Below are 52946 nucleotides of genomic sequence, written 5' to 3'. Positions count from 1 at the left end.
CACATGGGCATAGAGGGAAGTAAATCTCAATGGAAATCAAGCAGGGGGGAGAGGAGAAGAGGGGAGGGCAAAAACCTACCTAACAGGCACAGTGAACACTATCTGGGTGATAGGCCATGTAATCAAAAACATTTGTATCCCTATAATACTTTGAAATAAAAAAAAGTAAATAAGGAAAAATAAAATTAAAAAAAAAAGATTCCTACTTTGTAGTGTTATTTGATCTCTGGATTTGATTTCTTACTACAATTCTTGAATTTTAAGAATTTTCCATTGTCATCTATATGCTAAAAAACAAGGTCAGTTGCCAAGAAAAAATAAATAGGAGTAATATGAAACTTAGAATGACTATGGCAGAAGTTTTGTTTTGCTAAACTTTTTGCAATGCAGGACCCTGCCCTACCATGGATTGTATTTTTTCCTACTCTGGTAGGAACATTGAGTAAAAACTAAGGTTGGAAAGACAGGATGAGCCAGCTCTTTGCAGACTTTGAATATCAGGGAGAACTTGTGTGTAGTTCGTAGGGATTTGGGCAAACATGGGATATGGGTAAGAAAAGAAGTATCATGCAGTCAGAGTGAGGGGTTGAGAAGTCACTTAACAATAAAGTAACCAAGTAAATTGTTAGAAAAGTAACTGATACAAACCAACGGCTTTTATATACATAAATAGTGACCATACAGAAGGGATAAATGAAAGAGAAAACTCCATCTTCACTGTGAATATCAACAATAAAGAAAAACTCTAAAGTATAAATGCAATAAGAAATGTGCAAAATTTATACATACACAAGTGCATATCTTTCAAATACTTCTGAATAGCACAAAAATTAGACTTGAACAAATGGCAAGACACAACTTATCTCTGGGGCATCCTAAAGATGTCTGTTCTCTCTACATTAATTTGTAAATGTACTGCAGTTCCCCAAAAAATGTGCCAACAGGCTTAAACAAAGGAATCTGAAAATTCTTATGCAAAAATTAAAATGTAAGAATAGCCAGGAAGACAACAAATAATTAGATCTTTGGGAGGTGGGGGACTAGCTCAACTAGAAATTAAAATGTGCTACAAAACTCCTGTAATTAAGCAACTGGATACCAACACAAGATTAGATGTAGAACAGAAATGTAACACAAGGTTCAGACATGGATTCAGTACATGTAGAAGTTTAGTATGTGATAAAGATGATATTCTCTTACAATGGTGGTAGAAATCCAAAACGGAATAACCCATCTTAAGGGGAAATGGTTAATAACTACCACAAACCACATGCCCATTTACTTTTGCCCCAGGAAATGCCTTCAAGAAATTTTCCTTGAAGGCACATCTCTAACAAAATGAATATATATATTCAAAGGTTATTAACTGAAACATTATTAGCACTTGTGACATATTGAGAAAGAATCCCAAATGCCCAAACATATAGAGGGGCTAAACTTAGGTTTATACTCAAAAAAGAACTGTAAAAAACAATAAAGAAGTTATTTTTACAGGAGGTGAATTTCAGGATATACTTTTAAGTGAAACCAACCAACTAAAAATAGAAAAAAATGATGCTAGAGAGAACTGGATATTGATTTGAGAATCACGAGGAAATAAGAAATCCCAGAGGCATCTGATTATTATAGCAGAAAGAAACACAAGGGATAGATTATATTCCACAGGCATTTAAAAGCAATGAGACCTTGTGAAAGATCAGTTGGTTATAGATGTGGGGCTTCTTATATCCAGATGTCTAATTCTTTAGCAAGGCCAAGGATGTGTTCCAGAATTATTCCCTCAAATAGGTTTTCCAGACTTTTTGCTTGTCCTTCTCCTCCATCAGGAATGCCTATAACTCACAGGTTTGGTTTTTTTTACATAATCCTATATTTCTCAAAGGCTTCATTCATTTTATTTTACTCTTTTTTCTTTATTTTTGTATGACTGAGTTATTTGAAAGACCTGTATTCAAGCTCTGATATTCTTCTTCTATTTCATTCATTTTATTTTTTGAGCTTTCAACTGTATTTTGTAATGTCTTCAATGTGTCCTTTATTTCCAGAAATTCTTGTTTCTTTTAAACATCTGTCTGTTTAGTGAATTTTTCATTTATATATTGAATTGTTTTCTGATTTCCTTGCACTGATTTTCAGCTTTCTCTCAGATCTCATTGAGCTTCTTTATAATCCATATTTTGAATTCTTCATCTGTCATTCCAGAATTTTCATTTTGGTTAGGATCCGTTGCTGGACAGCTAGTGAGACCCTTTGCAGGTGTTGAAACACTCTGTTTTTCAAACTGCTGGAGTTCTTACTCTGGTTTCTTCTCATCTGGAGAAGCTGTCACTTCTTATTCTTGAATTTACTTTCATTTGGGTAGAGCTTTTTTTCCTCCTTGAAGGTGCAACCGTGGTCAAAAAAAAAAAAAAAAAAACATACACTGGAGAAAGGACTCTCTATTTAATGAATGGTGCTGGGAATATTTGATAAGCATATGCAGAAGAATGAAACTGGACCAATATCTCTCATCATATACAAAAATTAAAAATTGTGGGTTAAAGACTTAAATATGAGGCCTGAACCTATAAAAACCCTAGAAGAAAATCTAGGAAAAACTCTCTTGCACATTGGCATAGTAAAAGAATTTATCACTAAGTTCTCAAAAGTAAATGCAACAAAACCAAAAATGGACAAAAGGGACTTAATTAAACTAAAAAGCTTCTGCACAGCAAAAGGAATCATCAACATAGTGAACAGAAAACCTACAGAATGGGATGAAATATTTGCAAACAATGCATCTGACAAAGAATTAATATCCAGAATCTACCCGGAACTGAACTCAACAAGTATAAAACCTAACCCCATTAAAAAGTAGGCAAAGGGCATGAACAGATGGTTTTTAAAAGAAGACATACCAGTGGCCAAGAAACATATGAAAAAATGCTCAACATCACTAATCCTCAGAGAAATGCAAACTAAAACCACAAGGAATTACCATCTTACACTAGTCAGAATGAGTTGTATTAAAAAGTCAAAAAACAACAGACGTTGGTAAGGATGCAGAGAAAACAGAACACTTAGACACTGTTGGTGGGAACGTAAATTAGCACAATCTCTGTGGAAAACACTGTGGAGATTTCTCAAACCACTGAAAGTAGAACTACCATTAGATCCAGCAAGTCCACTACTGGATATCTACCCAAAAGAAAAGAAAGCATTATGTAAAAGAGATGTCTGTGCTCATGTTCACCACAGAATTATTCATAATAGCAAAGATATGGAATCAACCTAAGTATCCATCAAGGGATGTTTAGACAAAGAAAGTGTTGTATGTATATACCATGAAATACTACTCAGCCATGAAAAGAATGAAATCATCTTTTTCAGCAACATGGGTGGAACTTGGGGCCATTATCCTAAGTGAAATAATTCAGAAACAGAAAGTCAAATATCACAAATTGTCATTTATACGTGGGACCTAAACAATAGATGCACATGGACATACAGAGTAGAAAAACAGACACTGGAGACTCCAGAAGGTGGGAGGGACGGGTCTGCATGAGGAAGGAAAAATGACCTATTGGCTACAATGTACACTCTTCAGTTGATGGGTACGCTAAAAGCCCAGACTTCACTACTACATCCATGTAATAAAACTACACTCGTACCCCCTAATTCTATAACAGTAAAAAAAAAAGTGAAAGCAGTGGGATATTATAAACAATATTATTTTTACATAGGTGAATATATTTGCGAGAAGAGAAAGCTTTTGCTGCAGCATAACAGTCAGTATCTGCTGAAATTAGTAAGTGAAAATTGAATGAGGAACATGATATTTACATTGTCTCAAAGTATCTCCCTAGAAAACAATTATTAATAACAAAGGACAAATAATATCTTTACTGTGGAGAAACCTGGCGGATGCCAAATTAATGAAGCTATCAAAGCAAAAATTACCAATAAGGAACAGATGAGGACAATGTCACCTGAGTGGTATTCCACCCACGAATGCATAACCAGCACCTAATCACGAGGTGTCACTGGACAAACCTCTTCCCCTGGATTCTCTCACAGTTTCTTCCTCTGCAGAGTCCCTTCTCCTCCATCTGCCCTAAGGCATCGCCACACATCAGCTCCTGCTGTGACCAATAGCTTGTAAGAAAAGTCACCCTGAAGATCCCCATTCAGAGTCCAGCTTTAAACGGGGTTGATACAAACAGGATTCTATGAGCTTGGAAGATACGGAGATGAACGCAGACCACTGAAGTGCGGGGAGAGGCAGCATCTGAGGCAGAGACAATTACTCTTTGACCTTCAGCCTTGTCTTTCTTCAATGGCACATCTGAGAAACCTCTGAAACACCAAACTAGGGCTTATCACAGGCAGAAATTGTTTTCTGAAAAGGAGAAGTCAGGAACCTAATTTGGGACCACTGCAGAGGCTGAGATGTTGGGAAATAGCTGTTTTGCTTCCTGTGAAAGTTTCAATGTGGAAAAACGGACCAAGGGTGGTGGGTGCACACCCACCAGACTTGCAACTGGCCAGGCCCAGCTGCTCTCCGTCATCAAACAGAAGTGCTTTATACAAGATTTGGCCGAAGGAGTTTGTGAAGGCTTGTGGTAGGCAGAGTAATGACCTCCCAAAGGTGTCCACGTCCTCATCTTCAGAACCTGTGAATACGGTACCTTACGTGGCAAGAGGGACTTTGCGGATGTGATTAAGTTAAGGATCTTGGGGCAGGGAGATTATCTTGGATTATCTGGGTGGGCCCAATGTGATCCCAAGGGGCCTCACACATGAAAGAGGGAGGCAGGAGGGTGACATCAGAGAAGAGAAGATGGAAGCAGAGGCTGGAATAACATCACTGCTGGCTTTGAGGATGGAACGGGATGAGAGTGAGGGAGTGCAGGCAGCCTGCAGACGCTGGAGGAGGTAAGAGAACAGACTCTCCCTGGAGCCTCCAGAAGGAACACAGCCCTGATGACAAGTGACGACAGCCCAGGGAGACGCCCTGTGGACCTCTGACAGCCAGAACTGTAAGATAACAAATCGGTGTTGTCTTAAGAATCTAAGCTTGTAGAAATTTCTTAGAGCAGCAATATGGAGCTACCACACTGGGTAACTCCTTTATGATAATCTGAGTTCTGTAAACTCAGGGTTTCAACAAATTTGGTGACTGATGCATTTCCATGGTCAGGCACATTGCAAAACTCAATAAATATGTGTTGATACTTTGTCAGGAAGGAGTTAAGACCAGGAAGACAGTGGCCAATGATCAGGGGAGGCCCCATTTCTGTCTGAAATGTCTTTAGGGAGTCGAGTGCACACCCCAGCCCTCGGGAAAACAGAGCTAGGCTCTGAGGAACTTCCCCTTCCTGTGGGGGCTGCTGATGTAACAACCCGTGACAGGGAGGACCCAGCCTCCAAGTGCCAGACCGTGTGTGTCTGTCTGTCCTGCGGGAGCCGTGGTCTCCTCCATCTGCACAGCCGGGGCCGTGGGAGGAGACGCCATGACCCCCACCCTCACGGCCCTGCTCTGCCTCGGTGAGACGGGAAGAGGGGAGGGGAGACCGGGTCTGGGAGGGACCCCACCCCACAGCCAGGCCCTGCTCTAGCAGGAGACCCCAGGGGCTCAGGAGGCTCCCGGGGAGGACAGGGCATGCTCAGCCTTCAGGGGACAAATCTCTCACAGGGAACTCTCTTCCAGGGCTGAGTCTGGACCCCAGGACCCGAGTGCAGGCAGGTGAGTGTGTCTCAAGCTGTCCCAGGTTCCTCCTCCTCACTGGGGACAAGGGGTCAGCCCTGGGCAGCTGGGGGTGGGGAACAGCAGTTCTGAGCTGACTGATGGGGACGTCTGGAGGGTCCTGGGCTGACAGCTGGGATCTGAGGGGTGGGATGTCTTGGGACCCAGCCTCTGATTTCCTTCCAGGGACCCTCCCCAAACCCACGCTCTGGGCTGAGCCAGACTCTGTGATCACCTGGGGGAGGTCCGGAACCGTCTGGTGTCAGGGGACCTTGGAGGCCCAGGAGTACCGTCTGGATAAGGAGGGAACCTCAGTGTTCTGGGACAGACAGAGCCCACTAGACCCTGGGAACAAGGCCAAGTTCAATATCCCATCCATGACAGAGCACTATGCAGGGCGATATTACTGTTACTATCATAGCCCTGCTGGATGGTCAGAGCCCAGTGACCCCTTGGTGCTGGTGGTGACAGGTGAGGGGACACTCGGGGGTCCGAGCCCCAGGCTCTGCCCGTAGGAAGGGGGTCTGCTCTCAGAGGTGTCTTCTTGTAGCCCAGCCCTGAGGGGTGGGTTGGGAGGTGTGAGCCCCATTTAACACAGCTGTCTCCTTCCCGCCTAGGATTCTATCATAAACCCACCCTCTCAGCCCTGACCAGCCCTGTCGTGACCCCAGGAGGGAAGGCGACCCTCCAGTGTGTCTCACAGGATGGATTTGGCATGTTCATTCTGATTGAGGAAGGAGAACACAAGCTCTCCTGGACCCAGGACTCACAGCGAACCTCCTATGGGCAGCACCAGGCCCTGTTCCCTGTGGGCCCCGTGACCCCCAGCCGCAGGTGGACGTTCAGATGCTACGGCTATTACAGGAACTCCCCACAGGTGTGGTCGGAACCCAGTGACCCCCTGGAGCTCATTTCCTTAGGTGAGGACCCCGACCCTGTCCTGTCTGAGCTCAAAGGGTCGGCTCAGGGCCCTGCCCCAGGCGAGCTCTGGGCCCGGATTGGGTGAAGGGGATTTGGGAGAGGGTCAGCCAGAAGGAGTTCTCCTCTCAGAAGGCAGGAGGCCTCCCACCCAGTCCGTCCCCTCTCCCATCACCTGTGTCAGGAAGACAACAGGTGGGTGGAGGGAGGGTCTTGAGAGGGCACAGGGCAGATGGAGGAGAAGGGTTTGAGTGATGATGGGGTCTCTCTGAGTAGCAGCACCCCTCACCCCCTTCCTGTGCTCATTCCAGGACCCACGGTGCACCCCAGCCCCCCAGCCACAGAGCACCCCACAACAGCTGGTGAGTCCCAGGACGCTCTCGGCTTGGAGGGAGCACAGCCTGCCCCAGGGCAGTTCTGAGTCTCCCCATCTCCTTCCCTCACGTTCTCAAGGATGGGCTGTGTCCAGGGGGTGGGAGTCAGGCAGGAATGCGGGGGACCCCAGGCTCCCAGGGCTCTGGGGCTGCTCTGGTGAGGGGACGGGCCCAGGCAGGGGAGATGTTGGGCCCAGCCTGGGGGAGGGGCGGGGCTGCAGTGGGGAGCAGACAGCCCCCGCCCCCACATCCTGACCAGGAGGCCTGAGGATCAGCCCTCCCCCCACGGGGTCAGGCCCCAGAGCAGTGAGTGAGGGGCTCTGTGTGGGGAGGTGGGGCGGGGTCCAGGGGACACAAGACTGAGTTAAGCCATTGCTTCAGGCTCCTCTGGAGACAGGATGTGGACAAGCCGTTCCCTGTCTGGGCCTCAGTTTCTCTGAGTGCAAAGGGGAGAGGCCTGGCAACGACAGCAAAGCTCCCTCCAGTTCTGGCTTCTGCTGTGGCCTCCTGGGAGAGGAGGCCTCCCAGGGAAGCCTCCAGGACCCCGTCCCACAGCGGCCTGTCCCACCCGCTGCCACAGTGGCCACGCTGCGCAGGGAGGGGAGCAGGGCTGCGGTGCGGAACACGCAGACTCTGTCCCTTCACCTCGGGGCTCAGCTCTGGTGGAGGGAACAGGGCTGAAAGTCACCTCCCCAGGGTCACTTTCAGCTCTGCTGCCTCCTGGCTGGGCACCCTGGGGCAGGCAATTCATCTGGGCCTCAGTTTCCCCCATTGTGAAATGGGTGGGGGTGGGGGGGTCAATCCCAGGTTGCACGACTGGTGAGGGCTGGAGGTGATGGATGCAGAGACCCGGCACCTGCCTGCACACAGTAGGTGCTCAGTTAATGACATCATTCCTCCTTCCTGACGTCACTTGTGCCCAAGGTCAGGGAAGGTTCCCGGAGGTTCTGATAGGGGTGTCGGTGGCCTTCGTCCTGCTGCTCTTCTTCCTCCTCTTCCTCCTCCTCCGACACCGGCGTCGGGGCAAACACAGGTCATCGGGTGAGTGGGGAGTGGGGGACACAGGGGCAACCGAGGGTGGGGTCGGCACCAGCCAAAGGGAGAGCAAACAGACGGGGAATGTCAGCTTAGAAAACCTGCTCCCGCAGTTTCCAATCAGACCACGCTGGAAAGCAGCGCGTAGTGTCAGCACGTGCACAGTGTCAGGGTTTGCTGAGCTTTCTCAGCCTCGTGCAGGCTGTGCAGCGTCTACGCAGGAGGGTCTCCAGGGTCCCCCTTTCCTCTCCAGCTGCGTGCGCAGGGCGGGGGGTTCTGACCTGCCCGGGGCTGAGCCTCTGTCCGTCTTCTCCCAGCCCAGAGGGAGGCTGAGCTCCCACGTCCTGCGGGGGCTGCGGAGCCAGAGCCCAAGGACAGAGGCCTGCACAGGAGGTAATTCTGCCCGAAGACCCCACACTCCACCCACCCCGGCCCCCTCACTGCCCCTCACACCCCATGTCCTCCCCCAGGTCCAGCCCAGCTGCCGACGTCCAGGAAGAAAACCTCTGTGAGAGGAGGGGTCCCGGGGGGAGACGGGGGCCCTGAAGGTTCAGTGGCAGTGGGGGAGGGGCAGGCTGGGAAGGGTCTGGGGCTCAGGGGGAGATGGTCTGAACCCCACATGGGGGTCCTCGGGGACATCACAGCCACTCCCTGGCTCCCATGGCCCCATCTGGGACCAGAGCAGGGGCTGGTGGGGCTGAGAGATCCCAGGGGGTCCTGCCAGGGGACAAACCCCTCGTTCTGCCTCAGCAGATGCTGCCGTGAAAGACACAGAGCCTGAGGACGAGGTGGAGCTGGACAGTCGGGTGAGACCCCTGCCCTGTCCGGGGCACCAAAGGCCTCCTGTTGCCACATTTAACCCAGCGGACCCTCCCCTGTCCTCCCTTCACTGGGCTCTCAGCGTCGTCCCACCGTGGACCCTCCCTCCTGCCTGTGTGACCTCACTCCCCCTGGCTTCCTGCCACCTCGTGGGCCCCTCCTTCCTGGCCCCTTTCCAGCTCCCCGTCCTCCGTCTGACCGTCTGGGTGTCAGATGCTGCCCCAGGCCTCAGTGGCTGCGTGAATCAATGCAGCACCCAGGTCCCCGGGTGCCCCTTCATTCATTCACCCAACAGTGTTCACAGGGGGCTCACTCCTGCTCGGGCTCCAGGGAGGAGCTGCAGACGCAGCAGGGAGCAAAGCTGCCCCAGCCTCCCTGAGCTCACCTGGGGGCGACAGACAATGTGCACATAAATGCACAGTGGCCGGGGTGCAAAGGGCTGTTAGGGAACATACAGCAAGTGGCAGGGCAGTGCGTGGGGGCAGGGGGGGCACTCTGAGGCATGAGGGGAGGGCTGTGTGATCAGGTGTTCTCTGAGGAGAAGCCTGAGTGCAGAGGACCGTAGGAACGTCTAGTGCACCAGCAGCTGCAGCAGAGGAAACAGCAAGTGCAAAGGCCCTGAGGCAGCAGCCGGCTCTGTCAGGACACGGGCCTGTGGCTGGAGCCAACGGAGCAGGGGCCAGAGTGTGAGGACAAGAGGTCAGCACTGCAGGAAGGAAGCAGCCAGGCCCTCCAAGGACTTAGGAAGTCCCTGGAGATTCCATCAGGAAAATGACAGTTGGATCACCCTGACAATAGTGTGAAAATGTAACTGCAGGAGGTTGAGTGGAATCAAAGAGACTCTGTCACTGTCTCTCTCCAACAGAACCCACGTGACAAAGACCCCCAGGGAGTGACACATGCCCAGGTGAACCACTGCAGACTCAGGCAGGGAGTGGCCTCCCCTCCTTCCCCACTGTTCAGGGAATTCCTGGACACGAAGGACAGACAGGCAGAAGGGGACAGGCAGATGGACAGTCAGGCAGGTCTTTTTCTCCCCAGGACCCCAGCCCTGCCCCCACCCCAACCACGTACCTTCCCTCTCACTCTCCGCCACTTCAGGCTGCTGCATCTGAAGACCCCCAGGACGTGACCTACACCCAGCTGCACAGCTTGACCCTCAGACGCGAGACAACTGCGCGTCCTTTGTCCCAGGAGGGAGACCCTCCAGCTGAGCCCAGCGTGTACGCTGCCCTGGCCATCCACTAGACCAGGAGGGGCCCAGACCCCACACTGCACGGAGGGAGACTCAGGGACCCCACAAAGCACAGGAGCTGCCCTCAGGGGACACTAACCTGTGAACCCCAGCCTGGACCCCTGACAAAGACCACCAGGAGTTTCTGGGAAGTTTTGGGAGTTACCTAATTCTGCAGAGATAACTAATGTTGCCACATTTTGAAAATAAAGCAACAGACTTCTTAACAATCAATGAGTTAAATGAGACAAATCAAAGTAGAAGTGAATGTTTTAAATTGATTGATAATATAAATATTACATATTAAACTATGAAACTGGAAAACTAAGGACCATGAATGAATAAATTAGGAAAGAAAAATCTAAAAATTTATGACCTTGGCTATCATATCAAGAGTTTAGGAAAAGAATTAACACATTATTCCAAAAGAAGGTGTAAGGAAGGGAATCATAGTGATGAGAGGAGCTACTAATGAGGGCAAGCAAAACTTGAGAAGCTGGGTGCTGTAGCTCCTGCCTGTAATCTCAGCTACTCTGAGGTTGACACAGGAGGACTGTGGGATATACAGCAAGACCCCATTTCAATTTTAAAAAATGAAATGGAAAACTCAATAAAGCCAAAAAAGTTTATTCTTGAAAACATCAATCTCGTTTATAAATCCTAGCCACAATGAGCAAGAAAAAAGAGAGCAGACACACATTTCCCTATGGAAACGAGACAGGGGGCAGCACTAGACCCTACATCCATTTTCAAAAACTAATAACAGAACATTGTGAGCAACTCTGTGCCAATATACTAGAAAACGCTGATGAAATGGACAAAATATTCTAAACTATAGTTTACTTAATGGACATAAGAATAAATAGATAATCTGAATCTTTACATTATATATAGTGTATATATGTATATATGTGTGTGTGCGTGTGTGTGTGTGTGTGTGTCTCTGTGTGTGTGTGTGCGTGTGTGTGTGTGTGTCTCTGTGTGTGTGTGTGTGTGTGTGTCTCTGTGTGTGTGCGTGTGTGTGTGTGTGTGTGTGTGTGTCTCTGTGTGTGTGTGTGTGTGTGTGTGTGTGTGTGTACCCCTACAATGTAAACTCCAGTTCAGGAAACTATGTGTTTTTTTCAAACACTTATGCACTTAAGAAACACAGATCACAAACGTACACCCCAAACTTACACTAATTTGCCCTGATAATAGAAAAAAAGGAATTATACCCAAATACATTTTACCGGGTAAGGAAAAACTTGATACCAAAACCTGACAAGGAAATTACAAAATGGGAAAATCATAGGAAGATCTCTCCCATGAACTTAAATGTAAATCTCTAAACAAATATCGCAAATAAGATTCACATTATTTGGACATATATAAAATGGAAAATACATCATGACATCATGACCACTCCATGGCTTTTATCTTTTTTATTTTTGTTTATGGAAGGCAAAGGTAGCTTAATTTTTAATAAATCAGTATAATTCAATATAGTAACAGAATAAATTTTAAAAATCATCTCAATAGATACAGACAAAGCTTTTTGTTTGAGTATTTTTGCAAATACCTGTTGACCATTTGTGTGGATTTTTGGGAGAAATGTCTATTCAGCTTCCTTGCCTATTTTTCAGAGAGGTTATTTGTTCTCTTGCTATTGAGTTGTTTGAGTTCCTTATATATTTAGGGTATTATCCCCTTGTGAGGTTTGAAAATATTTTCTCCTAGTCTATAGGTTGTTTCTTCACTCTGTTGACTGCTTCCTTTCTTGCCCAGAAGCTTTGTAGTTTGAGCCATCCCATTCGTCTGTTTTTGCCTTAGTGGCTTGTGTGTTTTCGGGGTCATATTCAAAACTCCTTGCCCAGACCAATGTTGTGGAGCCTTTCTCCTGTCCATTTTGAGTTGACTTGTGTATATCGGGTGAGATAAGAGTCAAATTTCTTGCTCCTGCATATGGATATCCAGTTTTCCCATCACTCTTTACTAAATGCGCTGCCCTTTCCCCATTGTGTGGCACCTTTGAAAATCAATTGAACATAAATGCTTGGGCTTATTTCTTTGCTTTCTGTCCTGTTCTATTGATCATTGTTTTTGTGCCAGTTCCATGCTGTCTTCATTCGCTAAGGATTTTTAGGAGATTTTGAGAGCAGGTTATTTGATGCCTCTGGCTTTATTCTTTTTGCTTAAGGTTATTTTGGGTATTTGGGGTCTTTTGCAGTTTCATTCAAATTTTAGGATTTTTTTCCCATTTCAGTGAAAAATGCCATTGGAATATTGATAAGGATTGCATTGAGTTTGTAAATTGCTTTGCAAGTTTAGACATTTCAACAATATTAATTCTTCCAATCCATGAACACAAGAAAGCTTTCCATTTATTTCTGTATGCTTTAATTTCATTCATCAACATTTTATAGTTTTGAGCATGGAGATCTTTAACCACCTTGGTTAGATTTGCTTTCACCTATCTGTTTGTGGCTATTTTAAATGGAATTTCTGTCTTGATTGATTTTGGGATAGTTTGTTATTGGTGTGTAGAAATGCTACTGATTTTTCTACATTAATTTTGTATCCTGCAACTTTACTAAATTTGTTTGTCAGTTCTAACAGTTTTTTGGTTGAGCCTTTAGGGTTTCTATATATGAAAGCATGTTCGCAGCAAGCAGAGACAATATCACGTCTGCTTCTCCAATTTGAATGTTTTTTACATCTTTTTCTTGCCTAATTTCTCTGCCTAGTACTATGTTAAATAGGATTGGCAAGAATATGTATCTTTGAACAAGGATTCATCCATCCTCTTCGTTTAGAAAAGACGGATTCCAATTAATCTGTGGCTGGACCCTGAGTGCTCACGTATGTGTGTGTCTGGGCATGTGGGCACCCAGGGGAGGGATGTTGATGCTCAAGGTCTCATGGCAGTGACAATAGATGGATATTTAAATGAAGGTCATCTTTCCCCTGAAAATCATAGTGCTAACCCACTCACTGTCCTTAAAGCTTGAAGGCAGAACCACAGGATGAGGAGGACAGTTCTAAGAAAGGAAACAAGGGTACCCAGGAGGCAGAAATGAGTCAAGGGTTGTACCCAGGAAGATGGGGGTGGACACTGTGGCTAAAAAGAAACTGGGAAGTCCATGAGGGGAATTGTTCGGTAGAATGAAAACCCACAGTCCAGAGCCAGGAGAAGAGTCCTTTTCTTTCTTCCCTTATTGCCCTGTATGTCCCTTTTGCACTCACAAAGGCACAAGGCAGCTCAACGAGAACTGCACCGTCAGATGCTCGTGTGTCTCTGCTGGTCGGAGTCTGCCGTGGGCTCGAACCCGCAGCTTCCCTGAGGCATCTCCAGGGCGGTGAGACGACTGCCGTGGTGGGGACCCGCGGCGCTGGGCTGAAGGAGGGAAGGAGGCCCCGTGAGGAGGCTCCGAGAGGGACAAGGGGGGCTCATCAGCCTCACCTGGGAGGGGCCAACGTAGAAGGCACTGGGTCTGTTTGCTGCTATGTCCTAAACTTCTGTGAGATGAGCACAGATAAAGTAGACAGTGGCTGGGGGTCAGCAGAGACCCCACTGCTGCCTAAAATGTCTCCATAGATCCAGGAGCCTACCTCAGCCCCAGCCCTGGGGAAATGAGAGTCAGGCTCCTGGGGAGGGGGCTAGTTCCCCTTCCTCTGGGGCTGCTGATGGGACAACCCATGACAGGAAGGACCCAGCCTCTGAATGGCCACACCCTGAGTGTCTGTCTGTCCTGCAGGCACCGTGGTCTCATCCATCTGCCAGCCAGACCAGTGGGAGGACACGCCATGACTCCCACCCTCATGGCCCTGCTCTGCCTCTGCCTCTGGGAGGGACCCCACCCCACAGACAGGCCCTGCTCTAGCAGGAGACCCCAGGAGCTCAGGAGGCTCCTGGAGAGGACAGGACGTGCTCAGCCTTCAGGGGACAAATCTCTCACAGGGAACTCTCTTCCAGGGCTGAATCTGGGCCCCAGGACCCGCATGCAGACAGGTGAGTCTGTGCCCAGCAGTCCCAGGTCCCTCCTCCTCACTGGGGACAAGGGACACCCCTGGGCAGCTGGGGATGCGGAACAGCAGTTCTCGACTGACTGATGGGGACGTCTGGAGGGTCCTGGGCTGAGAGCTGGGATCCAAGGGGTGGGATGTCTTGGGACCCAGCCTCTGATTTCCTTCCAGGGACCCTCCCCAAACCCACGCTCTGGGCTGAGCCAGACTCTGTGATAACCCACTGGAGGCCAGTGATCATCTGGTGTCAGGGGACCCTGGACGCCGAGGAGTACCGTCTGTATAAAGAGGGAGTCTCAACACACTGGGTCAGATGGAAACCACTGACGCCTGGGAGCACGGCTAAATTTTTCATCCCACACATGACAGAGCACTATGCAGGGCGATATTACTGTTGCTGTTACAGCCCTGCTGGATGGTCAGAGCTCAGTGACCCCCTGGTGCTGGTGGTCACAGGTGAGAGGACACTCGGGGGTCCCAGCCCCAGGCTCTGCACTCACGAAGGGGTCTGCTCTCAGGGGTGTCTCCCTCTCACAGCCCAGCCCTGGGGGTGGGTTGGGAGGTGTGAGCCCCATTTGACACGGCTGCCTCCTTCTCTCCTAGGTTTCTATGGCAAACCCACCCTCTCAGCCCTGCCGAGCCCTGTTGTGACCTCAGGAGGGAAGGCGACCCTCCAGTGTGTCTCACAGCTGAGGTTCGATGTGTTCATTCTGACTCAGGAAGGAGAACACAAGCTCTCCTGGCATTTTGAGTCACATGAACACCCCCGTGGGCAGTTTAAGGCCCTGTTCCCTGTGGGCCCTGTGACCCCCAGCCACAGCGGGACCTTCAGATGCTATGGCTATCAGAGGAACGCCCCCCAGGTGTGGTCAGAATCCAGCGACCCCCTGGAGCTCCTGGACTCAGGTGAGAAAGGCCTGTCCTTGCCCAATGGTCCAGGGCCTGAGACAGGTCCCCAGCTGAGCCCCTGGTGGGACGATGGGGTGAGGGGAGTGCAGGGATGCAGAGTGTGTGAGACAGTTAGACCACAGATACAGAGAGGGAGGGAGAGACAGTGAAAGCGGGAGGCTCAGGAAGAGATGGGTCCTCATGCGGCTCCTCTCTGGGCCTTGCTCCTCCCTAGGGACCAGCTTAAAGGTCATCTCCACGTGGGACCTTCGCTATGACACTGTCCATGATAGACCTGCCTCCTTCTCACCTGTTAATGTCTGTGTCTCTCTCTGTCTCCCTCTCTCTCCTTATACATATACATCTGTGTATGTATGTATGTATGTATGTATATACACACACACCTACATTTACATATCTATAGTTTTATGTAGTTATTTAGTACATTTTTATATGTATGTATACACACACACACACACATGTATGTAGTCTTATTCTGTTCATGCTGCTATAGCAAAATACTTGAAACAGGGATGATTGATAAACAGTAGGAATTTATTTCTCACAGTTCTAGAGACTAGGACGTCCAAGATTAAGACACCAGCCAGGCTTGGTGTCTCGTGAGGGCCTGGTCTCTTCTTGCAGGATGGCGCCTTGAATGCTGTGTCCTCCAGAGGGGACGAATTCTGTGTCCTCACGTGGCAGAAGGGACAGAAAGGCAAGAAGGCGGCCTCACTAGTTCCCTCCAGCCCCTTTACAGGAGCACTAGTCCATTCACCAGGGCACAGCCCTCACGACAAGGTCACCTCCCAAGGCCCCACCTCCTTATACTGTGGCCTTGGGGACTAAGTTTAAACATGGATTTTGGAAGGGACACAAACAACTGAACCATAACATATACAATCCGCAGCTTAAAATTTTCATCCAACTAACCCTTTTCACTGCTACATGCCTACAGGTTTGCTCTTGGACTACTCAGCCACATTCACACTCTAGGGATTCGGAAACATGTTTAATGACCCACTTATTTGACAATACCATTTGGAAAATATGTCTGCATATATGTGTGTGTTAATATGTATATATGTGTATGCATGTCTGTTATGTATGTGTGCATTTATATGTATATATGCAAAAATATATGCATATGTAACACACACACATATTTATCCCATTGTAATTGTTTGTGACTATTGGAAGAATTACTTGAAAAGCGCTTCAGTGGGTGATGAGACCCCAGGTGACCTGGCTGAGGTGGGGTGAGGGGGAGCCAGCCCAGATGTTCACCCCTTTGTGCCCCTGACATTCAGGAACCCCTGAGGACCAAGCCTGCATCCACGGAGCCTGAGTGGAGACTCTCATCCCTAGATGGATTAACTCACATGGTCCTGTGTCTCAAAACTAACCAGGAACATTCAAGGGCTCAACTAGTCCTGTGCTGAGGAGAAATTGTTCCTATGTCTTCGGGCACAGCCAAATGTGTTCCACAGCGACTCAGAAAAGAGACCTGAATACAAATAACACTTGGGGACTGGGAGGTTCCACTGAGGAGACCACAGGGGGCTCTGATGCAGCAGAGAAAGGGTTCATTGAGGATCTACAGAGAGTTATGGCATGAGAAGTGGGTAACCTAAGAGTCTATCACCCAGGCAGTGTTGGCTCAGGTCTCCATAACTCCTCACCCCACCCCTCTTTATTTCATGCTCAGGAGCAGCTGAGTCCATCAGCCCAACCCCAAGCAAGTCAGACCCCACGAGTGGTGAGTGAGGAGACCCTCTCAGTCATGGGCTGGGCACACAGGGTCAGGCCCTGTCCAGGGGAGTACGGTGTCCTGGGGGAAACCTCCAGGGATCCTGGGTTACTGTGGTCTGCCCTGAGCTCTGTGACCTCCTGTCCACAATCCGCAGCCCCACACCCCCTGGATTACACAGTGGAGAATCTCGTCCGCTTGGGCGTGGCTGGCTTGATCCTGGTGGCCCTCGGGATTCTACTGTTTGAGGCTCGGCACAGCCAGAGAAGCCCCCAGGATGCAGCCGAGAGGTAAACTCCAGAGACAACAACGCACCATCCAGAGTGCGAGAGCCTTGGAAACAAATCTGATGACCCCAGGAGGTTCTGCAAGAAAGTCTGGGGCAGAAGCTGGGGAGCTGTCTGCTGAGAATGCGCGGGGAGGAGACGGGGTCAGGTGCGGGAGGAGGTCTGCGTGTCTGTAGAGGGCTCTGCCTCCCCCGCTCTGTGGTGCTGCCCTCCCTCCCCTTGTTGACTCTCCTTGACTGTCCCTCCCTCCGTCCTCTCCCTGTGACGGGAGGGCACATCCCCCAGGGCAGGTTGGAGCTCACATCTGTTTGCACCTCGTGCTCTGCTCCACTGTCATGTGACACTTTTTTCTTTATTTCTAAGTACCACTTCCCTGATACGTGTGATTGATTCCCTCTCTCTTCAGCTCTGAACATGGATTTGGATTAAATAACTGAATAAATGGGCAAAAATTAGATCCCAGTCTTCAAAAGATACATCCAAAATGATGCCCCAGCACCTGTGCGGACTCTACATTCCCTTCACTCTTCATCAAGTGCTAACTGTGTACTTTGTCTGGAAATATCATCACGTGGAATCTACACACTGGTGCTTGAAGGATCAGCTTTGTGGTGTGCTGCTAACCCAGCTCTCTGATAAAAAAAAAAAAATTGAAAAAAAATCCCTGATTTACAGCGTTTGCTGATTACTTTGGTCCCTTCATGACCAACTTCAAGGTGCCAATATGACATCACGTAATGCAGAGCTGGGAAGTTGTGGACAGAATCGTTGTTCACAAGTGAGTATGAGCCAGATGCAGCATAACTTGGTGAGAGTCTCAATGCGCAGCTATGTTTCCTTTTATTTGCAGGTTGTGATAATTTCTGCCTCATTGTTATGGTGCAGTTTCAGTAAAATTGTGATGCCCAAATCATAGCACAACAGAGGGAAAAGAAGTAAAGAACAACATCATTTTTTGTTGAGAACATGCAGATGTAGAATTGCAGTACATTACTTGTAGGAGTGCAAATTGGTCAATTATCAGAAAAGATTGGAATTGTCTGGTTAAATAAAGAAGAAACACAGCTATGACCCTTAAGTATATGCTGTAGAGAAAGTGTGTACATATATACCAGGATGCCTTCACAAACGTGATACGAGTGCTGTTCCTATTAGCCAAAAACTATAAAATACAACAATCCATCTACCAAAAAAAAACAAAGACAATGTGGTAAATATACCCAGTGGTGTATTAATTATAAAGTAGTGAAATGCATAAATGAAAATCACAAACCATAACATAGTTCAGTTTTCAAACATGCTGGGGAATAAATGAAAGATTATAAAAAGAATATGTACACGGTTACCTCATTACATAAAGTTCAAAAGGAGAGAACATTTATTATTTATGGAAACATAGTACAGTCACCTCTTTCATTCCTGATAATGATTATGTATGTTTCTTTTTTGCTCTGACATCCTACATTTTTGATATGTTGTAATTTTATCATCTCTTCCTACTTCATAACTTCAAATATAGATCCCATGAATGATTGAGGGTTTCATTTATTTCATATAATATTTAGAGGTTTAAAATATAATCTATTTTACTGTTAACTATTAAGTAATTGCACTATAGAAAGGGAACATAATGTGTAAGAAAGCAACTGGGAAAGATTGAGAGATAATTCCTTTCTTGTCTAGTAAATACTTAATAGTTTATGTCTGATGCATTCCTGAAGTAGGTGTCAGTTTATGCTGTGTGTATTTCAAGGATATGTGAGTGGATGAATGAACATTTATTGGTGCTATTTCTTCCTTGTTTATAGCTTGTTTAAAACATAAAACGTCAACTTTTATTATTAAAAGAAATTTGTATTATATTACTTTTTGAATGTTAATATTGCCAATAGCTAGTTTTAATAGCAAAGGTTTGCAATACCCTTATTGATTTTAAATACTTTTTTGTCATTTTATTTTACGTGGATCTATTGGGCCTAATCGCTGGGTGATTTTGGGGAGTGTGGGGCTTAAATTCCTTAAGTAAGTAAATTACTCTTACACATACATGGTAATAAAAATATAATTTAGAAGAACTAGAGATATTTTTAAGTATTCATTCAATTATATATTTTGAACAATGTTCATCCTCTTCATTTATAGAAGACAGCTTCTAATCACACAATAGCTGAACTCAGAGAGTACTCATAGATGTACGTCTATGCGTGTGCATGTGTGTGACTATGCATATACGTATGTGTAATTTTCCAATAGTTTTCACCCCATTTCCCCTCACTTTCTCCATTTTCAGTTCATTATTCCTCTAACTGAATTGCATGATGTAGAAATGCTTTTTATGAATATGAAAACAATAAAATAGTTAGAAACTTACAGCTCTGGAAATGCCTTCCTTTTAATCTCAATCTATCAGAATATTTTAAAATGTTCTTTTACATTAAGGAAAGAATAATATTAATATTTAATATGTAGAACAACCTCTGATGGTTAAGGATCTACCCCCCAATCCCTCCTCACCCCTCACGAAGGTGAAGCCTGCAGTGGTGGGTTTAACGTGTGAGACACGGATCCCACCAGGTCAGTCCTGCCCTGGGCTGCTTCATGCTTAAGATTTGTCCACACCCGACCCTTTAACGTTGCCCTTAATAACTATGTATCTCTTGAGCTTTCGTAGGACATCATCCTCACTTCCTTCCTTCTGACGCCTAAGGTAGATGGGACTTTGTCCTTCCACATTCTGTTCCTCCCTAGACCTTAGTTTTCCCTTTGGGTTCTCAGTATCCCCTATGCTGGAAAACTTGCTCAATATTATTTTCCAGTTTCATAACTGGCTCATCATCTGTGTCTTGTCTGTAAAGGAATGAATGTTTTGATCTTGTTCATTCAATTGGATTTCTCACCTCTCCAATTTCTAACTCATTTTTACCATGCCCATTCAGCTATAGTATAATCTATATTGTTGGGTCAAAAATTCAATTTCCTCCTGTATTTTTTGGATATATAAATTTGCTTACTTTAAAATGGGTCTCATACACTCCCAGGATTCTATTTCTTTGGGTATAGTAACCCCCATTAATGAGGCTGTAGATTGTTGATTGTGGTATTTTCATCAGCATTAGGATTTCCTCCTTCTTGCTCTTTTTCGTTTGACTGCTCACCTCCTGCACACTTTACCTTTCATAAAAGGTTTCTTTCGTGGCTTCCTTGGAGCTCAGAGCTGAAAGGGGTGGGGGTTGCTCCATCTGCTGTAGCCATGAGGCATCCACTGTCCCAGAGTTAGCGTCTGCTCAGGGTTGTACGGGCAGTGACGGGTCCAGTGGAGCCTCACGCTCACGCTGTCACCATGTCTGACAACACTGCAGTGAATCTGCCCCACACTCACATAGATGGCTCAGTGGTGACTGTGGGCCCAGGTGAGGGAGTACAGGTATTCCAGCCCCTACCTGCAAAATTTGAGAGAAGGGAAACCATAGCTCCAACCTCACTGCAGAGCCATGACTCCCTCCCTGTCTGTGAAGACCCTGGGGGATCTTTTTCTGTCCCACACTGAGCTGGAAACTTACCTGTTATAATCCCTTGATGGTCCCAGACACTGGTGGCCACTCAGCTTTGATCTCTCCTCTGTCTTATGGTGCCCTACCCACTTCAGGAGCTAGCATTGCTCTTTCTGTGCATGAGACCATAAGTATATATTATAGAAACATTGTAAGTATCATTTTTTAGTATTAAGGACAGATAGGCATTCTTGTATGGACATATCAATTGCTGACCTTGACTGAAGAATCTAACACCAGAATCCTTTCGTGTTCCAAAACCTTCATGTCTAGAAATTAACTATGACTGAGCCCCACCATGTCCCAGGCACATCAGGCTCCACAACCACCATGAGAAGTGTGGCTTATAATGACATGCTCCAGGGAAGGTGCAGTGGCTCACACCTGTAATCCTAGCAGTCTGGGAGGCCAAGGTGGGAGGATCGCTTGAGCTCAGGAGTTCAAGACCAGCCTGAGCAAGAGCAAGACCCCATCTCTATTGAAGGGAGAAAAATTAGCCAGGCATCTTGGCATGTACCTGCAGAACCAGCTATTCGGGAGGCTGAGACAGGAGGATTAGTTGAGCCTAGGAGTTTGAGGTTGCAGTCAGCTGTGATGATGCCACTGCACTCTCTACCCAGGGTGACAGAGTGAAACTCTGTCTCCAAAAAAAGCATGTTTCTATGCTCCAAACAAGGAAACTGAGGCCCAGACAAGGGAGGTTATGTGCCAGTTTACATGGGCAAGGAATGATGGAGGAATATTTAAAATAAAGACCCATGAGATGAAGACAGATCAGCTTTCCCTTCAAACCCAGAGCACTAAGTAAACTCATTGCTCCCTAAAGCTTGGAGACAAGACCACAGAGGAAGGATGAAAATTCTATCCCAGGGAAATTACTTGTATCAGAAATTAAACAAGGGACATCACTACAGATCCTACAGAGTTCAACAGATTATAAGTGGACATCATGAAGAAATTATCCAATTTAGATCATGTGAACAAATATCACAAAAGCATCAATCATCAAACACAGCCTCCGGGAGGGAAAAAAGAAATGGCAGACTAGATGCAGCCTGCCAGCTCACCACTCCCACGGAAAGAAGGGAAAGGCACAGGTTACTGCACTTGTACTCCTAAATCTATAAATCTAAAAAAGTAAACAGTAAAAGCAATAGGATACTATAAATAATGCTATTTTTATATAAGTGAATATATTTGGGAGATGAGAAAGAAAGCTTTTGCTACCGCATAACAGTCAGCATCTGCTAAAATGCCTAAGTGAAAATTGAATGAGGAACATGATATTTACATTGTCTCAAAGTATCTCCATAGAAAACAGTTATTCATTACAAAGGACGCATGACAACTTCACTGTGGAGAAACCTGGCAGATGCCAAATTAATGAAGCTATCAAAGCAAAAACCACCAATAGGGAACAGATGAGGACAATGTCACCTGAGTGGTATTCCACCCACGAATGCATAACCAGCACCTAATCACGAGGTGTCGCTGGACAAACCTCTTCCCCTGGATTCTCTCACAGTTTCTTCCTCTGCAGAGTCCGTTCTCCTCCATCTGCCCTCAGGCATCTCCACACATCAGTACCTGCTGTGACCAACAGCTATAAGAAAAGTCACCCTGAAGATCCCCATTCAGAGTCCTGCTTCAAACAGGATTGATCCAAACAGGATTCCATGGCCTCAGAAGATACGGAGGTGAACACAGACCACTGAAGTGTGGTGAGAAGCCGCGCCTTGGGCAGAAAACATTGCGCTCTGACCTTCAGCCTTAAACGCAGCCTGGACTGTCTTTCTTTGATGACACATCTAGGAAATGTCTGAAACACAGAACTAGGGTTATGACAGGCAGAAATTGTTTCCTGAAAAGAAGTCAGGCACCTTATTTGGGACTACTGCAGAGGCTGAGATGTTGCGAAATAGCCGTTTTGTGTCCTGTGAAAGTTTCAATGTTGAAAACGGACAGAGGGTGGTGGGTGCACACCCACCCACAGCATCCTCCTCGTCAGTGCGACCTCGGGGCTCTTTCCTCTCGTCCCTCCATGCAGGGGGGCAGGCAGGGAAGTGGTCCTGCTTCCAAAACTCACCACCCAGCTCTGCCAAACTCCATGTGGAAGGGAAGTAAGTCATGTGTTTATTATTATCATTTTGTACATTTAGAACAAGCCTTCAATTTCACTGTTATAACATTTCCTAATTAGTCTCCTCACTAGTATATTAATTTATCATGTATGAAAACTATTTCTAAGTTAAGCATCAATGACAACTTAGTCAAGAATTAACAATGTTACCACTAGAAATGTATCCCCATTAGTCTTCTTGCAGCTATGTTGTCTATTTATTATTAATTAATAAATATTTTTAAATTGAACATTGGTGACAAAGTACTTAATAATGAATTATTTTACTACTAATACTATGCCCCTTAAGAAGTCTCATCACTGAAGTTTTATTAATTTACTATTGATTAATAAATATTCTTAAATTAAGAACTGATGATCAATTAATCAATTATTGATCATTTATTATTAATAATGTATTTATTTGTTATGGGAATGTCCATTTATTGTGTTTTACATGCTGGACCACGGTGTGAGATGTGCTGGTGATTTGATTAAGCAATCAAAAAGATGTGGTTTATAATTTAAACAGACATTTTATTTGCTTAACTTCTTCTGTTTGTCTACGAAATCCTTATGAAAAATCCTGAAATACACATCCTTCCCCAATGGGAACAATTATTTATTTAGACACAGACAGACATTGAATGTGTTGGTAACACAAAATTGGTTTCAAATATAGGATAAGCCACGTCTTTGAAAGTCCTGGATACCATAATCTTCTTTATTGGTAGTATAGTAATGTGCTGTGTCCTGTGGTATTTTCCCACTAAAGCATTCACTGTTGACTTTACTATTTAGTAAAATATCCTATCACTTATACAGACCCCAGAACCACCGTGGGCCCTGGAGTCTGCCAGGCACTGTGGAGGGTTATGGAGATCGGGTGATTAATGGCTTGGGTGTCTGAACACACCCTGCAGTTACTGCATTAGGTCTGGAGTGCTCAAGGTGTAAAGGCATCCCCAGCAACTGGTGCTGGTTTTCTGACTGATGGAATGAGAGATACGATGGAAGGGAAGGCCAGGTGGACGGCACTGGAAATGCTTCTCCCCAACAGAATGGTGAAACCAAAGTAATTCCACATATCTGGAGAAAGTGCAAGGATCGTTGACCCCATCAGGACTTCCACATGCTTGTTCCACTCCCCTATTTGACCTGTGCAGAAAACAGATGGATTGTGGAGAAATGGCAGTGGATTCTTGTAAATCAGATGGGAATTTCAATCTCAGCTAAGGAGCTTCAATTTCCTGTTGAGGCTTCATTACTAGAGAAAATCCACAGGTCCCCTGGCACTTGTGTGTAGCTACTGATCTGGGAAAAGTCTCTCTTCTATGTGTATATTGCAAAGGCTTTCAGAGTCAGCAATGCATGTCCACTAACCAACTTCAGGGCTATAGTGGCTCTGCAGCCCTCTGTTAGCTGATCGGCAGGGACCATGATCACCTCTCCAAGGCACAGAACATCATACGGATTCTTTACATCGATGATGCACTGATTGGACCAGTTCAACAGGAAGTAGCAAATACTATAGACAGTTTGTGAGACCATGTGTTCCAGAGAATGGGTAATAAATCATCCTTAAATTCAGGTTTTGCTGCCTTAGTAAAATGTCTAGGAGTCCAGTTGCCTGAGGCATGCTGAGGTAGGTCCTCCTAAGGTGAAGACACGTCACTCCATCTGACCTCTTATTCATAAGAAACAAGTCCAAGGCCTATGGGCCTCTTCTTAAGTTTGGAGACAACGTATACCTCCTTGGGTATGCTACCTCAACCCATTTATTAAGTATCTTGAAAGGCTGCTGGCTTTGAGTGAGGCCCAGAATGAAAGGAATCTTTGCAACAGGTGCAGGCTGCAGACAGCCTGAGCCTGTGACCCAGCAGACGCAGCGGTGTTCAAAGCACTGAAGCAGATGAGGTTCCTATACAGAGCCTTTGGCAGGAAGCCGTAGATGAATTTACAACACAGCAGTTTAAGATTCTGAAGCCACACTGTGCCATTTCTGCAGAGATGGTTCTCAATTTGTGACACAGCTTCTAGCTTGCTACTGGGCTGCAGTAGGGACTGAACACTTGGCCTTGAGTGGGCAGGTCATGTGACATGAGCTGCCCATCATGATCTGGGTGTGGACTGACCAACCAAACTTGCAACTGGCCAGGCCCAGCTGCTCTCCGTCATCAAACAGAAGTGGTTTATGCAAGATTTGGCCAAAGGAGTTTGTGAAGGCATGTGGTAGGCAGAGTAATGACCTCCCACAGGTGTCCACGTCCTGATCTTCAGAACCTGTGAATATGGTACCTTACGTGGCAAGAGGGACTTTGCGGATGTGATTAAGTTAAGGATCTTGGGGTGGGGAGATCATCTTGGATTATCTGGGTGGGTCCAATGTGATCCCAAGGGGCCTCATACATGAAAGAGGGAGGCAGGAGGGTGACATCAGAGAAGACAAGATGGAAGCAGAGGCTGGAATAACATCACTGCTGGCTTTGAGGATGGAAGGGGATGAGAGTGAGGGAGTGCAGGCAGCCTGCAGACGCTGGAGGAGGTAAGAGAACAGACTCTCCCTGGAGCCTCCAGAAGGAACACAGCCCTGATGACAACTGATGACAGCCCAGGGAGACGCCCTGTGGACCTCTGACAGCCAGAACTGTAAGATAACAAATCGGTGTTGTCTTAAGAATCTAAGCTTGTAGAAATTTCTTAGAGCAGCAATATGGAGCTACCACACTGGGTAACTCCTTTATGATAATCTGAGTTCTGTAAACTCAGGGTTTCAACAAATTTGGTCATTGATGCATTTCCATGGTCAGGCACATTGCAAAACTTAATAAATATGTGTTGATACTTGGTCAGGAGGGAGTTAAGACCAGGAAAACAGCGGCCATGGATCAGGGGAGACCCCACTTCTGTCTCAAATATCTCCAGAGAGCCTACTGCGCACCGCACCCCTGGGGAAACCAAAGCCAGGCTCTTAGAAATTTCCCCTTCCTGTGGGGCTGGTGATGTGACAACCAGTGACGGGAAGGACCCAGCCTCCAAGTGGCCACACCCTATGTGTCTGTCTGTCCTGCAGACACCCTGGTCTTATCCGTCGGCACAGCTGGGGCCAGTGGGAGGAGACGCCATGACCCCCACCCTCATGGCCCTGCTCCTCCTCAGTGAGATGTCAAGAGTGAGAGGGGAGACCCTGGTCTGGGAGGGACCCCATCCCACAGCCAGGCCCTGCTCTAGCAGGAGACCCCAGGAGCTCAGGAGGCTCCCGGGGAGGACAGGACGTGCTCAGCCTTCAGGGAACAAATCTCTCACAGGGAACTCTCTTCCAGAGCTGAGTCTGGGCCCCAGGAACCATGTGCAGGCAGGTGAGTCTGTCCCCATCTGTCCCAGGTTCCTCCTCACTGGGGACAAGGGGTCAGCCCTGGGCAGCTGGGGATGGGGAACAGCAGTTCTGAGCTGACTGATGGGGATGTCTGGAGGGTCCTGGGCTGAGAGCTGGGATCCAAGGGGTGGGATGTCTTGGACCCAGTCTCTGATTTCCTTCCAGGGACCCTCCCCAAACCCACCCTCTGGGCTGAGCCAGACTCTGTGATCACCTGGGGGAGCCCTGCTACCATCTGGTGTCAGGGGACCCTGGATGCCCAAGAGTACCATCTGCAGAAAGAGGGAAGATCAGTGGAAAGACTGACACCACTGAAGCCTGGGAACAAGGCCAAGTTCTATATCCCATCCATGACAGGGCACTATGCAGGGCGATATCACTGTTACTATCACAGTCTTGCTGGATGGTCAGAGCCCAGTGACACCCTGGAGCTGGTGGTGACAGGTGAGGGGACACTTGGGGATCCCAGCCCCAGGCACTGCTCTCAGGGGTGTCTCCCTGTCCCAGCCCAGCCCTGGGGGTGATGTGGGAGGTGTGAGCCCCATTGAACACGGCTGCCTCCTTCTCTCCTAGCACCCTACGGCAAACCCACCCTCTCTGGCTTGCCCAGCCCTGTGGTGATGTCAGGAGGGAATGTGACCCTCCAGTGTGGAGCAGAGACAAAATTTGGCAAGTTCATTCTGACTAAGGAAGGAGAACAAAAGCTCTACCGGCTGGAGGACTCACACCAAAACTCCTATGGGGAGTCACAGGCCCTGTTCCCTGTGGGCCCCGTTACCCCCAGCCACAGGTGGACGTTCAGATGCTATGGCTATTACAGGAACACCCCCCAGGTGTGGGTGGGCCCTAGTGACCCCCTGGAGCTCCTCATCCAAGGTGAGGAGGTTTTATCCTAATCTGTTCATTTTTTTGAGACCCCAAAAATGTCACTATGAGCCTTGTTTCCAGGTGCACCAAAGTTGGGGAGTCGGGATGAGGGAACAAGGGCTTCTGGGGCCACAGACCCAGAGTGTGAGAGACAGTGGGACCTGCAGGGCCAGGACAGGACACGGGAGGTGTTGGGAGGAACCAGCCCCTGCAGCCCATGGCGTGTCCTTCCCTCCAGGTGTGTCTAGGAAGCCCTCCCTGCTCACGCCACAGGGCCCTATTCTGGCCCCTGGACAATACCTGATCCTCCAGTGTCGCTCGGATGTCGGCTATGACAGATTTGCTCTGTCCCAGGAGGGGGGACATTTCCTCCCCCAGCGCCCTGGCCGGCAGCCCCAGGCTGGGCTGTCCCAGGCTGACTTACACCTGGGCCCTGTGAGCGGCTCCCACGGGGGCCGGTACAGATGCTACGGTGGACACAACCTCTCCTCCTTGTGGTCAGCCCCCAGCGACCCCCTGGACATCCTGATCGCAGGTGAGGAGCCCAGGGGGGCAGTCAGGGACCCAGACTCTGCACAGACCCTGCCTAGGGAGCCCCAAGGGGTGATGGCCTTGATGAGGGGTGGGGGTCTCAGGGAGGGAGAGGGGCAGAGAGAGACAGGGGTGGGCAGGGAGGGAGAGACTCAGAGATCACAGAGAAAGTCAGAGACACTGAGGGTCCTCAGAGAGAGGCCCTGGAGAGGTCTCAGCTCAGACGACCCCCCACCCCTCCTTCCTCTCCCTAGGACAGCTCCCTGACAGACCCTCCCTTTTGGTGCAGCCAGGCCCCACAGTGGCCTCAGGACAGGACGTGATGCTGCTGTGTCAGTCACAAAGCCCAATGGACATTTTCTTACTGACCAAAGAAGGGGCAGCCAATCCCCCCCTGCGTCTCAGATCAAAGTCCAGAGCTGGGCAGTTCCAGGCTGAATTCTCCATCAGTCCTGTGACCTCAGCCCACGGGGGGACCTACAGGTGCTACGGCTCACTCAGCATCTCCCCCTACCTGTTGTCACTGCCCAGTGACCCCCTGGAGCTCATGGTCTCAGGTAAGGACCCCTGACCCTGTCCTGTCTGAGCTCAAAGGGTCAGCTCAGGGCCCTGGCCCCAGGAGAGATCTTGGACAACAAGAAATGAGGGGGGAGAAGGGGATGGGCCCTGGGGGAGGGTCCTGCCATGAGAGGTGGAAATAGACAGGACCTCCCACCCCTGGGAACTGACCCCTGAAGTCTCAGTCAGGGTGCAGGGAAGGGAGGGTGGAATGAGACGTGGGTGAAGCTCAGAGGAAACATGATGAGACTGAGGGTGGAGACTGAGGGTGGAGCCCCCTTCTGATGGCTCCTTCTCAGAATCAGAACCTCCGGGTGTCCCAGCCCCTCCCCCCCCAGGTCCTGACCCAGTGAGTGATGGAATCAGTTACCCTGATCCCAGAGAATCTTCCAGACTCATCTGAATCCTATTCCCAATATTGAGGGGAGGGGTCTGCTCCCCAGAGGAGGACCAGGGAGCAGGGTGGACATTAAGGGTGGGGTCTAGGGGCTCTGGGGCTCTGGGGATGGGGCAGGTGTGACCTCTGTGGTGTTCAGAGGGGAGGGAGGTGTCCGAGGTCCAGGCAGGAAGGAGGGACTAGAGCTGATGGGTGGAGGGGCCGGGTCTGCCCCACTCCCTGAGCAGGACACCCAGGAGCTGTCTTGACTCACCAGGGAGCCAGGACCAGGGGAGGGAGCAAAGCAGGTGATTAGTCTAGGAGTCCAGTGGGAGGGACCCTGGGAGGGAGGTGGGGTCTGTGTTGGCTCAGCCTCTCCTTGGGAGGAGGAACTTCTGAGACAGCCTTTTCCCCCTCCTGCCCTGCGTTCCCCTCTGAATAAGGGGGAGTTGTCCGGGAGTGACCTCCAAAGACCCTTCCTTTCTGATCCCCTGGGCATCTGGGATGTGGCTCATCCTAGACCTGCTCCCGTCTCCAGCCCTCTCTGGGCCTGTCCTGCTTCCCCCAGTAACTGAGACGTGTCAGGATTAAAAAGCCAAGGCAGACGGGGGCAGGTGCGTGTGGTTTCTGTTCATTAGTGTTGGAATTTCATCTTAGTAAGAGGAAGCTCCAATATCATGCAAACAGCAAAGATTTATCAAACCCCACTGGTTCAGAATCTCCCCTCTCTTACGTACCACATGACATCTCTCGTATGTTTACTAAATCCACACCCACGCAGCTCTTCGTGACGCCCAGGCCCCTCACGTGTCTAGGACGATGTGCAGTGAGCAGAAGGAGGAGAACGGGCTGGGTCTGCAGGGTTTGGTGTCCAGGCCTGACTTGGAGACAGGGAAGATGCAGTGGCAGGGGGAGGGGGAGGACAGGCTGGCGAGTTGGAGAGAGGACAGGAGGACGTGCCCTTAACAGCTCTTTTTTTTTTTTTTTTGCTTTGTTGCCCGGGCTAGAGTGAGAGCTGCGGGGTCAGCCTAGCTCACAGCAACCTCAAACTCCTGGGCTCAAGCGATCCTCCTGCCTCAGCCTCCTGAGTAGCTGGGACTACAGGCATGCGCCACCATGCCCGGCTAATTTTTTCTATATATATTTTTTAGTTGACCAGACAATTTCTTTCTATTTTCAGTAGAGACGGGGGTCTCGCTCTTGCTCAGGCTGGTCTCGAACTCCTGACCTTGAGCGATCCACCCGCCTCAGCCTCCCAGAGTGCTAGGGTTACAGGCGTGAGCCACCGCGCCCGGCCCTTAACAGCTCTTATCTCTCATTTCCAAGAGACCCTGAGGATGGAGCCCGTCACCCACACATGTGGGGTCCCTGGCCCTCCGAGGACAAAACAGGAGGCTGCTTGGTCCCTGATGGGAGCTGAATGTGGTGAGGGTGGAGCCCACACCAGACATGCTCCTTCAGAGAGAGGCTCCCCAGGCTGTGGGTACCGCTGGGCACACCTGTGCTCCCCTGGTGGCCTCTGAGCTCAGTGCACACCTGAGACTAAGGAGGGACCAGTACCTGCCCACTGGGCCAAGTTAGGGAATCATTGCACAGCACATCCTGTGTGTAACTCATTTCTACTCTGCATTTTCTTTACACACTCATCTAATATTGTTCCCTGTTTATCTGAAACTTAAAGAAATAATTGAATATATGAATTTATAATTTTAAGTGATATGGATTTATGATTTAGAAATAAGTACATTCCCATTTTGATTGGGACTTGATTTATTTTGTGCATTTGCTTTGGAAAATAATTTCTCATAATATCAAGTCTTCCTATCCTAACATTAAAAGTGGAGGTGTATTAATAAAATTAAGAAATGTTTTTGAAATTTCATTCATAAGAATTGTGTGCAATTGTTCCAATATAAAGAATTGTTCAAATTCTTTAATGATTTATAAGAGAGGTCTTGGATTCCCTTATATTTTCCAAGTAAGAGTTATGTACATACGAGAAAGCTGTTGGTTTGACTATATTCATTTTGTTTCACATTAACTTAATGTAGAATTCCTCTCTTGCATGAGATTTTCAACTGATCTCTAATTTACTGATAAAATTTATATAAACTACAAGAAAATAGAAATTTCACTTCTTTATTTCTAAATTGCATGCCAGTTTTCCGTACTTAAAATATTAATAAGTAGGTAACTACATAAGTAAATATTGAAGGTTTTGCTACATACATATTTATGTATGATTCTATAAATGACATATGAATATATGTGTGTATATCTACATGTATATACATTCATATTCATCCACATCCTCAATATTTTTGATGTGTTCTGTTTTTACATGATTGTTATTGGTCTTCCCACCTGGATTAATTCTTCATAAAAGCAGAAATACTGTTTGATGAGCCTCTGATATCACCACCACTTAGAAAATATCCATTTGTATATGTGTGTGCGTGAGTGCATGTGTATGAATCACATTCCAGTTGTTCCCAACTATATGAAGAATTAATCAACATAAGATTAAAGGGGTGATGAGACCCCAGGTGACCTGGCTGAGGTGGGGTGAAGGGGAGGCAGCCCTGATGTTCACCCTGAGCACCAACCCAACATCCATGGAGCCTGGTTCTTCAGATGTTGATAAGTGAAAATGCTCCTTTCTGGAGTAATTAGCACATGTGGTCCTGTATTCCAGAATGAACAGAGAGCACACAAGGGCTCAGTTATTTCTATACTGGGGGGACCATTTTCTTTGCTGGTCCTGAGCTCTTAGTGTTCCTCAAAACTCTCTCCCAAAATGACTCAGAAGCGAAGTTGAATTCAAAGAACACAGGAAGGAAATAATTAATGAGACTCGAGGGAACCCTGCTACAGCAGAGAATGGGTTTACTAAGAAACTGCGTACAAGTCACATTATGAGGTGTGAATATACCCATCCCATCCTCCACCCTCCCACCTGCCCGACACCCAGTGAATGTTACTACCATATATGCACATGCAGTGAGCACTGTCCGGGGGATGGACACACTTGTAGCTCTGACTCGGGTGGGGCAAAAGCAATATATGTAACCTAAATATTTGTACCCCCACAATATCCTGAAATTTAAAAAAATAATGGCAACAACATCATGTTGATAACAATAACAACATAAAAGTCACATCATGAGACATGAAGGAACATAGAATGCAGGGTGCAGGGGAGAGGCTGGGCTCGGGTCTCCTCATCTCCTGCCCCTTCCCCTCTGTTTTCATTCTCAGGAGCAGGTGAGACCATCAGCGCCTCACAAAACAACTCAGACCCCATGAGTGGTGAGTGAGGAGACCCTCTCAGTCATGGGCTGGGCACACGGGTCAGGCCCTTTCCAGGGGAGGACAGTGTCCTGGGGGAACCTCCAGGGATCCTGTGTGACTTTGATCTGCTCTGACCTCTCTGATCTCTTTGTCCACAATCCCCAGCCCCACACCCCCAGGATTACACAGTGGAAAATCTCATCCGCATGGGCATGGCTGTCTTGATCCTGGTGGCCCTCGGGATTCTGCTGTTTCAGGATTGGCACAGCCAGAGAAGCCCCCAGGATGCAGCTGGGAGGTAAATTCCAGAGACAACAACGCACCATCCAGAGTGGTCGATCCTTGGAAGTAAATATGATGATCCCAGGAGGTTCTGGAAGAGAATCTAGGGCATGTGCTGTCCGGACTGTCTGCTGGTCATTTGCAGAGGGAGGAATCACTGTCCGAGTGCAGGGACACTGCATGGAGTGTTTCTGAACAGGACCATTGAACTGCGATGCTTTTCCTCTCTGCAAACATTAACTTTCCTTGCTGGATCCCTCCTCCTCCCACCCCAGACATGCAGCTGTGTCCCACATGGCAGCTTCGGGTCCGTCACTCTGTGCACCTTCATGCTCTGGTCCACTGTCACGTCACACAGTTCCCTTTATTTCTACTGGCCTCATTCCCTGATGCTCTTCATCGAGTCTCTATCTCTTCAGTTCAGAGTTCCAAACTTGTTTCAATAACTGAAACTGTGAGAGAGTGTCAACTTCCAAGCAGGAAAAGATAAATCCAAAAGGATGCCCTAATACCCTGTCTAGATCCTACAAGCCCTTCACTCTTTATCAGATGCTATTCATATAGTCATCACCTGAAATCATCACACTGACTTTTAAAGTGATAACCCAGTGGTATGTTGATTCTGAAAACGGTACTTTTTAAATCCTCTGATTTGTGGCATTTGCCAAATTCTGTAGTGTAAATATTTTTTCATGGCCAAATTCAAGGTACCAATGAGACATAACCAAATGCACATTTGGGAAGCAATGAACGGAATTGTATTCATACATGAGCCTGAACCATCTGCAGCACATCTCACTTATAGGTCCGACATATACCCTCTTATTTCCTTCATTGTAGAAGTAATGGTATTTCTGCTTCAGTGTTAGGGCACAGCTACAATGAAATTATGACACTATAATCCTCAAATATTCACATGATAACCAAAAGACAAAAATGGCGATATTGAGTGCAAGAGATAACAGCGCTCACTTAAAAATTCAGTACATTAGGGCCGGGCGCGGTGGCTCACACCTGTAATCCTAGCCCTCTGGGAGGCCGAGGCAGGTGGATCCCTCGAGGTCAGGAGTTCGAGACCAGCCTGAGCGAGACCCCGTCTCTACTAAAAATAGAAAGAAATTATCTGGACAACTAAAAAATTAGCCGGGCATGGTGGCGCATGCCTGTAGTCCCAGCTACTGGGGAGGCTGAGGCAGTAGGATCGCTTAAGCCCAGGAATTTGAGGTTGCTGTGAGCTAGGCTGACGCCATGGCACTCACTCTAGCCCGGGCAACAAAGTGAGACTCTGTCTCAAAAAAAAAAAAAAAAAATTCAGTACAAATTACTTCAATCAATTTGGTGAGTTTAGTGGAAGTATCTAGTTAAAACAAAAAGATACCTGGCTATAATCATGCAGTACATACCCTAGAGGAAAACGTGCACGTATGCGTGAGGATATGTTCACAAGAGCAGTGATAGGAGTGGCACTCATATTAAATGACAGCTGTAAAACTGAAAAACACATCTGTAATCTTCTGACATTACGGTGAGTAAATGGAAGAAGAATATTACAGAAGCCATGCAAGGCTAGCCCGCTACATAAAGGTCAGAAAGAGACAGCGTTTTTTTTTTTTTTTTTTTTTTTGCAAATGCATACCTAAATTAAACTCCATAAATATAGAGAAGAATTAATCCCATGCAGTCCAGAATGGTGATTATGTATGTATCTGTCTATTTATCTATGTAGGAATTGGCTCACAGGGTAGTGGGGGCTGGTGATCCAAAATCTGCAGGACAGGCCGGCAGCCTGAAGACTCAGGGAAGAGTTGCAGGTCCAGGTCACAGGCAATCGGCTGACAGAATTGCTTTTTGCTGAGGAGAGATCATCAGATATTTTTTTTCCCTCACAATTCACTTATCGTCTTAAAATATATATTTATATTTTGCTGTCATCTAATGTCCATAAATCCTGACTCTAATATTTACTCAATACAAGTAGGTTCTTTGCAAATCTTCCTTTCTTTTTCTATGACACATTTCGTACCTGAAGAATTATATGGGGCACATGTTAGACACGTAAGCTGTGCCCATGGAAACAGTGAATAAAGGTTTCTCCACTTCCTCCAAGTTCATTTTTAACACTGGAGCAATTGATTCCTATGTGATGCTTCCTTCCAGGCTGCCTTTTTGTGCAAAGCTCTCAGAATTCCAAGATGATAATATTTAGGATGCAAGCTTTAAGGCTGGCAAGAAACACAACCAGCCTCAGTCTCAACTTCCTTGTCTCACTTCTCAGATCTCAGCTTCCTTGTCTGATGTTACGTTTCCACCTGGTCTTCCCCAGGCATCTCACATGCTTGTTTCTCTCTCCAACTTCCTCTCCTCCCCGCTCCTCTCCATCTCTGTCTTTCTCTCTCTCTGTCTCTATCTCCGTCTTTTTCTATCTGTCTCTGTCTCTAGCTCTTCGTTCTCTCAGTGATCACAACTAATAGCTACTAATAACTTTCAGTAATTTGAACACTTGACACGTGTTTTTCCGAGATCATCTCAAATCCCCATGCAAGCATTGTCACTGTACTTACAAATGAAATGATAATTACTTCCCGGCAAGGAGATGATGTCATGGTGTCCCAAACCTTTATCTCAGGCATGAGATGCCCCCTTTCGCACAGGTGCTCAGACTGTGACCGTGGCAGCTGCTGCTCCAGCAAGAAATGGTATTTGGTAAGTGGACCTTCTTTTTGGTAGCCAGTCATATTTTTAGGAAGTGGAATGTTTGGAGTATAACAATATGGTATGTACATACAATTCTTTTTCTCCTCCTAGGGTCAAAACTGACCATTAAGAAAAAAATATGAAGCAGTAATGTTTTCTGAGGGATCCTGAGACATAGAGTCATCTCAACCTTTTGTCCCAGGGTTTCCTGTCATCTCTGCTCTACCTTCTCTGTCGAAGCCCCACCTGAAACATTCTCTTTGAACAAATATGCCAAGTGACACACTCTTCACTCTCCTGCTTGTAAGAGGGTTAATAGCGTACTTAGCTCTTGACTCCTGTTTACACACCTAATGGCACCTTCTACTTAGGACATTGAAAAGTTTTTGCAGTGGTAGCATGTTGTGCTTTCTTTGGCAATGGCAGTATGGGTCTTAATGTCTTCTGTGAGGAGTGCAAAATTATACACCTCTGTCTCCTTTCTTAGGTTTCTGGGGAACAGGATGCACTGATTGCAACAATAATTTTATGTCTATAGAAAATTCCTGGCGTCAATTTGAAGAAGGTAAACAATACCTTCCATTTAGAGAAAAATACGTCTTTTTTGCCCAAAAAAGTGACTAAGAGTTTTCAAGGCTTATAGAGCAGGAATGATCAGCAACTTTAAGTGTGTTAAGGTCTAAGTATAACTCTGACACTTAACCAGATTTAATAGTGCCTTAATAGTTCCCAAACGTTTGCACCTGTTCCAGATCCATTGCCATCTAAAGCTCAAGCTTACTAAAGCCATCACTCAGCTCAGCCCTCACGCAGTGGAAACGTGGTCTGTTCTGATGACTAAGGTCACAGCCACAAGAGCACTGGGGTGGGGATTTTCCTGTCACTATCTCCATAAGTTGTGCATCATTTACTTTCTAATTGTGTCTCCATAATCATCACTTACATAAAAGACAGGAGAAACTATTTTTATGAATGATTCCCGTTCTTAAAGGGCACATGGGACTTATACTCACACCTTTTAAAGGATTTGCAGACATTTTCTTTTCTCCATTATTTACCACAATTTTGTTAATCTCACTTCTGCTCAGTTGACTTAGTTTAGTATAATTTAAATGTATTTGTATGATAGTCTAGGATTTCATGGACCACTTCCCTCTTTCTCTTATTTGAAATTTTTGATCAATCTCTACTATTAATTTACTAAATTTTTTCTTATCATTGTCCTAAAACATTTTCTTTCTAAGAAAATTTTGAACAGGTTTGTGTGCATATACTGCGTGAAATGGGTGTTCTTTTCTCACTTTCCCACTTTTTTATCCATCCTCTATAACTGAGGTCAAACAGTGCTAGGGCCAATATTGATTATGGTATCTTCTTCCGGAAATGGTTTTCATTTTCTAAATCATCTATTTCTCGTAACTAATTTTATTTTACCAACATTCTAATATTTCTGAAATTTTAATGCCAGTTAAATAACATTGTAATTTAATAATTTGTTAATTATTAAACAGGAACAATAGTATTACACAAATATAGACAGTTTTTGTTTTTATGAATCCCAGTTTAAATTCTATGAAAAATCTACATTTTAGGGATTATAAAATTTTTCATCAAATTAAGTGTCACTACAAAAACTACATCTTGTAGCTTTACAGCATCATATAAATGTAGGATCTATTCTCATCTTACCTTAAATAATATCAAATGTAGAAATTATAGTTAATTCATTTTTATTTTTGACTAGACATGAAAATGCAAAGCTCAACTAAGAAGAATCATTATGCAAAGCAAAGCTATGACCCTAAATTAAACACTTGGCAAAGAAATGTATGTTTAAGTGAAAAATAGATGTCTTTTAAAATTTAATTTGTATTTGCCTGATAATATCTGAGAAAAACATTATATTTGTGGGTTTTTTCCTAAGAAATGCTTGTTTACATGATTTTCCTGCTTAAAAACAGTATTCTTTTTTATTTTATTTGACTGTTTAAAATGGGCACTTAAAATCTTATAGATACCCTCATTTTTAAAAATTTTTCTCTATCAGAATATATTCAATATATACTTATTCTGATTTTCATATTTTGTGTCTTTAATCTTGGATAAGTTTTGCTATTTTAAATATTAATATTTTAAAATTATTGTATGGCTCCTTGGTTTTATTACTTAGTAAATGTCTGCCTCAATTGATGTTTTTATGAATGACTTTTATTTTTAAAATATGACTTTTAAAATTTTAAAAACATGAGTCCAATTTGCTGAGTGTAATAGATATTAATTTGTATGCTTATATGCCCTTGTATAAATATGCTTATTTGGCTAAATGACATCCAGAAGAAATTGGCCTTATTTTTCCAACTTAATGTCGAAATACTTTAATGTCATGTACTTAATAAACTTCAAGTCATTTTCACACAAATTTTTATTCACACACTAAGTCCTGATATTTTTCATACCTATAATTCTATAAGCTCTCTACTTTAATATTAATAGCTCTAACAAATGTTTAATCTCTGTGTCTATTTATGTACCTATGTAGCCATTATATACTTCACATTTTCTTCTAGACAGTTGTATATCCTCAGCTTGCTATTACTAAGTTGTATTTGTAATTTTAAAAATATTTTGTAAAGTTATTCCTCCTATTTTAATCAGTTTTATCTCTCAGTTCAGGCTTGTATTTTACCAAAACAGGATATTTAGGAATGTTGGAAATTGGTTATAAAATACATTGTGTATGTGCCCATATTTTTTTTGTCAAATTATTTAAAGTATTAAATGATTCTATGCAGAATATAGCTTGGTTTTTTAAAACATTTTTCAAGTCTTATTTTATATCCTTCATTTTCTTGCAAAATTGCTTCCACATTTATTTGATGGCACAGTTGATTTGTACAGTTACACAGATTTTCCTAAGCAACTTTTACCACAATTTCAAATACAATAGTCTCTAGAAACAAAAATCTGTAAATAATTGTTTTACCTAGCATTTATATGCCTTCAAAACTCATAAATATTAATAAAATTCATGTAATTCTGTTTAGCATTTTATTTAGCAAGTTGCAACTGGATCATTTCCAAAGGTTAAGGATGATTTTGTGGTTACCGGGATAGACATCCGTGCTTGTACTTCTCTGTGCCTTCTTGGTTGTATTTTCTAGAGAAATATTGAATTTTAAAAATGGCAAGTTCCAGCACTGGAGTCTTCTTTCCAAAATTTCCCATGTGCTGCCAATTATAACCACTGAAATGGTGGAAAAGGTGCTTTTAAACACAGAAAAATAATGAAAAAATAGTACGAGAGATAGTGCATCCTTAATATACACCAGTTTTGTCCATTTGTCAGTTCAGTGGGAGTCGATAAGTCTCACCTAAACAAGAGACACATTTTATTTGTCTGCTTGGTGTATTTTTAAAAATGTATATATTTAAGGTGTACTATTTGGTTAATTATATATGTACTTAAATATATATACACATAGTAAAATAATCGTGACGCCCTGAGTGTTTCTTTTTCTCATTCCCCCCATAACTGTATGTCCTGCAGGGTCGGCCATCAAGAGAGCTCCCTCACCACGCCCCCAGCTGCCCAGTGCTCCACTGTGGGACACACAGGGATGCATTCAGGCTCTCTTTGATTGAGGTTGGGTGGGGTCCAGACATTGTGGTGTGACATAGGATAATTTTGCAAGAAATAGCCTTGTACTTACAAAAGACGTGTTCTTAATGTTTGTATTCACTTGGAATAATGGGTTGTGTGAGAAAAGGCATTTTCTGGATGCAATGAGATTAACTTAATTGTCTTTTTCACTCTCTAGATTTCTTTCTTTGAAATAAAATCAAACTACAACATCTCCTCTCAATGGAAGGATTGGTTCCTGTTAACTTAAATTGGGGCTTTACCTTTCTCATTCAGACTAGTGCTGGAATCCTTGGAAATTCTTCACTCCTTTGCTTTTACAGCTTTTCTTTTCTTACTACACAGATACTGAAACCCAGAGACTTGATTCTCAGCCAGCTGGTCTTAGCTAACAACTTGGTTCTTTGCTCTAAAGGGATCCCTCAGACACTTGCAGCTTTTGGGCTGGAAGGTTTCCTGGATGGGGCTGGATGTAAACTTGTCTTCTACTTACATAGAGTGGCCAGAGGGGTTTCCCTCACCACCACCTGCCTCCTCAGTGGCTTTCAGGCCGTTAAGCTTTGCCCCAGCATCTCTAGGTGGATGGACTTTCATATTAGATCCCCAAAGTGCATTGCTTTCTGCTGTTTCCTCTGCTGGGCCTTGCACCTTGTGGTACATAGCTATATTGTAAGGTACATAACTGGCCCAATGAACAGCAAAAATAAGAGTATGGACAAAATATATCTGTACTGTTCCTCACTCAATCCAGGGAGGTTGCTATTCTCAGTAATTGCAGTCATATTCTTGTTCATGGATGGTACGTGTTTGGCCCTCATGGTCTGGACCAGCGGCTCCATGGTCCTCGTCCTGCACAGGCACAAGCAGAGAGTCCAGCACATCCACAGCTGCAGCCTCTCCCCCAGAACTTCCCATGAAACCAGAGCCACACACACCATCCTCATCCTGGTGAGCATGTTTATCTCCTTTCATGCTCTAGCTTCTATTTTGTCATATCGGATAACCCTGATTCACAACCCAAGCCATTGGCTGAGGAGCATCTCTGTCCTGGTGGCTTCAGGCTTCCCGACTTTCAGCCCCTTTGTGTTCATTGTCAATGAGGCCCGAGTCTCACAGTTCTGCTTTGCCTGCTGGACGAGGAACAGAAATACTCTAGGAATGGTCTGTGGCGTATAACTTTCCTACAGAACACTATATCATTTATCTAATCACTTCTCCCCCAGTATTTGTAAGCATATATATTGTGCCAGTTAATGTGCAAGGATTTGGGGATTCAGTATTGAATAAAAATGATAATAACCATGGCTTCATATTGCTTATTAGACTACCATAAAAGGAGCATATTGTAAATTATTACCCAAATGTATGGTGGTCCCTCAAAAAAGTAAACAAAGAATTACCATATGATCCAGCAATTTCACTTCTGCTTATATATCCAAGAGAAATCAAAGCAGAGACTTGAACAGCTATTCATACACCTGTGTACATAGCAGCATTATTCACAATAACCAAAAAGTATAAACAGCCCAACTGTCCAGCAATGGATGAGTGGATATACCAGTGGTGGCATAGACACGTGATGAAGTAGTATGGAATCTTAAAATGGGGTGAAGTTGTGATAAACACATGCCACCCATGGAAAAACTTGAAGACATTTTGCTAAGTGAAATACGGCAGTCACAAAGGGACACACATTATGTGATTCTAGTTATTTGAAGTACCTAGAATAGTCAGTCCCATGGAGATAAAAGGAGAGAACGTTTGTTACCAGGGGCTGGTAGGAGAAAGCATCAGGAGATGGTCTTTAACGGGTACAGAGTTTCAGTTGGAAGATGAATGAGTTTGGACAGGGATGGTAGTGATGACTGCACACCAACATGAATAAAATGTATACTACTGAACTGCACACTTCAAACAGACCCACCTACAGTCACTGGGCTGTTTCCAGAGACCCGGCTGCAGCCACCAGCTGATGTCCCGAACAGTCTTGCAGTCTCCCAGCTGGTCCCCGATGTCTCCTGTGAATCCTCAAGTACCACAGAGACTCTGCTGTAATTATCTGCTCAGCTGACCCTACAGACCTTCCTAGAGTTCAGCTGCTGACCTTGACGCTGGGCTATATGTATACAACTGGGAGTTGAGCCCTGTTCTCTGGGTCTTGCTTCACTTTGTGCATCAATAGTGTTAAAGCCCGAATATCTGGCAGCCCTGTGCTGGGTCCTGGGTGCACAGCTCACTCGGACCCAGTCTCTGCCTTCACAGTTGTTCAAAACTGAGTGGGGGAAACGAGAGCTACGAAGGAGGTGTCAGTATTCCTTTTCCTTTTAAAAAAACACAAGTATTTAAAAAAGTATTTAATTAACAATCATTGAGTATTTTCAAGGTATAGAATATGACGATTTGACATACGTATACAGTACATTGTGCAATGATTAGCACAAATTCATTAGCACATCCATCACTATCCACGCTGCACATTAGGTCCCCTGACTTTGTTCACCTTAGGACTTAGAGCTGGTGTCAGTGTTTCCTGATGGAGCGTGTGTATCAAGGATGAATGAGGAGGAGCTCAGGGGAGGTGTGGCTGGGAGAAGGCAGAGAGCTGACCCCACCTAGCCACACCTATACGCACATGCTCACACATGCATGCACAGGCTCACACACATGCATACACACACACCCCACACTTGCACCCCATGCACACTCGCACACACACATGCACGCTCACACACACATGCATCCACTCACACAGGACAGGAGAGCCCCGAGTCCACTGAGGGCTGGGATGTGTCTGTCGTCTCCACCTCATTTACAGGGTCAGAGGCTCTCTCACCACTCAGATTAAAACTAAAATTACCCTCACTAGGGGGAGAGAGCATCGTGTTTGGTTTAGCTTGTGTGGCTGTCTTTCCAACAATTGATAACAAGACTGCCAAGGGCAAGTCTCTGGAAAGATCCTGCCTGGACAGAGCTGCAAATGGAAACATTTACAAACATCTCATTGTACTGGTTACATATATGCAATTATTACTTATAAATTCTTTTAAAAATACAAAAATAAAATAACCCAAAAAAGCAGATATTAGTTACATGTTATTATATGTTAGAAAAAAGAATATTTTTTAAAATGGGAGGTCTCTGTCCTGAACCAGAGAGGGTGGGTGCCCGGCAGCCCTGCCCAATTTTAACTTGTCCTGAGATTTAATTTTCTATTTGTACTCAACTTTAATTCCCCCAGGGATCTGCTTCCTAACCCTGTGCTCGTCATCTTTCCCCTCTTCTGCTATATTATGACTGAATTTCTGTTTTTCACTTGGGACACATTTTCTGTCTCCCCCTTTCTCCCTCTCCCCTCTCCCCCCGTGGAGGATTTACCCGGAGGAGACTGGCGCCTCCCTGCACTAGCCCTTGTAATACACCCGCCTGCCTGCACATAAACCCCATGGGAAAGGTTGGAGATTCCCGCAGGGTCGCAGAGCTGTTGGCAGCACTGTCCCACCTCGCCACCCTGTCGTATCAGACCCACATACGCTCCTTTCACACATTCCTCCCAGCACCGCGCATGTTTCAGCCGTAGGTCTCTGCAGTGCCTTTCTCAGCATTCCTGTAGGCACCTTCTGCCTTCACTGGGGGTGGCCACTACACCTGTACTGCCCCCTCACGGACACCCTGACAGCTCCACCTGCCTCTCCCCAGCTCTTAGAGCTGACTTGGCTGGGGTCCTGTTCCCTCCTGGGTCCACCTTGCTGCAGGATGGGGGTGACTTGCTCCTCTGCTCCCCTCCAGAGGATGTTTGTTTATAGGACACTCGCCACGTCCTTCACAGGTTGGCTTCCGAGGGACACGAGGTCTCCAAACCAAAGCTCCAAGTCTGTGAAATCTCTGTCAAGTTCATGGGTCACCTCATAACACCCTATGGTCTGAATATGGACCATAAAGGAATCCAAGGCATTTTAAGTCTCACATTCCCCAAATAGAGAGACAATTACATGAGTTCTAGGGGCATGAAAGCTACTGCCATGCCTGGCTCCCAATTTTTCTCGATTAATTCAACCACTTGATGACTTTCTTAAAGAAACTAACCCAGACACTGTTCTATGGACCTCCAAATCTCAACACGCTTTTGAGGAAATCAAAATGCAGCCAGCCCTGGCCCCTATTCTGAGCCACCACAACTGTAACTTGCCTGTTTTCTTATTCGTGATGGAGAAGGCACTGGCCCTGGTGTCCTGACTCAGGGCCGTGGTGGCAACACTGCCCCGTTGGGTGCTACAGTCAACACTTTGATCAGCAGCCCGGGGCTTCCCCCTGTCCACGTGCAGATGCAGCCGTCTCCACCCCAGGAAAGACGACTGAAAAGACAGTCATGGGCTCCCCACCCACAGTGTGTGTCCCTCATCTGTGGAAGCCCTTCTCCACCCCGCCACGCTCAGCACCTCTCTGCCAGCGGCCTCGCCAGCTAGGAAATCCTCTCCCTCCCCCTCCTTGCTGCACTGTGCCCCACCCTGCTATCACTTCCTCTCCCTGGTGATGAGATCATGGCTGTGGTTCCCACAGTCTGACTCCCGATGCCCCGAGGGGACCTCCACGAAACTCCCCTTCCTGACCAGAGTACGATGGCTTCATGATGGGTCCGACCTCAGAGGCCCCACAGGTGCCTACCGAAGGGGTCTTGCTGTCACCTCCCTTCCCGATGTAACGCAGTCTGGTCCTGTTCCCGGCGCCAAGTCTGCCCAGCAGGCCGAACTCCACGCCTGGCCAGGGCCTGCCTTGGGGCCCAGGGAAAGACAGGCAGCGTTTATACGACACTCGCTCTGCCTTCAGAGTGGCTCACGACATTGGGATGCTCTGGGGACAACGAGGCTCTCTGACTTGTGCTGGCCCACTGTTAAAAACAAGGACTGTGTTGTCGCCCTCACTGAGACACACAGACTCCTGAGGACTCGGCTGATGTGAAGGTGCAGGCTCACCCCTCCACCCGCAGTCCTGGGGCTCTGGGCAATCGATGTGGACCGAGATGCTAAGGCAGCCCCGGCCCAGCCATGTCCACTACCTCTGATTGTCACCTTCTTCCCCTCGCTCCTGCTCCTGACCCTGACCACAGCCACCTCCCAGGTTAGCCTCCACCTGTCTGATTACCAAGCTCCGTCACCGGAAGTAGAAAGGAGGAAATGGATTAAACACGGCAGCACTTTGATCAGGACATGCAGTTGTGGTTGAAGCCCAACCTATGCCCTGTCCTGCCCCAAAATTGCCAATGGACCAAATTGTCCCTCATTCATGACTTCTCACATTGAAGTCCTGAGAAAATGACCTACTGGGCACACAAGTTCTTCTGGGTTCCATCACCCACAGTCTCCAACAGATTTTTCAGACTTTTAACATACGAACACAACATGACCCCAGAACGGTAAGGCTGTCCCCAGGTCACTTCCCACTGACGCTGGACCTTTTGGCGCATGGCAACTAGACTTTACCCGACTTCCCCTTCTCAAAGATACATAATACATTTGTACCAGTCATAGTGGCATCAACAAATCTGATGATGCCAGCAGTTTCCGGAAGAAAGTCTGGGGCAGAAGCTGGGGAGCTGTCTGCTGAGAATGTCGCGGGGAGGAGATGGGGTCAGGTGCGGGAGGAGGTCTGCGTGTCTGTAGAGGACTCTGCCTCCCCTGCTCTGTGGTGCTGCCCTCCCTCCCCTTGTTGGCTCTCCTTGACTGTCCCTCCCTCCATCCTCTCCCTGTGACGGGAGGACACATCCCCCAGGGCAGGTTGGAGCTCACATCTGTTTGCACCTCGTGCTCTGCTCCACTGTCTCGTGACACTTTTTTTTTTTTTAACTAGCACATTCCCTGGTACATGCGATTGATTTTCTACCTCTTCAGCTCAAAACACGGAACTGGGCTTAAATAGCTGGATAAATGGACAAAAATCAGATTCCTCCAAAATGAGCTCTAATACCATCACTCTTAATGAAATGCTACCTGGTAATTTCTCTATAAATGTCATCACTAGGAATCCACACACGTGTGATGGAAAAGTCTGGTGTTGTGCTGAGGAACTGGCTCTCCGGGGGAAACATGTGTTTTAAAAAGCCTTTATTTGTAGCCTTTGCTGATTATTGCGTGTACGTACTCCCTTCATGGCCAACTTCAAGATTCCAATGTGACTGCTCCTCCCTCTACCTGATTTTGGTATGTGTGTGAGGTCCTAGAAACAATCCCCCGCATTTACTGAGGAATGACGGTATTTAGAGATAATTTTCTCTGTTTTGTTTTGTTTTTTCCATAGTTGAAACACAGTCTAGGACAGCTCGTGTCTGGCTGCCAGTCTCGGGGACACGCTGCACCCCCTGTGTCTGGAAGTCCTCCTGATAAACGCTGTGGACTGAACACCTGGCATCCAGCGCCTCTCTCTTTGGGATCCCACCAGCCCCATCTTGGGAGGGCGGGAGCAGTCCCTGAGGGAACCGCCCTGCACTGCTTTTGGGTCCACTCCAGCCTCAGGTGTGGCTGCACAAAACAGCCTCCCACCTGCGCCGGCAGCCCTGACCCCTCCCTGGCTGTGCAGACCCTGGGCTCCCTTCCCGCATCTGCACAGCAGTGGGAACCTCCACACTAATGACTCCCTGATGGTCCCAGGTACCTGCGGCCCCTCAGCTTTGGCCTCTGCTTTTTGATGTGGATAAAACTCCATTTGGGGAACCTTCATGTCTTTTTTCTGCTCATGATTTTGAAGATGTACATATTTCAGACACATTACATGTGCATTTCTCAGTGCAGGGAGGAGTTGGGGGCATCAATCGTCCACCTCGACTATGCATCGCGACACCAGGTTCTCTCATGCCCCCACCCCTCGTGTCTTAACCTGGTCTGTAATTAACCAGGATTGAGCCCCTCCCATTGCCCAGGCACCACTGACCCCACACCCACTGTGAGGATGGGGTTCCTGACCACATGCTCCAAATGAGGAAACTGAGGCTCAGAGATGGGAATTTACTGCCCAGCTCACACAGGCACTGGATGATAATCAGGAATTAAATAAAAATCAACTCCCCACCCAATGCCCCAAATCATAGCTCAAACACAAGTAATTGTTCCCAAAACCCTGAGCAGCGCTTCAGGTGCAGCGTGACGCCCCAGGAAACCAGGGGATGACAAGGCCGGACTGGCTGAGAGGTTGGTTCCCAGGGAGGGGCAGGGGACACTGCTGCTAAAAATAGTAAAAGGGGAGGGGAAGCCTGAGAAGAGGACTGTTTGGTAGAATGAAAACCCACAGTCCACGGCCAGGAGAGGAGTCATTTTTCTTCCCTCATTGCCCTGTATGTCCCCTTTGTGCCCACAGCCACAAGGCAGCTCAACGAGAACTGCACCGTCAGATGCTCATGTGTCTCTGCTGGTCGGAGTCTGCCGTGGGCTCGAACCCGCAGCTTCCCTGAGGCATCTCCAGGGCGGTGAGACGACTGCCGTGGTGGGGACCCACGGCGCTGGGCTGAAGGAGGGAAGGAGGCCCTGTGGGGAGGCTCCGAGAGGGACAAGGGGAGCTCATCAGCCTCACCTGGGAGGGGCCAACGTAGAAGGCACTGGGTCTGTTTGCTGCTATGTCCTAAACTTCAGTAACATGAGGACAGATGAGGCAGAAAGTGGCTTGGGGGTCAAGGAGACCCCATTTCTGTCTGAACTGTCTTCAGACTCCCTGGTGCCTGCCCCAGCCCCAGCCCTGGGGAAATGAGAACCAGGCTTCTGGGGGGGCAGTTCCCCTTCCTGTGGGGCTGCTGATGGGACAACCCCATGACAGGAAGGACCCAGCCTCCCTCTGGGTGGCCACAGCCCACAGTGTCTGTCTGTCCTGCAGGCACCGTGGTCTCCTCCATCTGCACAGCCGGGGCCGTGGGAGGAGACGCCATGAGCCCCACCCTCATGGCCCTGCTCTGCCTCGGTGAGATGGGAAGAGGGGAGGGGAGACCGGGTCTGGGAGGGACCCCACCCCACAGCCAGGCCCTGCTCTAGCAGGAGACCCCAGGGGCTCAGCAGGTTCCCGGGGAGGACAGGGCGTGCTCAGCCTTCAGGGGACAAATCTCTCACAGGGAACTCTCTTCCAGGGCTGAGTCTGGACCCCAGGACCCGAGTGCAGGCAGGTGAGTGTGTCTCAAGCTGTCCCAGGTCCCTCCTCCTCACTGGGGACAAGGGGACAGCCCTAGGCAGCTGGGGATGGGGAACAGCAGTTCTGATGGATGGGGACGTCTGGAGGGTCCTGGGCTGAAACCTTGGATCTGAGTGGTGGGGACATCTTGGGACCCAGTCTCTGATTTCCTTCCAGGGACCCTCCCCAAACCCACCCTCTGGGCTGAGCCAGACTCTGTGATCACCCAGCAGAGCCCTGGTACCATCTGGTGTCAGGGGACCCTGGGTGCCAAGGAGTACCGTCTGGAGAAAGACAGAATATCAGTGCCCTGGGACACACAGAAACCACTGGAGCCTGGGGACAAGGCCAAGTTCAACATCCCATCCATGACAGAGCAGTATGCAGGGCAATATCGCTGTCAGTATCACCACCCTGATGGATGGTCAGAGCGCAGTGATCCCCTGAAGCTGGCAGTGACAGGTGAGAGGACACTCGGGGGTCTCAGCCCCAGGCTCTGCCCTCAGGAAGGGGGTCTGCTCTCAGGGCTGTCTCCCTCTCGCAGCCCAGCCCTGGGGGGTGATGTGGGAGGTGTGAGCCCCACTGAACACAGCTGCCTCCTTCTCTCCTAGTACCCTACGGCAAACCCACCCTCTCAGTCCTGACCAGCCCTGTCGTGACCTCAGGAGGGAACTTGACCCTCCAGTGTGGCTCATGGCTGAGCTTTGACAAGTTCATTCTGACTAGGGAAGGAGAACCAAAGCTCTACTGGACAGAGAACTCACAACGAACCTCCTATGGGTGGTCACAGGCCCTGTTCCCTGTGGGCCCCATGACCCCTAGCCACAGGTGGACGTTCAGGTGCTATGGCTATTACAGGAACACCCCCTGGGTGTGGAGGGGCCCCAGTGACCCCCTGGAGCTCCTGGTCCCAGGTGAGGAAGCCACGACCTTCTCTTATACAATTTGGGGACAGTTGTTGGGAGTTTGTTTGATGACAGGCCATGGTACGGAGCAAGGTGATGGAGGACAGGCTGAGGAATGAGGGAGACCCCAGGGGAGGCTGTGCGAGGGAGGGACGTTCCTCACTTACACTCACCTGGGAGGGGCTGTTTGCTGCTACATCCTGAAGCTCAGTCAGATGAGGACGCCTCACCCCATTTGTCTGAAATGTCTCCAACATGGCCCCAAATGTGAAGAAAGAGCTCTTGGGTCCAGAGACCCAGACCGTGAGAGACAGTGGGACCTGCAGGGCCAGGACAGGACACGGGAGGTGTTGGAAGGAACCAGCCGCTGCAGCCCATGGCGTGTCCTTCCCTCCAGGTGTGTCTAGGAAGCCCTCCCTGCTCACTCCACAGGGCCCTGTCCTGGCCCCTGGACAGAACCTGACCCTCCAGTGTCACTCTGATGTCAGCTATGACAGATTTGCTCTGTCCCAGGAGGGGGGAGATGTCCTCCCCCAGCGCCCTGGCCGGCAGCCCCAGGCTGGGCTGTCTCAGGCCGACTTCCCCCTGGGCCCTGTGAGCGGCTCCCACGGGGGCCGGTACAGATGCTACGGTGGACACAACCTCTCCTTCGAGTGGTCGGCCCCCAGCGACCCCCTGGACATCCTGGTCACAGGTGAGGAGCCCAGAGGGGCAGTCAGGGACCCAGACTCTGCACAGGCCCTGCCTGGGGAGCCCCAGGAGGTGATGGCCTGGATGAGGGGTGGGGGTCTCAGGGAGGGAGGGACAGAGAGACAGGGGTGGGCAGGGAGAGACTCAGAGATCATAGAGACAGAGACGCGAGGGTCCTCAGAGAGAGGCCCTGGGGAGGTCTCAGCTCAGAACGAGGTGGGGGCTGCCCCCACGCCTCCTTCCTCTCTCTAGGACAGCTCCCTGACAGACCCTCCCTCTCAGCACAGCCGGGCCTCACGGTGGCCTCAGGAGAGAACGTGACCCTGCTGTGTCAGTCACAGAGCGTGATGGACACGTTCCTTCTGACCAAGGAGGGGGCAGCTGATACCTCCCTGCGTCTCAGATCAAAGTACAGAGCTGGGCAGTTCCAGGCTGAATTCTCCATCGGTCCTGTGACCTCAGCCCACGGGGGGACCTACAGGTGCTACGGCTCACTCAGCACCTACCCCTACCTGTTGTCATTGCCCAGTGACCCCCTGGAGCTCGTGGTCTCAGGTGAGGACCCGTGACCCTGTCCTCTCGGAGCTCAAAGGGTCAGCTCCGGGCCCTGCCCCAGGAGAGCTCTGGGCTGGGATGGGGTGAGGGGGTTCTGGGGGAGGCTCAGCCAGAGGGGTTCACCCCTCAGAGGGCAGGAGGCCAACAGGGGCTGTCCCAGGTGCCCCACCCCCTCCCACATCACCCAAGGTCCAGAAGGTGCCAGGTGGGTGGAGGGATGGCCTTCGGGAGGCCGCAGGGCAGGAATAGAAGAGTTTGAGTGGACGAGGGGACTTCAGGGCAGCCCCAGCCCCTCACCCTCTTCTTGCCCTCATTCCCAGGAACATTTGGGCACTCCGGCCCCCCAGCCGCAGGGCCCTCCTCAGGACCAGGTAAGTCACTGGAGTATCTTGCTTCGGAGGGAGCACAGCCTGGCCCAGGGCAGTTCTGAGTCTCCCCATCTCCTTCCCTCACATTCTCAAGGATGGGCTGTGTCCAGGGGGTGGGAGTCAGGCAGAAATGCGGGGGACCCCAGGCTCCCAAGGCTCTGGGGCTGGTCTGGTGAGGGGTGGGGGGCCCAGGCAGGGGAGATGTTGGGCCCAGCCTGGGGGAGGGGCGGGGCTGCAGTGGGGAGCAGACAGCCCCTGCCCCCACGTCCTGACCAGGAGGCCTGAGGATCAGCCCTCCCCCCACGGGGTCAGGCCCCAGAGTGGTGAGTGAGGGGCTCTGTGTGGGGAGGTGGGGCAGGGTCCAGGGGACACAGGACTGAGTTAAGCCATTGCTTCAGGCTCCTCTGGAGACAGGATGTGGACAAGCCGTTCCCTGTCTGGGCCTCAGTTTCTATGAGTGTAAAGGGGAGAGGCCTGGCAACGACAGCAAAGCTCCCTCCAGTTCTGGCTTCTGCTGTGGCCTCCTGGGAGAGGAGGCCTCCCGGGGAAGCCTCCAGGACCCCGTCCCGCAGCGGCCTGTCCCACCCGCTGCCACAGTGGCCACGCTGCGCAGGGAGGGGAGCAGGGCTGCGGTGTGGAACACGCAGACTCTGTCCCTTCACCTCGGGGCTCAGCTCTGGTGGAGGGAACAGGGCTGGAAGTCACCTCCCCAGGGTCACTTTCAGCTCTGCTGCCTCCTGGCTGGGCGCCCTGGGGCAGGCAATTCATCTGGGCCTCAGTTTCCCCCATTGTGAAATGGGTGGGGGTGGGGGGTCGATCCCAGGTTGCACGACTGGTAAGGGCTGGAGGTGATGGATGCAGAGACCCGGCACCTGCCTGCACACAGTAGGTGCTCAGTTAATGACATTATTCCTCCTTCCTGACGTCACTTGTGCCCAAGGTCAGGGAAGGTTCCTGGAGGTTCTGATAGGGGTGTCGGTGGCCTTTGTCCTGCTGCTCTTCTTCCTCTTCTTCCTCCTCCTCCGACACCGGCGTCGGGGCAAACACAGGTCATCGGGTGAGTGGGGAGTGGGGGACACAGGGGCAACCGAGGGTGGGCTCGGGCACCAGCCAAAGGCAGAGCAAACAGACGGAGAATGTCAGCTTAGAAAACCTGCTCCTGCAGTTTCCAATCAGACCACGCTGGAAAGCAGCGCGTAGTGTCAGCACGTGCACAGTGTCAGGGTTTGCTGAGCTTTCTCAGCCGCGTGCAGGCTGTGCAGCGTCTACGCGGGAGGGTCTCCAGGGTCCCCCTTTCCTCTCCAGCTGTGTGCGCAGGGCGGGGGGTTCTGGCCTGCCCGGGGCTGAGACTCTGTCCGTCTTCTCCCAGCCCAGAGGGAGGCTGAGCTCCCACGTCCTGCGGGGGCTGCGGAGCCAGAGCCCAAGGACAGAGGCCTGCACAGGAGGTAATTCTGCCCGAAGACACCACACTCCACCCACCCCGGCCCCCTCACTGCCCCTCACACCCCGTGTCCTCCCCCAGGTCCAGCCCAGCTGCCGACGTCCAGGAAGAAAATCTCTGTGAGAGGAGGGGAGCCTGGGGGGAGACGGGGGCCCTGAAGGTTCAGTGGCAGTGGGGGGAGGGGCAGGCTGGAAGGGTCTGGGGCTCAGGGGGAGATGGTCTGAACCCCACACGGGGGGCCTCGGGGACATCACGGCCACTCCCTGGCTCCCATGGCCCCATCTGGGACCAGAGCAGGGGCTGGTGGGGCTGAGAGATCCCAGGGGGTCCTGCCAGGGGACAAACCCCTCGTTCTGCCCCAGCAGATGCTGCCGTGAAGGACACAGAGCTTGAGGACGAGGTGGAGCTGGACAGTCGGGTGAGACCCCTGCCCTGTCCGGGGCACCAAAGGCCTCCTGTTGCCACATTTAACCCAGCGGACCCTCCCCTGTCCTCCCTTCACTGGGCTCTCAGCGTCGTCCCACCGTGGACCCTCCCTCCTGCCTGTGTGACCTCACTCCCCCTGGCTTCCTGCCACCTCGTGGGCCCCTCCTTCCTGGCCCCTTTCCAGCTCCCCGTCCTCCGTCTGACCGTCTGGGTGTCAGATGCTGCCCCAGGCCTCAGCGGCTGCGTGAATCAATGCAGCACCCAGGTCCCCGGCCGCTCCTTCATTCATTCACCCAACAGTGTTCACAGGGGGCTCACTCCTGCTCGGGCTCCAGGGAGGAGCTGCAGACGCAGCAGGGAGCAAAGCTGCCCCAGCCTCCCTGAGCTCACCTGGGGGCCACAGACAATGCGCACATAAATGCACAGTGGCCAGGGGTGCAAAGGGCTGTTAGGGAACATACAGCAAGTGGCAGGGCAGTGCGTGGGGGCAGGGGGGCCAGGCTGAGGCATGAGGGGAGGGCTGTGTGATCAGGTGTCCTCTGAGGAGAAGCCTGAGTGCAGAGGACCGTAGGAACGTCTAGTGCACCAGCAGCTGCAGCAGAGGAAACAGCAAGTGCAAAGGCCCTGAGGGAGCAGCCGGCTCTGTCAGGACATGGGCCTGTGGCTGGAGCCAATGGAGCAGGGGCCAGAGTGTGAGGACAAGAGGTCAGCACTGCAGGAAGGAAGCAGCCAGGCCCTCCAAGGACTTAGGAAGTCCCTGGAGATTCCATCAGGAAAATGACAGTTGGATCACCCTGACAATAGTGTGAAAATTAACTGCAGGAGGTTGAGTGCGGTCAAGGAGACCCCGTCACTGTCTCTCTCCAGCAGAGCCCACATGATGTAGCCCCCAGGGAGTGACACGTGCCCAGGTGAACCGCTCCACACTCAGACGGGGAGTGGCCTCCCCTCCTTCCCCACTGTCTAGAGAATTCCTGGACATGAAGGACAGACAGGAGGAGGGGGACAGGCAGATGGAGGGTCAGGTGGGTCCTTTCCTCCCCAGGACCCCAGGCCTCCCCCCACCCCAACCACATACTTTCCCTCTCACTCTCCCCCCACTGCAGGCTGCCGCATCTGAAGACCCCCAGGACGTGACCTACGCCCAGCTGCACAGCTTGACCCTCAGACGGGAGACAACTGCACGTCCTTTGTCCCAGGAGGGAGACCCTCCAGCTGAGCCCAGCGTGTACGCTGCCCTGGCCATCCACTAGCCCAGGAGGGACCCAGACCCCACACTGCACGGAGGGAGACTCAGGGACCCCACAAAGCACAGGAGCTGCCCTCGGGGGACACTAACCTGTGAACCCCAGCCTGGACCCCTGACAAAGACCACCAGGAAGTTCTGGGAACTTTTGAGGGTCACCTGACCGTGCGGAGATAAATAACATCCCTACGTGTTGGAAATACAGCAACAGACTTCTCCATAGTCAATGAGTTAAATGAAAAAACAAAACAGAAGTGAGAGAATGTTTTAAATTGAATGATGATGTCACCATTACCCATCAAACCTACGCAATGGAAAAATTAAGAACAATGAACGAATATATTAGAAAAAGCCTTAAAAAAGTCAATGATCAGGCCAGGTGTGGTGGCTCATGCCTGTAATTCTAGCACTCTGGGAGGCCGAGGCGGGCAGATTGAGCTCAGGAGTTCGAGACCAGCCTGAGCAAGAGCGAGATCCCATCTCTACTAAAAATAGAAATAAATTATATGGACAACTAAAAATATATATAGAAAAAATTAGCCGGGCACGGTGGCGCATGCCTGTAGTCCCAGCTACTTGGGAGGCTGAGGCAGGAGGATTGCTTGAGCCCAGGAGTTTGAGGTTGCTGTGAGCTAGGCTGATGCCACAGCACTCTAGCCTGGGCAACAGAGTGAGACTCTCTCAAAAAGAAATCAATGATTGTGTCAAGAGTTTAGAAAAATAATAAATTATTCCAAATGAAGGTAGAAGGAAGGAAATAATGAGTAACTACTAATGAAGACAAAAAATGGAGGAAAATCATTAAGCCAAAAAAAGCTCATTTTTGAAAGTGTTAATTAAATTTATAACTCATAGC

General features: G+C 48.4%; 3 protein-coding genes across 4 annotated transcripts; all 3 read left to right on the top strand.

The window, feature by feature from the left end:
* The first annotated feature begins 5345 nt into the window (after positions 1-5345).
* On the top strand, positions 5346-10335 carry LOC123624667 (leukocyte immunoglobulin-like receptor subfamily B member 4). Of its 2 annotated transcripts, none has more exons than XM_045532730.1 (10): positions 5346-5526; positions 5675-5725; positions 5912-6196; positions 6343-6645; positions 6955-7005; positions 7942-8058; positions 8370-8445; positions 8523-8560; positions 8806-8858; positions 9973-10335. In XM_045532730.1, the coding sequence occupies exons 1-10, from the start codon at positions 5493-5495 to the stop codon at positions 10117-10119; spliced, it is 1155 nt and encodes a 384-aa protein (XP_045388686.1). In that variant the 5' UTR covers positions 5346-5492; the 3' UTR covers positions 10120-10335. The 2 variants fall into 2 exon arrangements, with proteins under 2 accessions (XP_045388686.1, XP_045388688.1); XM_045532732.1 differs by having other exon boundaries at positions 5347-5526; positions 5690-5725.
* Positions 10336-22551: 12216 nt separating this feature from the next.
* On the top strand, positions 22552-33045 carry LOC123624664 (leukocyte immunoglobulin-like receptor subfamily A member 4). The gene is given in 9 exon segments (XM_045532725.1): positions 22552-22703; positions 26026-26061; positions 26244-26522; positions 26652-26954; positions 27184-27480; positions 27731-28033; positions 31669-31719; positions 31867-31974; positions 31977-33045. Coding segments are annotated over 9 exon segments (1533 nt in total). The 5' UTR covers positions 22552-22624; the 3' UTR covers positions 32054-33045.
* LOC123624684 (leukocyte immunoglobulin-like receptor subfamily B member 3) lies at positions 23980-52536 on the top strand. Its single transcript, XM_045532756.1, is given in 15 exon segments — positions 23980-25351; positions 46172-46255; positions 46419-46454; positions 46637-46921; positions 47071-47373; positions 47762-48058; positions 48307-48609; positions 48930-48980; positions 49918-50034; positions 50347-50422; positions 50500-50537; positions 50784-50836; positions 51712-51724; positions 51727-51869; positions 51951-52536. Coding segments are annotated over 15 exon segments (1992 nt in total). The 5' UTR covers positions 23980-25305; the 3' UTR covers positions 52098-52536.
* The last annotated feature ends 410 nt before the right edge of the window (positions 52537-52946 follow it).

Source organism: Lemur catta, chromosome 19, assembly GCF_020740605.2.
Source record: "Lemur catta isolate mLemCat1 chromosome 19, mLemCat1.pri, whole genome shotgun sequence".
Lineage (NCBI taxonomy): Eukaryota > Metazoa > Chordata > Mammalia > Primates > Lemuridae > Lemur > Lemur catta.
Note: the sequence above shows the minus strand (reverse complement) of the source record. Positions and strands in the feature narration are given on the sequence as shown.

Excerpts from the sequence above, each read along its gene's own strand:
- LOC123624667 (XM_045532730.1), top strand. The coding sequence starts at position 5,493 with ATGACCCCCACCCTCACGGCCCTGCTCTGCCTCG. Across the intron at positions 8,059-8,369 it reads GGGCAAACACAGGTCATCGG|CCCAGAGGGAGGCTGAGCTC; the intron begins GTGAGTGGGGAG and ends GTCTTCTCCCAG. Across the intron at positions 8,859-9,972 it reads AGGTGGAGCTGGACAGTCGG|GCTGCTGCATCTGAAGACCC; the intron begins GTGAGACCCCTG and ends CCGCCACTTCAG.